This window comes from Lepidochelys olivacea (genome assembly GCF_965140295.1).
Source record: "Lepidochelys olivacea isolate rLepOli2 genome assembly, chromosome: 4".
Classification (NCBI taxonomy): Eukaryota; Metazoa; Chordata; order Testudines; family Cheloniidae; genus Lepidochelys; species Lepidochelys olivacea.
The window spans coordinates 46323851-46395939 of record NC_140414.1 but is presented as its reverse complement, the minus strand read 5'-3'; the positions used below and the strand labels follow the sequence as shown (position 1 = coordinate 46395939).

Sequence of the window (72089 nt, the reverse complement as noted above, 5' to 3'; positions counted from 1 at the left end):
CTCTCAACAAAGCTCAAAAATATGGCTTTGAGTGGACTGTTTTGCCCCTTAGCCTGCTGGGTTGGCGTGGAATAGCTGCACTGGTGCTCCAGTGGTAGAGCCAAATGGGGTTCCTATACACCTCATACACTGGTTGTCACCTACAGCAGCACAGACCTGTCTAGTGCCTCCACCCGCAGCCCTCCATTCTGTTGCAAAGAAAGGCACGACAGAGTCCGAGGGGCACAGAGACTTCCCAGCACACACCCTGCTCTCGGCACCGTACAGCTATTCTGCTTGTATTCTGGTTTTGTATATAAACAGAGGGTAAGGCAGCACATGTGACTTAATATAGTGGCTGATTAGTTTCTAAAATGGTTGGGAGGTTTCCTGCCCTAGGAGGTGCCAGCTTTCATTCTTTTACACAGCAAAAGTGAGCAAAATTGAAGGACATGTCATCTGATCTTATGAGATCTTGCCCAAGAAAAGCAAGGATGTCTTAGACCACTTCACCTATTTACATTGTAGAGACAGTCTCCCTTTGTACAGCTTACAGCCGGTCTAGAGTGTCTTCTAGCCTGAGATGCAGGACTGAAGGAGATAGGCCTGGGAAATACTTCTCTAACCACAACGCGTTTTCAGTGTGTATATTTTCCTCACATAATGTGCCTGAACTGTTTAAGCATTCTGCTCAATTTTACATAAGGTGGTTACATCTTGGCAAAAGGAAATAGGATCTTATGTACAATGTCCGTGTACAACGTAGCCTGTGCAATATAAAGTGATGTTTCCTGGCCAATGCAATCTTATAACAAATATATACATGTGGTACTTAGTTACAGCTCTAAGAGTGGGAGGGGGAGCTGCACTGCCTGAGTGGCGGAGGTACAGAACGTCCCAGCATGAAAATGTTACATTTCTTCTGGGAGGATTAGATCCTCAAGAGCTGAACACATCTTTAGGAAACTTGCGGCCAGAGGTGGCGCCGGCCCTGGCCTTGCGGCCAAACAAGTCAGTATGTACAGTTTTCCTCTGGGTGTCTTCTTAGGGAAAGGACCGAGAATATCCACAGCAACATGGAACCTCAATTATGGGGAGTGGCTGGAGAGGGGCCTTGACCGGGTCATATTTCACCTGGGAGCCATACAAACTCTTCCTCAAAGTCTAACTTCTTCATTACCCCTAGAGTGCAGAGGAGAACCTCCTGACAATCAGTCCATCCCTTGTCTTTAAGCTGTGCTATGTGGAAGAATCTTTTAATCTACTTAAGAGCCATTTGATCTCTTATTTGATCTATATTGTTTGATAAATCCATCATCTATGACTTTAGGTCTTCCTGTGGGAAAGCCAACCACAGGTGGATAAAAAAGGAGGAAAACACCACTAATACATCCCCATTTACGCTCACCATTATTGTCTCACTAGCAGGCAGGAGGAAATAGTTTGCCCTGCTTTCATCATAGAAATAGATGACCTGATGGCTTCTGCACAGAACATAAAATCTTTCCACACAAAGCGCCTGAGTGTCTGCATCACTTCTAGGGCTTTGTCAGACCTGCCTTCTGGTCCCTATCAGCGTGGTTCCATTACAGCCACCCTTCCAGGCCTGCCCCAGGCTGGAACAATGGGTGTTGGGGGTGTGAAGCTTCACATAGTTAGAGCGACCAAAAGCATGCTTTCATTCATATACTGCATTTGCAGTTTTGTTTAGTTGTGTTCAGTACCCCGCAACATCTTCCCCTGGGATTTCACCCTGGTGTGGAATAACAATGCCCAACACCCCTGGAAAGTCATGGGAGAATGGGGAGCATAGCCCATGACAATCTGGGGGCTTTGGGAAGCCTGCTTCCTCTGCTTTGCAGAGTGTCTTTCAAAAATTTAAAATCTCAGATTTCTTATAAAAGTACAGGAAGACTTGAGAGACTCTAACCACATTCATATGCACAAGAACGTTTTCATGGTTTCTTCAAGTGATTTTTCTTTTTTAATTTCAGTGAAAATAGTTTTCTTCTTGAATTAAAACACATTTCCCTGCCATGATGGAAACTCCAGCACAACAGTCTGTGCTAGGGCTTGAGAACCAGAAAATGAAACACGACCATAGGAAGTACAGAGAATTAAACAAACCAGAAGAATTTCCCTGCCCAAGCTGAGGGGAAGGCACATGTTAAAAGAGAGAGAACCAGCAAAACTGGTGAAGACTGAATTTCATTTTTTTTAAAAAATAGTTGAATTCTTTCATCCCAGGGACACACTTGGTAAAAAAATACATAATGTGACTTCCTGCATAACCTCCTTCTGACCACATTGTACATCATAGTCATCCATGTGGCTGTCTCTCTAGCATGTGTTAATATACTAATTGCTCATCCTGTTTTCTGAATTATTCTCAATTTTTCACTACTGTCAGCTACTTGGAGTGATCAACAGGACATGATATTCACACCCTTCAACTGCATCTATTACTCAGCTCCAGTATGTATATTAAGACCTGGAAATAACTTTGAGTTAAAGTTTCCTTTTCTCAGAGCACTTTCTCTCCTTTGGTTTCACAGAAGGAAGATAAAACCGATGGTTTGTGCTGTCTCCATTTTAAATGTGCCTTTTATATTGGGGGAAATGCTTACAGTTGAGATTTGCCAATATTTTTGGGAGGCCTAACCCTTTCCTCCCACATTTACTTCCTCCATGCCTAGCAAACTTTAAATATTCCTCAACTATTTCTGTCTCGCAAATGAAGGAGGTTATGAATGGGAAGTGACGAACTGGAGGTCTTTTCTGTACCACTTTGGAATTGTGGATGACCTTCTGAAATTATAGAAATTAATGTATGATAAAATGCCTGTGTGTATGGGGATCCAACATGAGTTAACAGGGTTGTGTATTGTCATGGGTGGTCCTTTCCCCCCACCCCTCAAAAAAAAGAAGAAGAAGAAGAAGAAGAAGGAAACGTGGTAAAAGAACTAGAAAACAGCAAGAAAAACAGAAAGAAAAACTCTGAAACCTCCAAGAAGGAAAATCTCGTAAATCAAAAATGATCAAAGAAACAGTCTCCAGCCAAATACTTAAATTCAGAGACGTAAAGGAAAGACACAGCAGATGACGTAGGACCCTCAAGAAACTCCAGTCTCAAGGTTCCGCACAAAGAAAAGGACTGTATAGACATCATCGTGACCAGCAGGTGTTTGCCGTGTGTTTGCCTCGTACTGCTCTTCTTCACTGAAATCTCATCTCGGCTCTGTACCATGCTTCACTTCCAGCAGAAGAAAATGAACAGAGAGAGCTTGGAGCATCTGAAGAAAATGAGTGGAAATTTCCCCTCACAATGCATACATGAAAGGGCAGCTTCCAAGCCCACCCAGGATGTTGCCCAACTTCCAGTGTCCCAGAAGGAGAAGGCTATCTTCAGCATCTTTAGCAAAAACCTCACCCAAAGTGCCTGGAATGGGCTTCCATAGTCAGGTTCCAAAGTGGGACACTCAGCTTGAAGGATCCTGACATCTCCAGTGCCATGCCTGTCCTGGGAGCGTGAGTATGCGAGTGTGAGTGGAACCACCCCCTACCCCGCCCCGTTCTTTTGAGCTTAGCTATCAGAATAATAAACATGCTGCTTTCTGTCAAACTCTGGTGGCTCATTAGTCTTCCCTAAGCTTCCTAGTTGGCCCAATTTTGGGTAACATTAATGGTGGAGAACGCAGGTTGCTTAGTGGAGGATTTGACACAAGAGTAGGGGTCCCCGGTGCCCCCTGGTAGTCTCTTGAGTGGGTCCGGCTCGAGCCTGCGTGAAATAGTGGTAGGCTAGCAACCCACTGCAGGGAGAAAAGGACAGCACTGTTCAGTGTGCCACTGTGGGGTAAGGGGAAGAAAAAGGCAAAACAGCCCAAGCGAGAATACACCCGCCACCTGGGGTGTTATTAGAATGGCTCCAAAAGAAAGGGGCAGACCCCTGGATGCCAGGAGCGGTTCCACCTTGGAGTACAATTCCTGAACTAGAGCTCATGTTGGATAAATATGTACTTATTTTCGGTCCCAAAAAGGCGGGACTGGATCATGTGGCCGCCTGGCTGCTGTGGCAAGCAGGCTGGCAATGGCAGGCGGCAAAGAGTCGGATTGCCACGGAAATCGATTCACTCAAGGACTGATGTAATGAGCTGGAGAAGGAAGGGGACATGTGGAAGGCGCAGGCTCTGACTGCTAGTGCCCAGGCGCCTTTCCTCTCTGTAGCCACAGTGCAGGTGGCGGCAGCAGAGGAGGAGCATGAGCAGGTGGAAGTAGAGAATGCCACTCTGAGCCAGGCAGTAACCTGCCTGAAGGATCTGGTCCTGGAGGGGTCCGCCTGGGAGAACAGGGTCCTGGGGGCGGGGCTTATTCAGCCTGGGTCACCGCCATTCGGGTGAAAGCCCAGAGGGGTGTGGGACCATATGATGATTGGGATGGGGATATCTGGTGTGATCCGGATCCCCTGGATGCAGACCCCAGATGGCCGGACCCCAGACACCGTCTTGCGGCCGTCCGGAGGCTGGTCCGAAACTATGGGCCTGCGCCTGCAGGGGGCGGGGCAGCCCCGATACCGGACACACTGTGGCAGAGACCGAGTTGACTCCTGCACAAGCAATAGAGTTAGCAAAAACCCTGGCTGTCCCCTCGTGCTCCGGGTTCAGCGGGTGGGCCTGGGATATGGTGACCCTGTGTTTGGATCAGGGACTGAACCTCGCTGAGACCCGGCAGGTGTTAAAAGCCATGTCCGGGTTGAGAGGAGATTTAGCAGCAAGCCGGTCATTCCGCACACAATAGCATCTTTGATATGTTGGCGGGGACGGCACGTGCCGTGGGGCCACATGCGTTGTTGGTAGAGTTTGTTTCGGCGGCTGCTGCGCCTGGGGAAGACCCCATCCGGTTCATAGAGAGAATGGTTCTCCTGGCATGTTTGTGTGGCCGGGCTGTGGCTGCCACAGCAGGAGGGCAGGTGCCCCCAGCCATAGCTCAAATAGCTTTGCCTCCGGAGGAATTGAGGCTGATTGCTAAGGGTCTCCCAGTCCACGTGCAGCAGGCCATCGGGAGATGGAGGCCTGGGGAACCCGCGGAGATGGAAGGTTTATTTTTTGTTAGGTTCTCTAATAATCATTTTGTTGTTAAGTTTTGCGCTTGATACATTGGTATGGTGAGTTACATTTTCTTGTATTGTTAATTCCACTTTACTGTGGTACTCCTACAAATCGTATTTGTTGTGTGTACTTAAGGGTTAGGGTTGACTTTTATTGTTTGATAGCTATTGCAACATCAAACTTGGGCCTCATTTTGTTTGTCAAATTGTGATTATTTGCATTTGTGTTTATATTATATCTAGTGTTTAGTCAATTGTAATGGTTTTAGTTATATTCACCTGGTTATGATTGTTTGGTTTGTTTGCAACAGATCACCTGTGCCCTACAATGACAACTACTGTAATAATCATAGATCAAGGGGTGAAGTGTTGTAGGAGCAGCAGTGATCTGTATGCTCTGTATGACTTTGCTATGTATAACCTGTATGCTCCAAAGGTCTGTTACACTTCCGCCCCCCCTTTTGTCTCCTGTCCCTCTTTGAAGACCTGTGAAATGGCTTTCCCCCTCCCCCTCGCTTCTGGAATGCTTGTGGGATGAATGGACTGGTTGAACAGCTGGAAGATCAGAAGAGCTCCCAGGTAGGTCTGGGACTCTAATTAGGCAGCAATCACACACCCAGTGCATGGACACTGGCCGACCAACCAGACGCGGCCAAGTCATCTCTAGTCGCAGGCCATAAGGAGCAGGTTTTTAAAAGGGGAAGGGGCCACGTGCTCAGGAGTGCACTCACAAGCTTGTACCTCCCGTGAAGGCCCTTCACCCGGAGTGCTTGGCCAGTGGTTCACTGTATTGCATTCCATCGTGCCTCGGGGAAACTGACCTCCATCGTGCTGTCCATCACCGCGCTTCGGCTTCTTTTCAGCTTAGCTATCAGTCTATTAAACGCGCTGCTTTCTGTCAGACTCTGGTGGGTCATTAGTCCTCCCTTAGCTTACTAGCTCCGCACCAAAGCACTGGTTGTGAGCATTGGAAACACCTTGCGCATTATCCTGCAGTATGTGCAGAACCTGGCTAGGAGACACCAGCATGAGGATGATTGTGAGGAGGACATGGACACAGACGTTCCTGAAAGCATGGGATGTGCCAATTGGGACATTGTGGCAGCAGTGGGGCAGGGTGATACAGTGGAATGCCAGTTCTGGGCCCAGCAAACAAGCACAGACTGCTGGGACCACATAGTGTTGCAGGTATGGGATGATTCCCTTGTGGCTGTGAAAATTTCGCATGCGTAAGGCCACTTTCGTGGAACTTTGTGAGTTACTTTTCCCCCGCCCTGATGCACAGGAATACCAAGATGAGAGCTGCCCAGACAGTTGAGAAGCGAGTGGCGATAGCCTTGTGGAAGCTTGCAATGCTTGACTGCTGCCAGTCAGTCGGGATCCATTCGGAGTGGGCAAATCTACTGTGGGGGCTGCTGTGATCCAAGTAGCCAATGCAATCAGTGACCTTCAGCTAACAAGGGTAGTGACTCTGGGAAATGTGCAGGTCATAGTGGATGGCTTTCCTGAAATGGGATTCCCTAACTGTAGTGGGGCAATAAACGGAACACATATCCCTATCTTGGCACTGGACCACCTTGCCAACCAGTACATAAACTTCAAGGGTACTTCTCAATGGTGCTGCAAGCACTGGTGGATCACAAGGGTCATTTCACCGACATCAGTGTGGGATGGCCAGGAAAGGTGCATGACGCTTGCAACTTAGAAACTCCAGGCTGTTTGAACAGCTGCAAGAAGAGACTTACTTCCCAGACCAGAAAATTACCATTGGGGATGTTGAAATGCCAGTAGTTATCCTTGGGGACCCAGCCTACCCCTTCCTCCTATGGCTCATGAAGCCGTACACAGGCAGCCTGGACAGTGTAAGGAGCAGTTCAACTATAGGCTGAGCAAGTGGTAGAATGTGCTTTTGGACATTTAAAAGCTTGCTGGCGCTGTTTGCTGACTAGGTTAGACCTCAGCGCAAACTATATTCCCATTGTTATTGCTGCTTGCTGTGTACTCCATAATATCTGGAGAATAAGGGGGAGACTTTATGACAGGGTGGGAAGTTGAGGCAAATCGCCTGGTGGCCAATTTTGAGCAGCCAGGCACCAGGGTAATTAGAAGAGCACAGCTAGGTGCGCTGCACATCAGAGAGGCTTTGAAAAACAGTTTCATGACTGGCCAGGCTACAGTGTGACAGTTGTGTGTGTTTCTTCTTGATGCAAAATGGCCCTCTTTGTTGAATTTACTTCCCTGTAAGCCAATCCCTCTCCCCCCTTTGACCACAGCTGGCAAAGGAAATAAAGTCCCTATTGTTTTGAATCCATGCATTCTTTATTTAAAAAAAAAAGGGAGGTCACTGACAAGGTAGCCCATGTGGGGTGGGGGAGGAGGGAAAGACAAGACCACATTGCTTATTGTAGCCACACTACAAATCAAAGCTGTTTGAATGACAGCTTTCTGTTGCTTGGGCCATCCTCTGGAGTGGAGTGGCTGGGTGCCCAGAGTCTCCCCTGCCACGTTCTTGGGCGTCTGGGTGAGGAGGATATGGAACTTGGGGAGGAGGGCAGGCGGTTATACAATGGATGCAGCGGCGGTCTGTGCTCTTGTTGCCTTTCCTGCAGCTCCACCAGACTTCTGATCATGTCTGTTTGCTCCCCCATTAGCCTCAGCATCGCCTCCTGCATGTTCTGATCACACTCACTGTATGCTTTCCTGGCTTCTGCCACCGAACGCCTCCATGCATTCGTGGCCTATCAGCGTAGGAGGACTGCATGAGCTCAGAAAACGTGTCATCGCAAGTGCATTTTTTTCGCCTTCTAATCTGCAATAACCTCAGGGACAGAGATAATACAGGGAGCATAGAAACATCTGCACCTACAGGGGGAATAAAAAGGGAGAGTAAAATTTAAGAAGATACTTTTCTGAGAATAAAAAGGAGACTCTTTCACAGTGAATCAAGCAATTCACAGCAGATAGCACACGTGCTTTAGGTACAAGGTTGCATTTTGCCTTTTATATTGAGCACCTGCCGGTATGGTTACACATCAGCACATGGCTGGGCAACAGAATTTGGTTTCCAGGCAACTATGGTAAGCCAAAGGGTATGCAAGGTTGGCTTCTTCCGCCTTCATAACATGTGGGAATGGTTTCAAACTGCAGCATCCTCCTTTTCCATAGCAAGCAAAGCCGGTTGGGTTTGCCGTTTAAAAGGAAGGGCTGCGGTTTTGGGTTGGATGTGCATATACCTCTCCCCCACTATGTGGCTATTCTCCAGGATGATCCCTTTTAGCCAAGCGCAAACAGCCCAGCATGAGCAGGGTCCTTTTACTGTTCCCTTACAAAAATTCCCCTATTTAAACCAGGTGACCATGAACGATATCACGCTCCTGAGGCTGACACAGAAAGATAAAGACTGAATGTTGCATGAGTGCGACCAAAACCCAAGACCATTGATGCCATGCTTTGTGCTGCAATGATTCCAGACTACTTGCTACTGGCTTGGCGTGGGAAGTGTCCTACCATGGAGGACGAAATAAGGCAGCCCTCCCCAGAAATCTTCTGCAAAGGCTTTCAGAGTACCACCAGGAGAACTTCATGGAGATGTCCGTGGAGGATTCCCGCTCCATCTCCAGACATATTAACAAACTTTTCCAATAGCTGTACTGGCCGTGAATGCATCCCAACTCTTCAGAGCAAATCAAACATTAAACACAATTGCTTTTAACCCCTGTAGTGTAGTTACAAATGTGCACTCACCAGAGCTGCCTTCTCAGCCTTCAGGGTCCGGGAACCCGCCTTGGGAGGGTATTGGCTCCAGGGTGATGAAAAGGTCCTGGCTGCCGGGGAGAACGGATTCACCACTTGCCTGCTGTGCATTCTCCTCCTCCTTCTCTTCCTCATCCACAAAATCCTCCTCCCTGTTGCGTGAGACTCCTCCCTTTTAAGTGTCCATGGACAGTGGTGGGGTAGTGGTAGCCCCCCCCCCCCCCGAATGGCATGCAGCTGATCACAGAAGTGGCATGTATGGGACTCTGACCCAGAGCAACCATTTGCCTCCTTTGTCTTTTGGTGGGTTTGCCTGAGCTCCTTAACTTTCACGCGGCACTGCTGTGTGTCCCTGGTGTAGCCTCTCTCCACCATGCCCTGTGCGATTTTGGCCTATATATTAGCATTTTTTCTTTTTGATCATAGTTCTGCCTGCACAGATTCTTCTCCCCATACAGCAATCAGATCCAGTGTCTCCCGTTTGGTCCATGCTGGAGCTCATTTGCAATTCTGGGACTGCATGGTCACCTGTGCTGCTGAGCTTGCCACGCTGACCAAACAGGAAATAAAATTCAGAAGTTCCTGGGGCTTTTCCTGTGTACCTGGATAGTGCCAGGAGTTGAAAGTGCTGTCCAGAGCGGTCACACTGAAGCACTCCGGGATAGCTCCAGGAGGCAAATACCGTCGAATCGCACAACATGCATCTGCACTACCCCAAATTGGACCCAGGAAGGTTGATTCTAGCGCTACGCCCCTCGTCGGGGAGGAGAACAGCAGTTGATTTTAAGTGCCCTTTAGGTCAATGGAACGGGGTTGGTTGTGTAACCGCATTGCTTATAAAATCGACCTAATGGCTAAATTCGACCTAACCTCGTAGTGTAGACCAGGGCTAAGTTTTAAATGGGACTTTAGTGGTGTAGACCTTGTGCTTGGACTCTACATGGGTATGAATGGCACCCTCAGCCAATGCTTGTGATTTTATTGCCAGTCTCCTGATTACTGTGGGAGGGTTTTAAGCCCCAGCTCCTGGAGTCACATGGTTATGCGAAAATCTCAGCTTTCATTAAAAAAAAAAATTGTCTAGCTCCTGTGACATAGAGAAAAGCTTGAAAATATAGCCCTTACAGGCTCCAATACCAGGAAGCAACTAAAAAGAACCCAACATTTACTCTTTTTTAAAATCTCATGATTTTTAAGCCTATCTAATGATTTTTGGGGGCCTGACAGATGATTGTTGAATGCTTGGGGTTAGCAATTTTGAAATCCAGCTGAGAACATTGCATTTCACATTTTTTTCTGATCCAGAAAGCCTGTTAGCCCATATATAACTTCCCTAGCTGAAAGTGCACCAATGAGAATGGAGAGTGGGTATGCTTTTGATCATTCCCACCCTCTTGGCTGACTTCACATGATTGGCCAAGTCTTCCCCCAACAGCATGGGGATGGGATAATCATCATAGACTGCAAAAGTCCAGGTTCCTGACCAGCCCTGGTACTGGACAGGCAACTTGGCTGTAGGCAGATTGAAAGAGTTGGACTTGAAGGGTTGATTCATCAGTTGGATCTCTGGGTTGATTAAATTGGGGTACACTAAGGAAGCATGGATAGCTGACACTTGTGCTCCGGTGTCCCTCCACGTGGTGACCTTCTTCCCGCCCACACTCACAGTTGCCCTCCGCTCAAAGGGTATCTGGGAGGTATCGGTGTTGGATCATATTAAAGAAGTTCTGTATTAAAATCACAAATGAGTTTGATTCCCCAGAGTTTAAATTCCAGGGTATTACTAATTAAGAGGTCTCTTGGTTTTTGGTACTGTTTCTCTCCCTCTATGTGTGAAACTTGCAAGCTGCTAATTGCGTTAGTACGTTCTAAGACAGAGTCTGTTCTCAAAGCAATTCACAGAGAGAGAGAGACTCAAAGCAATACTCTAACAACAGAAACAACACCCAGAGACTCCCCACCCTTTTGTTGTATTAACAATTGTGATTAAAATAGAGATAGAGGATGTATGTGGATGGATGCTTGGTGTGGATAATAACTGAATGATCAGGGAGGTGCCAGCCTAAGAATCCAGTGTCCATCGGCTGAAGAAGGCGTCAAGTGGAAATAACCAGAGGACCCCCCGGAGGGCAGACTGGAATCCACCCAACAGCCTCAAAAATGGGAGAACCAAAGAACAAGATAACATCTTGGAGCCGTCAGGAATGTGCTATCTGCTGATTGATTCAGCAACAGCATGATGAAGCAATTCCCATAGACTGGCATAGGAAGAAATTCTGATAAAAATAGATTCTAAAAAGTGAGAACTTTGGGGTCTGATTCTGCAAACCAACTTCCAGGAGCATCAGATGAGCATCTGACAAGGCCCTGCTCCCTCCTCATGTCCAGACCACCTGGCCAGTGGCTTGGCATGAGCAACTCTAAGGCTGGTAACTATGATAACAACCTTGCAGAACCTGTGTGTGTGTGTTTGTATGAATGAATGTGTGAATAAATATGAGATTGAATGGAATGTTATAGCTATAACTAACTGCTTACTATGATTCTTTCTGTATTCACAATAAATGTGGTATTTTGCCTTTTTCCCTTTAATAAGATCCTGCTGGTTTTTAATTTATTGGTACAACATCGGGGCCTGAAGACCTCTGGTGTGATTCCGGTGCAATGAACTGTAATCTGTTGGGGTTCTTGGGGCAGTTGGCCTTTACATGCCCCAGCTCGTTGCATTTAAAACATCGTCCAGCTGACGGATCACTGGGGCGAGGTGGGTTGCTGGAGAACAGTGTGGCGGGACGATAAGGTGGCTGGAGGGTTCCTTGGGGGGTAGGTGGGGCCTTAGGTGGCCCCCGGTAATAGGATGTGGTCTGAGGTTGTCCCTTCTGGTATCCGCTCCAACTGCGACCAGTTTTTTTCTTCTCTGCCATCTCCATCCATTTGGCTCCAATCTCCCCCGCCTCGATTACCGTTTTGGGTTTCCCATCTAGGATGTATCTTTCTATTTCCTCAGGAACACCCTCTAAAAACTGTTCTATTTGCATTAGGAAGGGCAAATTTACTGGAGATTCAACACTTGCTCCTGATATCCAGGCATCCCAATATTTCCCAATGTGGTAGGCACGTCGGGTAAGTGACACGTCTGGTTTCCACCTTAGGGCTCTGAATCACCGACAGGAATGCTTGGGTGTTAGCCCCATTCTGACTCTTGCCTTGGTTTTAAACAGTTCATACTCGTTCATGTGGTCCTTAGGCATTTCAGCTGCCACCTCAGCTAAGGGTCCACTGAGCTGCGGTCTCAGCTCTACCATGTATTGGTCTGTAGAGATGCTGTACCCAAGGCAGGCCCTTTCGAAATTTTCTAAGAAGGCCTCAGTATCATCGCCTGCCTTGTAGGTGGGGAACTTTCTGGGATGGGAAGTGGTACCTGGAGAAGGATTGCTAGGGTTTGTTGGTATAGTCCGCTGAGCCCTTGCCTTCTCCATCTCCAGTTCATGCTTCCTCTCTTTTTCCTTCTCTTCCTCCACATGCTTCCTCTCTTTTTCCTTTTCCTCCAGTTCTTTGGCCCTTGCCTCCAGTTCTTTTTCCCTTGCCTCCATATCTTTTTCCTTTGCCTCCATAGCTCTCCTGTGAGCAGCCGCTTGATGTTGTTCTGCCTCTCGCTGCCTCTCTTTCTTTGTCCTTTGCCTCCATTTTTCTTCTGTGAGCAGCTTCTAAGGCTTTTTCGGCTTCTTTCACTGCCTCCTGTTTGGCTAACTCCAATTTGTGTCATGCCTTGGTGTCTGTCATCTTTACCTCTCTGTTTTTAACTAACTTTACACCCGAGGATTAGAAATAAAACAAACAAAACTTGGCTTGTAAAATTTTGCTGTGCTGTAATAGGATACCTATATTTTCTGATAGAGATTGTCAGCCTACAGAAAAATAAAAAAAAAAACCAAAAAAACCCAACAACAACAATAAAAAAAATAAAAAAAAACCCCAAAACCCTAACACCTTTGTCTCCAGGCAAATAGGCAAAAAACCCCTCTAGTTACTTTTAGGTAAAAAAAAAACTTCAGGTCTGTCAAGACTTGTGAATTTCCCTGCAGGAGGTTAACTACTCTGCCTTTAGGTAGAGAAAACTGCAATTCACAAAAGATACTTCCCTTTTGTCTCTGCTCTGGCCCCAAAGCAAAGCAAAAAAAACTTCCAACTATTTCCAGTTGGAGACCTGCTTTCTAGCCGCCCAAAGGATTTTAAAAATTTCCTTTTAAAATCTGTTTTTCTGGTTCAAAAAATCTCAAATTGATCTCAAAATGATTTCAAGTTAATCCCACCGCTCTGCCACCATGTAAAGGTTCCTTCCCCACTCTGAACTCTGGGGTACAGATGTGGGGACCTGCATGAAAACCTCCTAAGCTTACTTTTACCAGCTTAGGTTAAAACTTCCCCAAGGTACAAACTATTTTACCTTTTGCCCTTGGACTTCCACTGCCACCACCAAACGTTTATCTGGGTTTATTTATTAGGAAAGCGTTGTTTGGAAACGTCTTTCCCCCCCAAATCCTCCCAACTCTTGCACCCCAATTCCTGGGGAAGCTTTGGTAAAAATCCTCACCAATTTGTGTAGGTGACCACAGACCCAAACCCTTGGATCTTAAGAACAATGAAAAAGCATTCAGTTTCTGAAAAGAAGGATTTTAATAGAAGTAAAAAGTAAAAAAGAATCACCTCTGTAAAATCAGGATGGTAACTACCTTACAGGGTAATTAGATTCAAAACATAGAGAATCCCTCTAGGCAAAACCTTAAGTTACAAAATGACACACAGACAGAATATCCATTCTATTCAGCACAGCTTAATTTCTCAGCCATTTAAAGAAATCATAATCTAACGCATATCTAGCTAGATTACTTACTAAATTCTAAGACTCTATTCCTGTTCTGTCCCCGGCAAAAGCATCACACAGACAGACACAGACCCTTTGTTTTTCTCCCTCCTCCCAGCTTTTGAAAGTATCTTGTCTCCTCATTGGTCATTTTGGTCAGGTGCCAGCGAGGTTATCCTAGCGTCTTAACCCTTTACAGGTGAAAGGATTTTTCCTCTGGCCAGGAGGGATTTTAAAGGTGTTTACCCTTCCCTTTATATTTATGACAACCTGTTGCTTTGTATTTATGTAAGAAAAGTCAAAGTCAAAGAAATACATTTGCATTTGGAGCAGAAGGCGATGAGGTTTGTGATGGTCCTTAGGTCCTGGGGAGAGTTCATTCTACAGTCTCGGACCCGCCCCTGAGAAAGTTCTCTCTTTTATGCAGATTAGCTTTACGCTTATTGTGAATAGTTCCATTGTTCCAGAGATGCATAGTTGTCAATCACGGTCTTAATCCTGGAGCTTTTGTCAGTCTTTAGATAGACCGGCCCCAGGCCATGGAGCCCTTGAAGATAAGGACCCCAAGATCTTGAACTTTTATCAGGCCCACATTCTACTCAAAAGCTAGCTTCCCTGTTATACAGGCAAACCACTTAAGCACATGCTTATCTCTATGGGCTTGGCTACACTTGCAAGTTAGAGTGCATTAAAGCAGCCCCAGGTGCCCTAACTCCCAACCTGTCCACACTAGCAAGGCACTTAGAGCGCCTGGACTCTGCAGCTGGAGCGCTCCTGGTAATCCACCTCCACGAGAAGCATAACGCTTGCTGCGCCTCGGCTGAAACGCCCGGGTATCAGTGTGAACGAGGTGTTGTATTACTGTGCTGTGATCAGCGTCCGGAAGTGTCCCATAATCCCCTTAAACCAAGTGACCACTCTTGTCATTGTTTCGAACTTGGCTGCAGGCATGCAGATATCCCCTTTCAAAGCTCCGTTTCTGACAGCCAGCATGCTTATCTGCTCTGGGACAAAGCAGCCATTACTGTGGAATGCTGCTTGCTGTGAGTGTGTGAGAGAGAGGTGGGAGGGACCAGGGTCTGTTGCAGTCTGAACTTACAAGACAGCATGCTGACACACTCTCACCACCCCCAAAACCAACTCTCTCTCCCCCCACATACACACAGGGCCGGATTAAGACCTTTAGAGGCCCTAGGCAGTGAAAAGATTATGGTGCCTCCCCATATGTAATTCAAAATAAAAACAATACTATCCCGTGAAATAAAATTTTATTTTTCAAAATGACACAAAACTTACATGTATACTGAAATTAAAATAGCTTCTTTCTAGATTTTCTGATTGCAAAATTCTGGATAAGTTCATCAAAGCTGACTTGATGAAGCATGTCCACTTCCATACACAATAGGGAAAGTGAATCAAATCTGTCCTGACACACTGTTGTTCTCTGAGGGTTTTTTATTCTTTTCAGCTGAGAAAAAGAGCATTCTGTGGAGCAGTTAGTAATCATCAATGTTAAAAAAATACGTAGTGCGATCTCTACATTTGAAAATACACATTGTATTCCGTCTTTCAATATTGTGTCATGAAGATCAATGTGACTGAATTTCCTTTTTCCTGTTTCATTAAACTTTGCACGCATATAACAGTGGAACTGCCGTACTTCTCCACAGAGATTCATGTTCAAGTCAACAGGATATGAGTCAACTAGCTTTTGGGAACCTTGTGAATATTGTTCGTCAGATAAGTCCATATCGTTTAGAAAAGAAAATCTACTTGATACTTCTTTGTACACTCCACCTCTCCTCTTCATATGAGCTTCAAGTGTATCAATTATAGCGTAGTAAGTAGGTATGTGAAATTTGTCTCTAGGATTCAATGCTGTTTCTTTTGCACTGCTATCATTTGTTTGGTTTTTCCTGATTCACTTGCAGGACTGGGCTTCTTTGTAGTACTTGATTTGCCATTTCTTCATCAGTGTGGCTTTTCAAATTGAGGAATGTTATAAATCGTTCAACTGGTTTTCCATCTGTGGGAGACACATATCTTAGTACTCAATTGATCAATATCTGAAAGATCAGGTGTAGAGTCGACAGATAAACTGAAGTACCCAGCAGTAGTTATTTCATCCACAATAGCTGAACGAATGTTGTCACTCATTAGACTAATGAGTTCATCACATATTGCCTTGGATAAGTATGATGGGTTACCTTTGCCAGCATTCCCATATTTTGAGATATGGCCTGCTAAAAATGGGTCAAACTGAGCCACAAGATCCAACAATCCCAAGAAATTTCCATTCTGCAATGATCCAAATGTGCCATTTGATCCCCGGAAAGGCAGACCACGTTCAGCTAATGTTTGAATAACAGCTATAACACGCTGCAAGACATGTTGCCAGTATTCACGCTCCCCTTTAATTTGTTCTTCCAATTTTTGTGTCAATCCAAAGCCCTGTCTTCGATTTAAATATGTCAACATTGAATCTCTGTGAGTAGTGCTATTTTCATGTTGTTCAATTAAAACAGTATTTCCCCAGTGACTAAATCCATCTGCAACAAACCGGGATGTTGAAGGTTTATATGCAAAAAGTTTGCAAACAAAACAGTACACAGACCCTGTTGATGTACTGTGAATACAGTAGCCATTCTCGAGTGTATTTCTCACCATTAGCTTTCATGCCGAAAAATATTCTTTGTGGACAATATCTTGCTTGTTTGCCATAGGTAAAAGTCCAACGTGATTTCTCAAATGGCCCAGTGTGGTGTTGACAGCCATTTGGTCCACAATCTATCCAGTAACCTACATCAGCGGTATTGAAATCAACTCACATACCAGGATCTTTTCTCCTATTATTTACAGCATGATCAGTTACAGTCTCTGACACATCCACATGTTCTGGAATGGTGTTTGTTTCACCAATAGAAGAAGCGTCAGTCTCTGAAACACCTACAGGTTTTGGAACGATGTCTGTGCTACTGAGAGAAGATGTTGCTTCTGATGGATTCGCTTTGAAAAACGATGTCAGCTTTGGAAGATTTTGGAAACTTTCACTTTTTTGTTTCTTTTGTTTCTTCCACCAGTTTACGTTTCTGTGCTCCACTCAGTTGGTTACATTTCATCCTGCCCCTTATCTCAGTTATCTGAACTTAAAAAAAACAAACAAATTATACAACATACACTATTTTTATAATATATATACATAAGAAGGAAAAAACGAATCAAGTATGTATAACTCAGAAGAATATATCAATAATAAAACATAAATTTATTGCAATACATGACAGGATCTGATTTCCTCACATTATTTCGATCTACATTAGATAGGATGAAATGCACTACTCTTTGCATAAAGCCTGTGAAAACGGGCCTGTGAAAGCCTGTGAAAACGGGCTTTGAGAACCTGAACAAGAATTAAACAGGGGTTGATTGAGAGTCTAGAACAGCAGGTGCACATGTTATAAGGATTTCTTGGCCTCTGGATCCAAATAAGCCTCTTTTGTCCACCCTCACTGGAATTCACTTGCACTAATCTGGCTGGTGCAGAAACCACTACATAATGTACAGGAGCTCTCTGTATGGTTGTTCTATGCACACCATCATTCCAAACAGGGCTAATAAATTCTGCATAGGGCACTGTGTGGGACATATTGTATCTGAGGCAGGAAGGAGTGTTTCCTATTCCTAATGGCTGTGCAGAATATTGCCTGATGCAGACAGAGAAAAATGTAGCTGTAAGATCTCTGTGAGTTCCTGGGCTTTTTCACTTCCTCCTGTGGTCAGATGCAAACTAGCTGTCACCAAACTCCAGGAACCTACCGCCTCTCTAAGATGTGGTTCAAGTGCTCAACCTTTCTAGTTTTTCCTTTGAATGCAGTGGCTCAGTGGTGTGAATATTTACATATGATAGAAAACAGATTTATACTGAGATCTGGGCACTTTAGTAGCCTAAGTAAAATAGGTCAAATTTAACATGGTCTTTTACAAGTAACTTAAAATCAAGGAGTTAGTAAGCTAGGCATTTTCTACAAGTGGAATGAACTTGCAGTCATTTCCTGTGGCCCGGATGCAAAGTCCAAAGTTGCTGATTCACCCGGCCTCCATCATTATTTTTTCCACAGCCTGCAGTGTAATCTTTCTAAACCTAGGACTACTTGTGGCACCTTAGAGACGAACCCATTTATTAGAGCATGAGCTTTCGTGCGCTACAGCTCACTTCATCGGATGCATACTGTGGAAAGTGTAGAAGATCTTTTTATATACACACAAAGCATGAAAAAATACCTCCCCCACCCACTCTCCTGCTGGCAATTTCCCATCTAAAGTGATCACTCTCCTGACAATGTGTATGATAATCAAGTTGGGCCATTTCCAGCACAAATCCAGGTTTTCTCACCCCCCCCCCCCACACACAAACCCACTCTCCTGCTGGCAATAGCTTATCCAAAGTGACCACTCTCCTCACAATGTGTATGATAATCAAGGTGGGCCATCCCCAGCACAAATCCAGGGTTCAACAAGAACATCTGTGGGGGGGGGGGTAGGAAAAAACAAGGGGAAACCTTTATGCAAGGTAACCTATTTCCCCTTGTTTTTTCCTACCCCCCCCCCCCCCACAGATGTTCTTGTTGAACCCTGGATTTGTGCTGGGGATGGCCGACCTTGATTATCATACACATTGTGAGGAGAGTGGTCATTTTGGATAAGCTATTGCCAGCAGGAGAGTGGGTTTGTGTGTGTGGGGGGGGTGAGAAAACCTGGATTTGTGCTGGAAATGGCCCAACTTGATTATCATACACATTGTAAGGAGAGTGATCACTTTAGATAAGCTATTGCCAGCAGGAGAGTGGGGTGGGAGGAGGTATTTTTTCATGCTTTGTGTGTATATAAAAAGATCTTCCACACTTGCCACAGTATGCATCTGAGGAAGTGAGCTGTAGCTCACGAAAGCTTATGCTCTAATAAATTGGTTAGTCTCTAAGGTGCCACAAGTACTCCTTTTCTTTTTGCGAATACAGACTAACAGGGCTGTAACTCTGAAACCTTTCTAAACCTAGGTACAGTAATGTCGCACTAGATAAAATTATGGGGTACAACCACGCAATTTAATTTGATCAACACAACCATTTTAGATTCTGAGAGCATCTGGTGCACTATACAGGGTGTTCTTTGAGACCCACTGCTGAGAACCTTGTTTCCATTGTCTTCAGTGACATGCAGCACTTAGAAGGATGGTGACCTTAGTTTGTTTTTATGATATCTTTGCTGGAGTCATCTTCATTTTGAACCAGATTCTGCTACCCTTATGATGAGTAGCACCTTACTTCTCACACAGTCCCCTTGAATTCAAAGAGACGATTTGTGGAATAAGATATTACTCGGTGTGTAAAGAGTGACTGGCTCTTTTAAGAGGAGATGAAGTGGGATCCACCTGTGTCATTATTAATTAGCTGCTTACCAGCCGGAGGCCATGGGGCTAAGAGGGTCAGGTGACAACTTAATGGACACCTGGGCCTCATACAAAGGTCTGCGAGTGCTCACGCTGGGGTGTGGCATCACAGAGTGTAGGCAGGCTTCTGAGGAAGGTCCTCAGTCAGGTTTTATAGGTGGCTGGGTACTATAGGGGAACCAGCCTCTCTATACCAGCACATGGAAGGATGCAGGCAACAGAGCCCATCAGGGGCTGAGGATGGTACTCCAGTGGAACCAGCTGGGGGCTGCCTGAGTGTTCTACCCTAGAGCCAAAAAGACTCTCAAAGGTAGCACAGAAAGGGGATGTGTGGGCTGAGGAGAAGCCCCTAACGAGTGGAAGAACCTTTTTTGTTGTGACTTTTTAGTTGCCCTTTCCCTACCCTGGAAAGGATTAAGATTGTTTGTGACTTGTTTTACTGGGGATGCTGAAGGAAGGAAACAGAGGCAGGGAGTGCCTGTAGAGCTATGCCTAGCCAGCAGGGGTGCTACAGGGCAGGCATGCCCTATGAAACAGTAGCAGAATCTAGTTCTGTATATTTATTTCAGCAATGCCTAGAAGTGTGCTAGGTGCTTCACAGAACAGAGATGGTCCTTTCTACTTACTACAGCTGACTTCTCAAAGTTAGTGAGATTTACCAGTTGATTAAGTACATCTAATTGTTACAAATAATGTGCTAACGTTTCTCTGGTATTACTTCCAAACTTATTTGCTCATTATTAAGCACCACTATGCTCACTTGTACTCTTATGGGCCTGCGTGTGCTCTCATTTACCATGGTGTAAACCTGGAGTAACCCCACTGAAGTCAGTGCACAGGCAGTGTGAGTGAGGGCAGGCCCTAGAACTTGAAGAGTATGCAACAGGATTGTAGAGGCAAGAGTGCTTCTTATTTTAACATATTCCGAGAACTAATGATTGCAAAGCAGGGTGTAAATCACAGGCCAGTTACACTCAGGCCCCTTCAGCAGCAGACAAGGTGAAAGGTTGATCTAGTGGTCAGGGTGCTAGCCTGGGACTTGGGAGATCTGGATTCAGTTCCCTGCTACTTTATGCAAGCCTCTTAGCCTCTTTGTCTCAGTTCTCCATCTGTAAAAGGAGGATAATAGCACTTCCCTACTTCAAAGGGGCGTGGTGAGAATTAACATGATACTACTACAATAAAGGGGGACTAATATGTACTTTGGATGGATAAAGGAGCCTTAAACTCCTACTCCAATGGAGGCCTCATAATTCCTCTTATAATTTCTTTTTATAGGCTGTTAGAATAAAAATATATGGACCACATCCTTAGGTGGTATAAACTGGCATAGTTCCACTAAATTCAGTTGTTGTTTTTTTCCCTGTGGTAGCTTTGTATTTGCTTCTTTCTGATCTGTCATACTTAAATTGAGATACATCTACAGCAAGTAGCAATGAATGCTCATTTTTCTGCTGTTCTTTCATCAGGGGTATTAAGAGACTTACCAATAGAGTGACATTTCTTTGCACTCACATCACTTATATTTGATAGTGATTTACTCAGCACCTCATGGGTTTCAGCCCAGTGTGATTTAGGGCTTATGTACACTTAAAACGCTACAGGTGTGCCACTGTGTAGTGCCTCAGTGTCGACACTACCTATGCTGACAGGAGACACTCTCCCAGTGGTGCGGTTAATCAATCTCCCTGAGAGGCGGTAGCTAGGTTCTCAGAAGAATTCTTTCGTTGGCTTAGTGCTGTCTACACAAGGACTTAAGTCAGCTTAACTACATAGCTCAGGGGTTGCGGATTCTTCATACTGCTAAACGATGTAGTTAAACCAACGTATCCTCCTAGTGTAGACCAGGCCTGCAATTGCTCTTAAATTGTTTAAAGAGTGTTGTTAGCATCAGGATGGGGAGGAAACATTTTATAAATGGTTATTATTATCGATGTGTTGCCCATTCCCGCTCTCTTACTGACACCTGCTCTGTGGGTGTCTGTCTGTGCTGACGCAGCGGGAGGGGGTGACTGCCCATGGAGAAAGTCTGGGCTCATTAATTCTAACATCGTCTCTGGTTACGGAGATGGATGAATGTTGCCTGCTTCGTCTTGTGTGGTTAGTCTGCAAATCTGTACTCTGCCACTTCAATAACCAGTTCCCTGTTTAGAAGCAGTCTGTGTGTCCTAGAAAGGGTTATGACACTCTAATTAGCTTCAGGAAGAAGGTAAGCAAATATTTTAATTGTCTTGTATTTTATCCAACTTGTAGATTCACAAAGCCAAGCATAGATGGCATTTAAATTGTGTTGTGAGCTTTTGGAGTTGCCATTCATTTTCTACCTTTTACAAAGTGCTCAAACACTTCACAAATACCCTGTGCATGTGTCCTCTGAAAACTCTTAGAATTCTTTAGTTGGCCAGAGAGGCTGCTTTTGAGTGAAATAAGTCACAGACTCTCCCCGTCTGGCCTGGAGCATGCTGTACTGCTTCCCTAATAAATAATGGAGCACTTAAAATCTTTATATTTCAAAGCACTTTACAAAGCTATCCTGGTCTCATTTTTACAGAGAGGGGAACTGAAGCACAGAGGATAGTGTGGCTTATCTAAAGACAAAAGGTGAGTCAAGAACACAGCCAGAACTAAAACCCAATTTTCGGACTCCTTGTCCTGTACCCTGTATAATGGATCATGCTGCCTCACTAGTCTTGAGGGGGGTAACTGCTATTTTCCCTTGGGTGCATTAAGCTCTGTCCAGAAATCAAATTCTGGCCTCCTGCAATCTCTTGCTGCTTGGTTAGCATGGTGTCCCTTCATGTTTCTTGAACATTCTTTTTAGTATCGTCTATCATATACATATTGAGCATATTTTAAGCTATATTTATTTCCAAGCTAACCCACTTTGAGTTGCAGACTGTTAGTTCTTAAGTGCTCTTGACCTAATTAATAATCACACACTTGTCTTAAACTCCTACTCTGTCAAGAGGAAACTCATTCTAGAGTATTAAAAATAGTTTTTCATTTCTCTTTTCAGTTCCATAGACTATAGCTAAAGGCCTAGATTTGAAATCAACATATAGGGGCTAAAGCCAGGGCCAGAATCTGGCCCAAATTCTTAACTGTTTGGGCAGAAAGCTTGAACTGGATTCATAAAATTATGCTCACAAAGGCCCTGCAATGGAACATTTCACTCTGTACGTGGATAGGCCCATAATGAAAAGTTACAGCATGTGAAGGAGATGCCTCCATCTCCTCTGGTGACAAACATGAATATTTTCCCAATGAGACTGAGGCCAGGTCTACACGACACACTTACTTTGGTATAACTATGTCGCCTAGAGATGTGAAAAATCCACACCCCTGAGCAACCTAGTTAGACTGACCTTAGCCTCCCCCATGTTGACAGTGCTATGTCGGCAGGAGAGCTTCTCCCACTGACATAGATCCTGCCTCTCACAGAGGTGGTGTAACTAAGCCAACGGGAGAGAGCTTTCCTGTCAGCTTAGAGCATCTTCATCCAAGTGTTGACGTGCTGCAGCTCAGCTGCATTGGTGCAGCTGTACCGATGCCGTGTTTGTAGTGTAGACCAGCTCTAAGTCCAGCGTCAAATGTTGTAATGTTAGCGTGAATCACACTTTTTGTTTCCATTAACATTCTTTTACAATACTGAGTCTCAAGAGAGGTCAAGTATCTACCAGTAACATCTCTCTGCAATGGACAGTGTTTAAAAGTTATGAATCACTTATGGGAAGTAGTCACTCCTGGGATCCAAACCGATTTCTCTAATTTCCAAAGCCTTAAAACAATAATCAAAGTAACAAAACCCGTCCTATTATTCGCTGACATACTTAACCTGGGCTTCATTAGACTTCCAGTGTTAGTACATGTGGCACAGAAATAATTTCATCAGCTGTCTGTCTGTTACGGTAAACAGAGCCTTTTGGATCCTGCCAGTAATGCAGTGGCTTTTCTAACCTTTTCTATATACTACTGAGATAATTTCTTTGCACTTGCATAGTACTTTTCATTTGAGGCTCTCAAAGCACTTTGTAAGAATCATAGAATCATAGAATATCAGGGTTGGAAGGGACCTCAGGAGCTCATCTAGTCCAACCCCCTGCTCAAAAGCAGGACCCATCCCCAATTAAATCATCCCAGCCAAGGCTTTGTCAAGCCTGACCTTAAAAACTTCTAAGGAAGGAGATTCCACCACCTCCCTAGGCAACGCATTCCAGTGTTTCACCACACTCCTAGTGAAAAAGTTTTTCCTAATATCCAACCTAAACCTCCCCCACTGCAACTTGAGACCATTACTCCTTGTCCTGTCCTCTTCCACCACTGAGAATAGTCTAGAACCATCCTCTCTGGAACTACCTCTCAGGTAGTTGAAAGCAGCTATCAAATCCCCCCTCATTCTTCTCTTCTGCAGACTAAACAATCCCAGTTCCCTCAGCCTCTCCTCATAAGTCGTGTGTTCCAGACCCCTAATCATTTTTGTTGCCCTTCGCTGGACTCTCTCCAATTTATCCATATCCTTCTTGTAGTGTGGGGCCCAAAACTGGACACAGTACTCCAGATGAGGCCTCACCAATGTCGAATAGAGGGGGACGATCACGTCCCTCGATCTGCTCGCTATGCCCCTACTTATACGTCCCAAAATGCCATTGGCCTTCTTGGCAACAAGGGCACACTGCTGACTCATATCCAGCTTCTCGTCCACTGTCACCCCTAGGTCCTTTTCCGCAGAACTGCTGTCTAGCCATTCGGTCCCTAGTCTGTAGCTGTGCATTGGGTTCTTCCGTCCTAAGTGCAGGAACCCTGCACTTATCCTTATTGAACCTCATCAGATTTCTTTTGGCCCAATCCTCCAATTTGTCTAGGTCCCTCTGTATCCTATCCCTGCCCTCCAGCGTATCTACCACTCCTCCTAGTTTAGTATCATCCGCAAATTTGCTGAGAGTGCAATCCACACCATCCTCCAGATCATTTATGAAGATATTGAACAAAACCGGCCCCAGGACCGACCCCTGGGGCACTCCACTTGACACCGGCTGCCAACTAGACATGGAGCCATTGATCACTACCCGTTGAGCCCGACAATCTAGCCAACTTTCTACCCACCTTATAGTGCATTCATCCAGCCCATACTTCTTTAACTTGCTGACAAGAATACTGTGGGAAACCGTGTCAAAAGTTTTGCTAAAGTCAAGATACAATACATCCACTGCTTTCCCTTCATCCACAGAACCAGTAATCTCATCATAGAAGGCGATTAGATTAGTCAGGCATGACCTTCCCTTGGTGAATCCATGATGACTGTTCCTGATCACTTTCCTCTCATGTAAGTGCTTCAGGATTGATTCTTTGAGGACCTGCTCCATGATTTTTCCGGGGTGAGGCTCACTTTCTGAAGTGAGGCTCACTGGCCTGTAGTTCCCAGGATCCTCCTTCTTCCCTTTTTTAAAGATTGGCACTACATTAGCCTTTTTCCAGTCATCTGGGACTTCCCCCGTTCGCCACGAGTTTTCAAAGATAATGGCCAATGGCTCTGCAATCACAGCCGCCAGTTCCTTTAGCACTCTCGGATGCAACTCGTCCGGCCCCATGGACTTGTGCACGTCCAGCTTTTCTAAATAGTCCCTAACCACCTCTTTCTCCACAGAGGGCTGGCCATCTATTCCCCATGTTGTGATGCCCAGCGCAGCAGTCTGGGAGCTGACCTTGTTCGTGAAGACAGAGGCAAAAAAAGCATTGAGTACATTAGCTTTTTCCACATCCTCTGTCGCTAGGTTGCCTCCCTCATTCATTAAGGGGCCCACACTTTCCTTGGCTTTCTTCTTGTTGCCAACATACCTGAAGAAACCCTTCTTGTTACTCTTAACATCTCTCGCTAGCTGCAGCTCCAGGTGCGATTTGGCCCTCCTGATTTCATTCCTACATGCCCGAGGAATATTTTTATACTCTTTCCTGGTCATATGTCCAACCTTCCACTTCTTGTAAGCTTCTTTTTTATGCTTAAGATCTGCTAGGATTTCACCGTTAAGCCAAGCTGGTCGCCTACCATATTTACTATTCTTTCGACACATCGGGATGGTTTGTCCCTGTAACCTCAACAGGGATTCCTTGAAATACAGCCAGCTCTCCTGGACTCCTTTCCCCTTCATGTTAGTCCCCCAGGGGATCCTACCCATCCGTTCCCTGACGGAGTCGAAGTCTGCTTTCCTGAAGTCCAGGGTCCGTATCCTGCTGCTTACCTTTCTTCCCTGTGTCAGGATCCTGAACTCAACCAACTCATGGTCACTGCCTCCCAGATTCCCATCCACTTTTGCTTCCCCTACTAATTCTTCCCGGTTTGTGAGCAGCAGGTCAAGAAAAGCTCCCCCCCCTAGTTGGCTCCTCTAGCACTTGCACCAGGAAATTGTCCCCTATGCCTTCCAAAAACTTCCTGGATTGTCTATGCACCGCTGTATTGCTCTCCCAGCAGATATCAGGAAAATTAAAGTCACCCATGAGAACCAGGGCATGCGATCTAGTAGCTTCCGCGAGCTACCGAAAGAAAGCCTCATCCACCTCATCCCCCTGGTCCGGTGGTCTATAGCAGACTCCCACCACTACATCACTCTTGTTGCTCACACTTCTAAACTTAATCCAGAGACACTCAGGTTTTTCTGCAGTTTCGTACCGGAGCTCTGAGCAGTCATACTGCTTCCTTACATACAGTGCTACTCCCCCACCTTTTCTGCCCTGCCTGTCCTTCCTGAACAGTTTATAACCATCCATGACAGTACTCCAGTCATGTGAGTTATCCCACCAAGTCTCTGTTATTCCAATCACGTCATAATTCCTTGACATCACCAGGACCTCCAGTTCTCCCTGCTTGTTTCCAAGGCTTTGTGCATTCGTATATAACCACTTGAGATAACCTGCTGATCGCCCCTCATTCTTAGTATGAGGCAGGAGCCCTCCCCTCACAGACATTCCTGCCTGTGCTTCCTCCCGGTATCCCACTTTCCCACTTACCTCAGGGCTTTGGTCTCCTTCCCCCGGTGAACCTAGTTTAAAGCCCTCCTCACTAGGTTAGCCAGCCTGCTCGCAAAGATGCTCTTCCCTCTCTTCGTAAGGTGGAGCCCGTCTCTGCTCAGCACTCCTCCTTCATGGAACACCATCCCATGGTCAAAGAATCCAAAGCCTTCTCTCCGACACCACCTGTGTAGCCATTTGTTGACTTCCACTATTCGACGGTCCCTACCCAGGCCTTTTCCTTCCACGGGGAGGATGGACGAGAACACCACTTGCGCCTCAAACTCCTTTATCCTTCTTCCCAGAGCCACGTAGTCCACAGTGATCCGCTCAAGGTCATTCTTGGCAGTATCATTGGTGCCCATGTGGAGAAGCAGGAAGGGGTAGCGATCCGAGGGCTTGATGAGTCTCGGCAGATTCTCCGTCACATCGCGAATCTTAGCCCCCGGCAAGCAGCAGACTTCTCGGTTTTCCCGGTCAGGGCGGCAGATGACTCAGTCCCCCAGAGTAGAGAGTCCCCGACCACCACCACCTGCCTCCTTCTCTTGGGAGTGGTGGTCGTGGAACCCCCCCTCTCAGGACAGCGCATCTCATGCCTTCCAACCAGCAGAGTCTCCTTCTGCTTTCTCCCGCCAGACATATCATCTGGTCCACTCTCCGCAATGGTACCTGTGGAGAGAACATGAAAGCGGTTAGTTACCTGTGTCTGCGTTACTGGAACCCGGACATTCCCCCTTCTTCTGGAGGTCACATGTTGCCAAGCTTCTTCACTGGCCTCTTGGCTCCGCTGTGCAACCTGCTCTAAATCTTTAGAGCTTTGTGCCCGTAGAAGCACATCCTGACTTTTGTCCAGAAAATCCTCCGTTTCCCGTATGCAACGCACGGTCGTTATCTGTTGCTCCAGACCTTCAATCTTCTCTTCCAGTATGGAGACCAGCTTGCACTTTGTACACACAAAGTTGCTTCTGTCCTGTGGAAGAAAGACAAACATGGCACATCCAGTGCTGGTCACAATAGCTGACTCCCCCTCCCCTTCCATACCACCTTCTTACTATGAGCTTCCTCAGAGAAGTTGGCAAGATGTAAGCCTCACTGGGCTCACTCCAGGTGAACTCCCAGGCAAACTCCTGCTGTGTGCTGCTCTGCTGTCCCCCGCTGCTCTGCTGGTTCGCCGCCGCTCAGCTGGTTCGCAAAGCTCTGGCTATTTTTAAACAGCCAGGCTCCCCTGAAACAAACAGACCGCCCCAGTGCCCGCCCCCTGCAGGCTACCAGCCAATCAGACACTCGCTCAGGCTCTCACATTGCCCTCCCAGCAAACACACACACAGCAAGCCTTCATTTATTTAGGCTAACAGCTGCCTGGTGAGGTAAACTTCTTCATTTTATAGATGAGGAAACTGATGCCCTGAGAAATTAAGTGAGATCTTTCTCATCACACAGGGAATGTTTGGTAGAACTGGGGATAGAACCCAGATCTCCGGAGTTCCCATCGCTAATATTAATGGAAATTTGAGAAGAGCCTTTCCCCACCTCTGAGTACTGGTTTATCATATAATGAGCACCGTATCCCTAAAGACCCTTTGGAGATGTTCGCCCCATGATATTTCACTGCTACCCAGAGAGACTTTTAGTCAAATCTATTGCACTTTGCAGCCTGTATAACAGGACTTGCAACATATATCTCTTTTACTATATCACAGCAGGAATTTTTGGAGGACTATAACATGCTGCAACCCAGGAAATCCTGTCAATTCTTCACTGCACAGAACAGCCTAGGAAAGACTGTATATTGGAATCATTTGGTAGCAACTCCATGAACTAAGCTAAAAGGCCCTTTCCATTTTCAACACAGTTTTGATATGTAGTAGTTGTAGCAATCCTTCCTTTAGTATGCCTTAGTTTTTCTATTATGACACAAGCAAATTGCTCAGCTGTTGTGAATGTTATAGAATATTTCTGCAGTATTGTTGGACTCTAGCGGAACTAGCATCACCTGGCAAAACAACTAACATTTTTTATAGTACAGAAACCCCGCTTTGAAAACAGCTGCAGTTGGGTGTGATTTTCTTTTGTCTAGGAAATGAAAGGCTAATGATTTTTTGTTGTAGCTGACAAGTGCATATACAGATCTCTCTCATTGTTGTAGCCATGTTGGTCCTAGGATATGAGAGAGAGGAATGGAGAGGTGATATTTATTATTGGACCAACTTCTGCTGGTGGAGAGGACAAGCTTTTCTGCTTCACAGAACTCTTCCTCAGCCTATGCTGTGGGCAGCTCGAAAGCTTGTCCTCTCCACCCATAAAAGATCCTGTAAAATGTATTACTTCACCCACCTTGTCTCTCTCGTATACAGATCTCAGCAAGGCCTCATGTACAACAATCTCTGAAATCATTGTACATGCTTAGTGGAAACACTCCTGCAAGGCATTTATTTCAAACTCTGGTCACTGTCTACTATGTTAATGTTTCCCCAACCTTTACAGCTGAAGATACTACAACCAATCTATTTTGTGATAATGGGGAGACGGGCTTTATTCTGAAGTCTTCCCTCAAACAAAACTCCTATTCACTTAAATGAATGCATGCTGTGCCTCACTGGAGACTGCAATATGGGGTCCTTGGCTTTCAAGCTAACAGCACCTGTGTGCACACAATCCCCCACGTGCATAATAAATTGTTCAGTGTAAGAATAAGCGCAGCAAGTCTGTCTATAAGGTGTATGACAATTCAGGACCGAAACATATTCCATGTTCTACATTTAGCCAACAAAATTCTCCAGCAGGAAACACTTTAGTGCCCTATCCCTGAAATACCAGCTGCTGTAGTTCCACTGAAGTGACTGGCCTTGTCTACTCTATAGGGAGTGCTATGCTCAGCCAGAAGTGTTTCCAGATCTAGCCCTTAGTATTTAGAGATTTGCTCTATTTTAGAATTATTTGCTTGAATTACTCAGTGTAACACTGGCAGACCAGCTCGTGCCAAAGCCCCAGCCCAATTCATTTGTATTAGCGTGTATATATAGATAAAAGTGATTGTTAAGGTATAAGAGTGTATTTGGTGTTTAAACTTCGTGAAAAGTAATGGGATGTCACTTGCACTGTTTTCACTTATCTATATCCCGTTAGAACAGAGGTGGGCAAACAACTGCCGGCGGGCCACATCCGGCCCACGGGACTGTCCTACCTGACCCTTGAGCTCCCGGCTGGGGAGGCTAGCCCCCCAGCCCCTCCGCCGCAGCTCGCCATGCTGCCAGTGCTCTGGGCGGCAGGGCTGCAAGCTCCTGCCGGGCAATGTGGCTGCGAGAGCCTGTGTTAAATTGCTCCCCGTAGGAATGTGCTACTTACGGAGCACCAGGACTGGCATCTGTAAGTAGTACACTGTCAGTAGAACATTCCTACGGGGAGCGATTTTAATACACTACACCCAGGTAGGGAGGGATGTGCCTCTCCAAAGAGCCTGGCCCCCAGCCACATCAGCCCCTTCCCACTTCCTGTCCCCTCACTGTCCCCTTTCAAAGCCCCCGACTCATCCAACCCCCTTCTCCTTGTCCCCTGACCGCCCCCTCCTGGGACTCCCTGCCCCTAACCGCACCCCCCAGGATCCCACCCCCATCCAACCCCCCTGCTCCCTGTCCCCTGACTGCCCTGACCCCGATCCACATCCCCGCTCCCTGACAGGCCACCCAGGACTCCCACACCTATCCAACGCCCCCGTTCCCCATCCCCTGATCGCCCGCCCACCCTCCCCCTGAACCTCTGCCCCATCCAACCACTCCCTTTCCCCTGACTGCCCCCCAGCACCCCCTGCCCCTTATCCAACCCCCCCTGCTCCCCACCCCCTTACTATGCCACTCAGAGCACCAGGACTGGCAGCCATAAGTAGTACAGTAACTCCTCACTTCACGTTGTAGTTATGTTCCTGAAAAATGTGACTTAAAGCGAAACAATGTTAAGCGAATCCAATTTCCCCATAAGAATTAATGTAAATAAGGGGGGGTTAGGTTCCACGGAAATTTTTTTTTGCCATCCACAGAGTATAAGTTTTAAACAAACAATTTAATACTGTACACAGGAATGATGATTGTGAAGCTTGGTTGAGGTGGTGAAGTCAGAGGGTGGGATATTTCCCAGGGAATGCCTTACTGCTAAATGATGAACTAGCATTTGGCTGAGCCTCAAGAGATTAACTCATTGTTAATGTAGCCTCACACTCTACAAGGCAGCAGGAATGGAGGGAGGGGAGACAACATGGCAGACAGAGACACATGCTGTGTCTGTGTATTTCCCCTTTAAGTATGCTGACCCACTCTTAAGTACACTGCTTTGTTAAGTTAAGTTAATCAGCTGAGACCACAGCTACTGCCAGGAAGCTCCCTCCGTCCTGAGCCCTGTCATGTGTCCCCTTGCTCCTGCACCCTGCTTACCCCATCTCCATAGAGCAAGGGGGAGGGGGACACCCTGACATTAGCCCTCTTCTTCTCCCCCCACCCTCAGCAAGCAGGAGGCTCGGGGAGCAGCTCCAAGGTAGAGGACAGGAGCAGCACATGGCAGTGGGGGGAGGGACAGCTGAACTGCCGGCAATTGATAGCCTGCTGGGCAGTTGCTGCACAGAGAACTTAGGGGAGCGGGGAGCTGATAGGGGGCTGCTGGTCCACCCTGGTTCCAAGCCCCCACCAGCTAGCTCCAACAGGCTGCTCTTCCTGCAAGCAGTGGACAAAGCAGGCAGCTATCAAACTACATTATAAGGAAGCATTGCACAACTTTAAACGAGTATGTTCCCTAATTGATCAGCAATGAAACAACGTTAACCGGGCCAACTCTAAGTGAGGAGTTACTGTACACCATAACTAGCACATTCTTACAGGGAGCAATTTAATACACTACACCTCCCCTCCATACCGTTTCGGAACCCCAATGTGGCCCTCAGGCCAAAAAGCTTGCCCACCCCTGCATTAGAAGGTAGTAGCAATCATGTATGTACCCCTATAACTAAATAACCCATCAAATGAGGAAGAAGCCTTGTGGAACGCAAATGAAGCACTTTAACAGAAAAGTGCTAATTTCAGAGAAAGTGGCCGTTGTGTGTGATGATTGGAGGTGAAAGACTCAACATGCATTCCTCTCTCTCCATCATCAAAGGTAAAGCCACGTGGGTAGTCGTCCTGTCAGCTTTTCTTCTGTCAGAAGCTAGAAGTATGGACTCAAGGAACAATCCTGCTTCTCTGGACTGTTTGGATTCTAACAGGGCAGAATAACTGAACAAGAAGATGGAGATCCCCAGAGTAACTCTGGGTAGCCCCGAGAGTCTTTTGAGAAGCTGGCAGATTACTACATCTTTACTACCATTTGGAATTATAGATTGTGCATATTTTACCTGTTTTAACATCTCCGTAACTCTCATTTCTATTTCTTAGCTAATAAGCCTTTAGTTAGTTTATTATAGAACTGGCTATCAGCATTGTCTTTGGGTCTAGGGAAAGATCTAGGGTACCATTGATCTGGGGTAAGTGACTGGTCTCTTGGGACTCAGAGCAACCTAAATGTGATATGATTTTTGGTATAAGTGATCATTGTCACTAAATCCAGTTTGTCCAGGTGGCAAGAGGGACTGGAGAGTCTAAGGGGACTGTCTGTGACTCCATGGTAAGACTGGTACAGAGATCCAGAGCCCACATTTGTTACTGGGTTGATGAAATCCAATTATAGAACACACCACCAGCTTGGGGTGTCTGCCCTGTTTTCTGATAGTCTGTCCTGAAGTAGGCACTCACAGTGGGGAGCTCCTCCAGACAGCATGACATTCAGAATATATAATAATCACAGATTTGCCTAGTGGTCCTGGCCCAGGCACACAGATATCCCTAAGCATTTATACCTTGCATGTGTGGTAATTTGTGCTGTTTTTTAAAATACTCTTTGAAAACTTTACATTTCAATAGCCTAAAAGCTAATTTAGGTCAGAATTGTTGTTAATGAAGCAAAATACAACTAATTATTTCCCTCTCAATTTATAAGCAGAAATCTTCTTGCTGCTCAAAGTGATTCCAATATGCTACAGCCTGTTGGTTAATTCATTAATTAGAAATTCCATCATTTTGTGACAGATTCAGGAATTTCCTGCAACATTCTTGAAAAAACATCAGTTTAAGTAGCTTTGGAGTTCGTAGTGTTACAAATGCTAAGTGTATGTATTAATGTGGGATTGTATGTAACTTCTATGGGGGGAGATGGGACCAATGTAAATCTTGGGAAATGTTATAAGTTTCAGAGGACTATTTGAAACTGTGTGCCAGACGCAGATAAACCGATAGAGCAACCAAAGTTAGGTGGGTTTCCCACAAAATCTCTAGGGGGAGGAGTATCAAACGTACTGCTGCTGGTTTTGCAAAAACTCAGCCTTTGAAGCTTTGCCCTGTGGAGGGGACCTCTGTCTGCTGTGAGGTTTCTAATATAATCTGCATTTCTGAGGTTAATTTGGCTAACCAACTGCCAACCACTGTACTATACTGTCTGGCTTCAAATTCGGTTAGATATTTGGGGATTAATTTTCTCTTTCAGTGAATGACCTTGAGACTAACCCAAGACTTTTATTTTGCCTGGGCCAGGTTTATACCTTCCTGTGTATCTGGAGTTCAGCACAACACCTCCCCAATCCTGATTTGAACCCTCTGAGTGCTGCATAATTAAATAATTAACATGTGTATATGTTCAGTTTCTCTTTGGGTTGGATTGCACTTTGTGCACAGAGCCTGGTGTCAGGGAAGGTGCAGAACTGCACTGTTCCAACAGCTCCTGGAGGCACCACATTTCAACAATAAGGCACAAAGCCACCAGGGTACTCTGGTGCACTGGGAGAGTTGCTTCCACCTTTTAGGAATTTCTTTGCTAGAAAATTAGACCTCATTAGAAATCAGCCTGGAGGAGTTGTGTTACATATGACTGAGCAGCCTGTGTAGACATGAACCATCATATCAACTGCTGTTCATGGGCAAACCTTACTGGAACAATATGCTTAACCACAACCAGCTGACATGATGTTAAACACATGTGTACACTGTCTGCTAAATCATGTTTAATGTTGTGTTAATTAACACAACTCTCCAAGGCTATGTTTTAACATGACAATTTTCTAGTGAAGACAGTACCTATGAGGATACAATGTGTATTTCTCCCTGTGATCATGAGCCCACCCTTTGCTGCCCATTTTGGTTAGGTAAGCTTAGTACGAGTCTCACACAGTTCTTGCACTCAGGTCAGCACACAGCCTGCAACTGTGGGAAGGTACAAGAGAGAGGCTACTACATCTATAATAGCTAAATGAATTAACCCATCTGTTGCACAATATAGTCCAAACATCCTGAGATCCTTGGAAAGCCTCCTTTCTCCACAGAGTTATACAAATATTTGCTTGCTACTATAAACATTGATTATGCGTTAGCTGGTACTAAAGAACGTCTGTCACTCCCCACCCCATCTGAGCCTTGTGCTTGGCAAAGAAATTGGCCTGTACTACTCAGTTGAAGATCATAGCTGCTAGGAATAGAAAAACTAAAACTATATTACTTAGATTGTAAGTTCTTTCTGTACTGTGTTTGTACAGCATCTAGCACAATGGGGCCATGGTCGATGACTAGGGCTCCTAGGCACTATGCTAATACAAATAAATTAATAATACATTATAGCATTCAGACCCCTATTGGAGCAGGATATAGTCTCCTTCATGGAGGCTGTCTTTATGAACCTTTTTTTTTTTCTTCAGCACACTTGACATTTTTTCCATCCTCACAGCCCCTTTAGTGGCTGCTGCCACAGTTGAGATAATTTGAGGAATTTCTTGTTTATTTTATGTAATTTAACACATTCAAGTCTGAAGTTAAATCAGTTTCTCTTCTTATCACTTCACATGCTTCTTTCCAACTTCTAAAGCGGGTACCAAGAAATAGTTTTCCATATTAAACATAGTACAAGCGACATTAAATCAGTGGAGCAAAACTTTATCATCCATGATATTCCGTAAAATTAAAATGTGTATAACCCATGAATCAAACAGGAAATCTGGGGAGAAGACAAGTTTCTCTAATGTGATTTGAAAGAGATCCCATTAAGATGGTGATATAAAATACATGACCGTAAGTGAGATGTCAGTCATCCAGTCAGAATAATTCTGTATGTCAGGATTACCTGGTTTAAACAATGTTTATTTCAAGTAAGTCAAAATCTGAAGGCCAGACCATTCAAAACCTACATCGTAATTCTAGGGCCTGAGGAGGCTCTCTGGAGTTAGAAGGTCTGAAAGAGCATGGGCTCCTGGTTGGCTTGGTAGTGGGTTTTTGTCTTTCCAAAGAAGTGTAACTGCATTAGAGCTGGTCAGACAATGTTCACTGAATAATTTATCAGAAAAATTGGTCTACAATTGAGTGAATATTTTCTCACATTTGCCTAACTTTATAGAACACTTTTTGCATCAACAAAGCTGACAGTAAAACCTTTGTGTAAACCTACTGATTTAGCATATGTCACGGCAAAGTGGGATTATGACTTTACTAGTGGATTTCTACCCATCTTGCTAATTGCTGACTTTAGGATACTATTAAGTCCACTTGCTACTTGTCCAATTAATTATCCTCTCCCTTTACAGGGATTCTACTGTATGGATCTGAGTGATGAATATGATCTGATTGAGTTTCACTTTACTATGCTCCAGCAGTTGTGGTTCTCTCTGCCTGGTGCCATCTTTGTGTATGCAGTTACATAAGCATTTACATGCCTCAGTCTGACTTGGTTGGTTTAAAACTCTATTAACTTTCCAAGTTTGGATCCAACTGCAGGTTGATTCTCTTGCTTTCCCTCATCATAAAGTTGGAAATCTGGTTCCAAAGTACTGTTATCGCCTATGTAAAGAAAGAAACTGTCTTTCACTTTTGTACTGTGAGACCTGAGGTCTAAAAGCAACCAGCTTGAACTCTTGGAAATGTTTTGGAAACAATTTCAAAAGCTATAAAACTCTGCCATTTGAGGCCCTGATCTGGAATCTGATCCATATAGATGCACCGTTGTGCCCACGTAAAGCTCCATTACCTTCAGTGAGACTCTGCATGTCTGCAAAATTAAGATTGCAGAACCTAACATGATACATGCTCTAATCAGCAAACGTTGTAGTTTTAAGCCCCAGTCCTACAAAGAGAATCCTTGGGCCTATGTGGAAGTAAGTGGGGCTCTGGAAGTGAAGAGGTCAACCTGACAGTCTCTCTTCACAGTATCAGGAGGACCATAGGTTTCAGAGTCCCTCCCACACATTGTTTGTAAGAAAACATCCTTATAATAAGCTCTCCCCAAAATATTAAAATATATTGCAACACATTAGACTCTGATTCTATTCCTTTATCCTATTTCCTTTGATTGTTAATGTAGTGTCTAGGCAAAATGAAGAACTAGGCAAAACAACTGACTCTCCTCCCCCACAATTCTACTGTTCTGTCCATGTTGACACAGATAAATAAATACACATGTTTAAATTGTGTTGAAGTACCTATAGTAAAAAAAACAAACAAACAACCCCCCCCACCCTCATTTAAAGAGATCACATTCATACATTGTCTTGGCAAAGGGCAGGGTGCCAATTTCTCCCTATGCTATAATTTCTGCTTGTTCTTGCTGCCCAAAGCAAGTAGATTTAGACTCCCATGTGATTGAGGAAACAGGATTTCAGCTCCCGGCAGGGAAGACACTACACAATATAGCATATAGTCTGTGTGAGTATCTTTCCTGAGTTCCCTCCTCTGTACTTGGCTTACTAGAGGGTTCTTACTCTTGTTTAGGACATCCCAGATAGGAAAAAGCTGCACAGAAAAACACTAATGTCCACAGATGTTCTGCTCCAACTCTTGGATAAATTGGTTGTTCAAGTTGGATGGCCTTAACCAATATTATGAAACAAAACAATGTCTTAAATGTACTCAATTCTTAATTTATCTGTGTCATCCCAAAGTATTTTACAAACATAGGCTCTAACTGTGCAAGCTGTTCTGTGCTGACGGACCCATGTGCCAACACAGAGCCGCACTGATTTGAATGAGGCTCTGTACAAGCATGGGGGAATCTACCTGAATGGAACAGCTTGCTGGATCTCGGTGGAGGCATTAACTAAATTAGCTGGAGGAGGGAGGTGGCTTTAGCTCTTTCCATTCAAACAATGCTCTGGGTGTTCTTCCATGCTAGGGAGAGAGACGGGGGAAGAAAAATAGTAGGGAATTCTATATTGCTACTAAGGTTTTCTCATCTATGGGGTACTTAAACTATAGTGAAACTAGGCAACCTCTTAATAAGCTATTACCAGCAGGACAGTGGGGTGGGAATAGGTATTGTTTCATATTCTCTGTGTATATATAAAGCCTGCTGCAGTTTCCACGATATGCATCTGAGGAAGTGAGCTGTAGCTCACGAAAGCTTATGCTCTAATAAATTGGTTAGTCTCTAAGGTGCCACAAGTCCTCCTTTTCTTTTTGTAACTTCAAAGTGTTGCACAGGCAGGGCAGACAATATATGGAGTAAAGAAAGTTAAGCTCTGGCTAGGTCATAATAATATTTTAAAAATCAGTGCAGGCTTGTTAAGTCTTGTTCATAATGATGATAGGGCCAGCTCCTGCTTCAGCTGAAATTAATGGGAGTTTTGCCATTGACTTCAGCTGGAGCAGGATTGGGGCTGAGGCCTTTATTTTGAAGGCGGAGCCTTCCACAGCAGTACATTTGTTGTCTGTTTTCTGAAAAGTATTGCTAATTGCAACCTCCCAGACCGTGGGAAGGCTGTCGTTTAAAGGCAATCCTGAGTGAGCCTCCTTGTGACATATAAAGAAGGCCCAAAACATATTTTTCATTTCTGTTGTTTTTTCCCCCATTAGAAATGTAAGTGTGGGCTACCCAGTGTTTTCTGGCCAAGTATCAAGACAGTAAGACCTGTGCATGGGACGGAGGGGAAAGGGGTTTTAGTCAGCCTCTTTAAAACTTATTTTTGATTACTCCCTATGTATTACCAACACCAGACAAGGTGGGGAGGAAAGATTGGGTACATGCTCCGGGTCTCCATAGATTGGATGGGGAGAATTAGGTGCCAAGAAGGGGATATACTGAAGCCAACAACCTGAGTAAGGGGCTACCTAAGCTAGCTGAGGGTGGGATGCAGAGGAAAGGGATGAGGCTTAGGGTCCAGATCCACTAAGGCAGTGTTCTTCACTGCAAGGCCCACAAGCCAGTGACGGCTCCCCTTGACCCCATCTCCTTGTCATCCGTGGTTGAGAAACCCTGGCTCTATCCAGTGGTTGGCTTTCCAAGAAGGACATTCAGGAGCAAAAACCTGTGAAGACTTGATAGTGCTTAGTTGTTTTTTAAACCCCAGGCCCCATCTCACCCAACATGCTCAGGCCAGCCTGCCTATCTTGCCCCTGTGTGCCTCAACCCTCAGTTAAACCAGGCAGCTGTGTAGGGCTGCTACTATTTGTGCAGGGGGCAAAGTAACCCCAGCGTTACTCCCGAGGCCCCGCTCTCTGTCGGAGCCCAGCATGGCCGAGGGGGAGGGGAGAGGACGCAGAGACCAGCAGGGCCCTTGGCCCAGCGCGCGAGGCGAAGCCGGCCTGAGACCAGCTCCCTGGGCCCGGGGGATTCCAGCGCTGGCCGCCCAGCAGCGGGCTGCACAGGCCGAGCTCGGCCCGGCGGGGGCGGGGGATGTGACATGAGCACCGGGCGTGGCCGGCGTTGGGGGGGCTGAGGCTCTTCGTTGCTCCGTGTAACTCGTAGCTGCTACAGCGCGCCAGGCTCGTGTCCGCACCCGGGGACCTCCGCGGTGAGTAACCGGGGCGAGCGGCCGAGGCAGGGGATCAGGGGTTACCAAGGGGCGCAGAGCAGCCGCAGCGGGGCTGCCCTCCGTCTCCCTGAAGCCCTTTGACGTGTCCTCCCTTCCGCGCGGGGAAGACGGGAGCGATGGGGGTGTCCAGGGATGGGCGTTGGCCCGGGGTTCCTGCTTCATTTCACCAGCCTCCCCAGCTCACATGTTTTTGGCTTGCAACCTTGCTCCGGCTTTGGAACGGAGCCGGTCTCCAGTGGGCTGCTGCCCTCTTGGCCCCGGGCTCCGCATAACTTGTCTCTCCACTAGGCTGAGCTGCCCGGGGGAACGCAGGACGCGCACAGTCTCTCTTGCAGCCCTTGCACGCTCGCTTTCCTGCCCACTGATCCTCAGGAGCCATGGCAAAGGTGAGTCACTTCGCTGCTCCCCTTATTTCGGGCTTGCTAAGGTTAAAAGGCTTCTGTATTGCCGTGGTAAGTGCTTGTGTGCGTGGCAAACCCACGCTGAAGGGGCATTTGATCAAATCAATGATAGTTCCTGTTGCTTTAAATCCATTCTAGCTTTTCTTTCCCGGCTGGTGCTTGTTTAATAATCACAGCTCCATTTTAGTGTAGTGGGAACACAGTAAAAGTGCGGGAGTGAATGACGTGGGCTTTCTTAGACTTCTCCAAAACTAGGCAACTTTCTTTCTAAACTGTCCTTCTTTTCCTTTTTAAAAACGTTTGGCCTATCTCTAATAAACTCACACCAAACTCCAAAGATGCTGAAACAAGAACTTGGACAACTCATCATAACCATTGTGAAATAAACATCAGACAAACTTTTCCTTCCAGTTTCCTTTCATTTAGCCAAGTTTTCTGTAGTGCATATTTCTGATGTGCGTGGGTGTAGCCTTTTTCTACTGGAGTAAAGAGAAGAAAAAAATTTCTTGATTTTTTTTTTTCTTTCCCCCTTTACTCTCTTCTGCCATTTAAATTGTGTGGCTTCTCAACACAGACTTTTTATGCTGAACTTCTCTGATAGATCCGTAAACTGCAAATCTATTCTAATGCTTTTTCAGCCATTTTTTCCCCAGAAAGTTTTATGCCTTTCTTATTGGTCATTTTCATTTTCAATGTTTAGTTTAGTTCTGTAACATTTTTAGGCCAAATTGTTGTTTGAAAAACAACCATAACAGTAACCTCCCTATATGTTTATACAATCACATCAAACATAAACACTCCACAATGCCTGACAAGCCAAAAAAATAAACTTAAAACTGCTGCTCCATAACTTCCAACTGTTTACACAAGTTATCAAATGTATGAATATGTTCCAAGTGTGTAGTCTGGAATTATTTAATTATGCATCAAGTTGATCTTATATTAATGAGACTTACAGCAGTAGCTTTTAGCCTCAATATGCATTTTTTAACATCCCTCAATATTTACATAAATTAAGGGAAATCATTACTCATTTAAACACTCTTCTGCTAAACTTTACCTTTTTGGTAAAGTTTGGATTGAATTGCTTAGGCTCTTGTTATAAAACCCGTTTTCCTAGGGGTTTGGAATGGTTCCAAGATGCTGATTCTGCTCATGTAGTCCAATTAGGCACACGTAGGGCTTAATCATGGAAACAGATCTCTTGCACCTTTACAAAACCCCACTGACTTTGTGCAGAACTACCTTTAGCATATTTTTCTTTTTTCCCTTTTTAAAAAGCCATAAGAGGCCATTCAATTTCCTCAGTCTACTTCAAATGAAAACTACATTTTATGTTGCCATGCTCTAATAAACGGTACCTCTGTGAAAATGCTATATCGCTCTTCCCCAGTGTAGACTGATTAACAGCGAGACTTAGGTATCTAAAGAGGCAGATAAGCACCCAATCTGGCATTTAGACGCCACTGATGTTCGCAAAACCACTATTCAGGTGCTCCCTAACTATATAGATGCTTACATTTCTGCAGGGAGGCGTGAGGGGGAGATGTACAAAAGCTACCAAAATCCTGCCACTAAGCTGCTCATTGTCCTTGCTCACTCCTAACTGCCAGGGGTGTCTCAAACTAGACGTTCCCTGGCCCATCTTGCTTGCAGGGCCTGAACTGGTAGGTGTGCTCAGAGCATGCCTAACCACACAAAAGACAGTGGGGGTGAGCAGGCTGGGAATTTCGGGGTACTTGTCCAATTTTACCCAATACCCTAGTGATTAGGGCACTCACCTGGTATGTGAGAGACCCAGGTTTGAATCTCCAGTCTGCCTGTTTTGGGGCAAGGTCTTGAACGCACCTATTATGAGGGTGCCGTAATCACCAAGCTATATAGGCTATTCTGGGATGAGTCTCTCTCTGTTTCCTTTTGAAGGTGTTTCATTTTGTAGAAATGTTTCTTGAGCAGAGACTTGAACCACAGGCTTAGACTCACACAGAGGACCTAGGCTTTGCGATGCCTAGGTGCCCTGCCACTATAGGTGCTGGAACTGGGGGTGCTAACGCACCCCCTGGCTTGAAGTGATTTCCATTATATACAGGGTTTACAGTTTGGTTTAATGGCTTTCAGCATCCTTACTGTAAAAATTGTTCCAGCCCCCCTTCCTGCAATCCAGTGGAATTCACAATCCTGAGTTACGTGCTCAGGGTCCCCATAGATTGTACGGGGAGAGTTAGGTTCCAAGAAGGGGATATACAGAAGCCAACAACCTGAGTAAGGAGTTGCCTAAGCTAGCTGAGGGTGGGATGCAGAGGAAAGGGATGCGGCTTACAGTTCACCTCCACTAAGGCAGTGTTCTTCATTGCAAGGCCTACAAGCCAGTGGCGGCTCCCATTGACCCTAAGTGCGGCTCGCTAAGTTCCCTGTAAGCCGTGTGGAACCTAGAGAGGTTGGGGGTGGGCGGGAACTAGGGAGGGGAGCAAGTTGGGGTTTCCAGGGCTGTTGTGGGCCTCTGCCTCAGAGCTCCCTGCTGCCAGAGGGGGGAGAGGTGCCCCTCCCCTGGAGTTCCGTGCTGCCTGCCGGTAGGGGGAGAAAGGCCCTTCCTGCTGCCTGCTGGCAGGGGAGAAAGAGGCCCCTTCCCCCAGAGGTATGTGCTGCCTGCCTGCAGGTGGGAGAGAGGCCCCTTCCCCCAGAGCTCTGTGCTGCCTGCTAGCAGGGGGGAGAAGGCTGGGGGGGGAGCCTGCTGCACCCCAAGCTCCTCATCCCTGGTCCCACCGCAGAACTTCCTGCCAGCCCATCAGTCAAGCACCTATCTCTGCTTGCAATTCTCGGCTTAAACCCTTTCCTGGAGTTAGGTAGAGGTAGAGAGAGAGAGAGACTCTCTCTTCTCCCCATTATAGCCTATAGCCCAGTGTTTAAGACTCTGTCATGGATTGTATAAATGCAAGTTCAAGTCTGTGCTCTGCCTAAGTTAGATCAGGTTAAAAGCACAGGGCTGTTCAGTATTATGTGGAAACACACACACGAAAAATTCCTGACAACTTTCCTCTGGTTGGCTTTTGTGTGAGGCCTGATATGGTAGGTGTACTCTGAGAACACTACTGGATCGAGCCTGATTGGGGAGATAGGATGGAAAAACACCTAAGCTGACAATCTCGTTAGGGCTCAGAGCTGCTCATTAGTTGTGGGGAGGAGTCAGGATTTAGGTGGCTTTGCGCATGTCGTGTGGGGCAGACTTACGCATATAGGGGACATGAGGTACCTACAGAAAGACAGCTGAGTGATGGTTTTGAAAATGCTGGTGGCACCTAAATGTTGAGCGTAAGCACCTTAATACCTTTGTGGGACTAGCCCTGAGATATGAGCTGAGCAGGTCCTTGGCTGGTGTAAATTATCATTGCTCTCTTTGAAGTCAGTGGATCTCTGAACATTTATATCCACCGAGGATCTGCACCTAGATCTCTAAGGCCTGATCCATCTTTCACTGAAGTCAAAGGACATCTTGGACATTATTCCAGGGGCTTCAACCATACTGGACTGGGCCTCTAGTTTTTACATGTTGCTGTTTTTTCTCTGTGTGTTTATGCAGCCATGGAGGGCTGTATTTGGAAGTGTTCTCAACATGTTTAGCCATAATTGATCCCAGAGAGAGACAGAACCTTTTAGAAAGTGTACAGAATAAGCTCCATTTCATTGTGCACACATTCATATGTATATATACAAGTGCACACCATTTTCTTAGTGTCTGGCCCAGATAACTTCATAGCATTTTTGAAACAGTGCTATTAAATTAAAATGCAAATCAAAATCAAAATGAAATGTAAATAAAACTATTGCCTTCTAATTGTATGTGTGTGTTGAACTGAAGGTTCACAGAGTTTGAAATAGTTATACAGTGCAACATAGTCAGCTTTTAATAAAAGTGTATATATCCTTAATCACAAATAGTTGAAAATGTTCAGTAATATATTTTCTTCAGTGTTTCACCTAATCCTTTAAATATTTTGTTATGTCTAGTAATGGCAGAAAAAATATTTTAGTTGTTAGCATTTTTGTATGCTACCCTTCCAGTAGAGGAAGGTTTATTTATCTTGTGGAATAGTTGTAATAACATGGCTACGCTGTAGTGTAGTACAATTTCTAGATTGAACTCTGGGCATCCTTGTTCACAAGGTGCCTTTGTAATTGGAGGAATGCTGTTGACCTTAAAGGGTTGGCTTTCCTCACACTGCTGCACTCATTAAAACTGAGAAGGGGCAACAGGGGATGGATCACTTGATCATTACCTGTTTTGTTTATTCCCTCTGAAGCACCTGGCATTGGCCACTGTCGGAAGACAGGATACTGGGCTAGATGGTCTGACCCAGTACGGCCGTTCTTATGTCATTGTACGCCAGAAATATTTTCCTAGTTTTCAGTTGACCTAGATGCACTGGAAACAATACCTACTGATGTGGGTTTATTTAAAAATAACAATTTAAAAAATGGGAGCAATAAGAAACCTTTCTGTTTATAAAATAATGGTTGGATCTGACAATCCCAATATACTTGGGTCCCAGTCCTGCAAACTGTCATGTGCTTTCTTTCAAGCACATGGGTAATCTCATTGAGTTCAATATCATTCAGTGAGATTATTTTTCATGTGCTTAAGTACATGTGTGTTTGCAGAATTGAGCCTTGACTAGTCTCACTGACTTCATTGAGGCTACTTGTGTAAGGACTCTGCATGAACAGATGTTTCAGAGTAAGCCCCTAAACGATTGCATAATTCGGTTTCTCTCCACTTCTGTTTCTTTGGGCAACTGGTGTCAGGATCAACCTGCACATGTTCTGTGCTAATGTCCAGGAACTGACTCATTGACTCCCACTTGGATACTGTGTAATTCTTTCCTTTGTCAGAAGTTTAAGTTTAGTAGAACAAACATGGGTGGAGTCTATTAACTGGAGCTTAGCTTTTCTCCTTTAAACCTATGTGTCTAGATGGCCAACATGAAAAATGACAAGAGCAGTGTTTTGTAAGTGTCTTTTTTTTAAAAAAGCCCGGCGGTCAGGGTGTTCCTCAAGGAAGGGAGACCTCTGTTCAATTTCCTGCTCTAAATCAGGCAGAGTAAGTATTTGAACCCAGGTCTCCCACATTTTGGGTGAATGGGCTATGGGTTATAAGTAGGCTAACCCTGGGCTATGGGGTATGTCAAGGTTCCTCCCCCACTCTGAACTCTAGGGTACAGATGTGGGGACCTGCATGAAAAACCTCCTAAGCTTCTCTTTACCAGCTTAGGTCAAAACTTCCCCAAGGTACAAAATATTCCACCTGTCGTCTTTGGATTGGCCGCTACCACCACCAAACTAATACTGGTTACTGGGGAAGAGCTGTTTGGACGCGTCTTTCCCCCCAAAATACTTCCCAAAACCTTGCACCCCACTTCCTGGACAAGGTTTGGTAAAAAGCCTCACCGATTTGCCTAGGTGACTACAGACCCAGACCCTTGGATCTTAAGAACAATGAACAATCCTCCCAACACTTGCACCCCCCCTTTCCTGGGAAATGTTGGATAAAAAGCCTCACCAATTTGCATAGGTGACCACAGACCCAAACCCTTGGATCTGAGAACAATGAAAAAGCATTCAGTTTTCTTACGAGAAGACTTTTAATAAAAATAGAAGTAAATAGAAATAAAGAAATTCCCCCTGTAAAATCAGGATGGTAGATACCTTACAGGGTAATTAGATTCAAAAACACAGAGAACCCCTCTAGGCAAAACCTTAAGTTACAAAAAAGATACACAGACAGAAATAGTTATTCTATTCAGCACAATTCTTTTCTCAGCCATTTAAAGAAATCATAATCTAACACATACCTAGCTAGATTACTTACTAAAAGTTCTAAGACTCCATTCCTGGTCTATCCCCGGCAGAAACCAGCATATAGACAGACACACAGACCCTTTGTTTCTCTCCCTCCTCCCAGCTTTTGAAAGTATCTTGTCTCCTCATTGGTCATTTTGGTCAGGTGCCAGCGTGGTTACCTTTAGCTTCTTAACCCTTTACAGGTGAGAGGAGCTTTCCCCTGGCCAGGAGGGATTTCAAAGGGGTTTACCCTTCCCTTTATATTTATGACAGGGTATAAGACCTGTGCCACCATTTTTTATGGGAAAGGACTGACCTAGGTTACGTGTCTAACTTCAGGAGAGTTTTTCACGGTTGAGAATCCTAAGCAGAGGGAGGCATTTCCTGTTAGGCACCTAACTCCCTGTAAGGGGCAGGGCATAGGGAGTCTGGGCACCTGACTCAGGGCTGTGGCTTCTGCTTGGTGGCAAAGCACTTAAACATTAGACACTGTAAAGTTGAGTGTAAAGTCCCCTTTTGTGGATATAATCCTTGGTGTCTTTCAACCCCACATCTCCCAGTGAGATCTAGTCCTTTAGCAAAACTTGCAGCCCAAGTTTGGGAGTGCAGAAGAAATAAAAGGATTGTTACATAATACACGATGGAAGCAGAAAAGATTAACTTTTAAAAAGTTGTTTCTTGATATTGTGGTGTGTGCGCGAGAATTTAAAGATAAACCATCCACTTATTTTGAAACTTACGTTATCCCACTTTCCCTTGTTGCTGTCTGTCTGCAGGCATCTGTGCTGGAATGATCTAATTGCAGGCATGCCTCTCGGAACTTGCTGTCTCTTTAAAGCGTAGCATTCCTATTCCATACAGATAATTTGAGCTGGTACATGTAATTTCTAAAGAACTTAGTGAGTGAATTGGTGAACTTGGTAGGATTGAGAATGAGAATAGCGTTTAGTGTTGCTATCATGATATTCTGTCTGTTCAAACCCTGGTTGTTTCATATTTTACAACCTACAGTGTAAGTTCTTGTTTAGTAAGAGATCACATCAGATTTCAAATAGGTTTATAACTGAAACTCATGTTGTTTGTGATTTCATTACTACCCATATACTTAGGGCTCTCTTCCTAATACATGATCTAGTGCACAAAATAAAAACTTACTTTTGATATATTGGTGTTATGATGAGCCTTTTGTGTGTGTGTTTGCAGCAGTGTACACAAGAGTATCAAGAAAGGCACCTAAAATCTTTATGGAGCTATAGTAGAAAATAAACACAAATAGGTTATGAAACAGAAGTCCCATATGAAATATTAACTGTCCCTTAATTCACTGATTTTAGATTCACTAGTGAAAGTCTGGAATTCATGAAATCATGTTCCATCTAAAAGAGCTAGACTGCTCCTTTATGAATGTTAAGCTCTATTTAATGCAAAAACTTTTGTCTTCTGGTAACAGCTTTAGAGTGTCATACGTTTGCATAGGGCTATAGTTTTTTTTTTTGTTTGGGGGAAAAAATTGTACATCCCTGATTGGAGCTCAGAGACGCTCCTAATTTCCTGAACTTTATACCCTTGGGGGAGATCCTCCTCTCGTGTGACTTGTCATAGTTTCACTGAAGTCCAATTTTATAGATAATTGACTTCAATGGAGCCATGGCAGTTTACACTAGGATCGTCCCTTCAGTCTTCAATGTTCCATGTCTGTGGCCATCATCTTTCCAGGTGAGAAAAACTGAATGTGTTTCCATTTGGAGCCTGTCAATGCCCCTCCTTCAGTGGCCAAAATGAGTCACTTGAAAAATGCAAGGCACTTCCTCCGTCCCCTGGCCTGAGTCCACTGTCACCCTAACACTCTCAGCCCTTGTCTGCTGGCCTTGGGAGTGAGAAACCTGGACTGAAAAGTCAAATTACTAATAGACTGCAGAACTGGCCACCTGTGGAAGATTTTAATATAGAATTTTTTATTTTTTTTTTTAAATCTAGCATGCTCACATTAGCTTGCCACAACATAGTTAGATTGCTGGGTCACACTGATAAGTTCTAAAAAGGTGAATGAGTAGGTTTCTATAACACAGGGCTGAAAACACATGAGTTCTGTTTTACATTAGTGCTTGCACCATTGCTGGAAAATGATTTTGTATTATGGGTACACAATTTCTTACTACAGATGCAGCCTCTAAGACTGGTATAAGTAAGCTATGTAGAAGGGTAACCCTGCTTCTGTCTAAAAGGCTGTGATATGAGCTATGTGGCAGGGCCATTTTATAAGTCCAATAAATACATACAGTGGCAGTATAGGCTATAGCAACTTTGCTTCAGAGTGGAATGTGTAGCATGCAAATTAACTCTAATACTCAGAATGTTTTTCTAGCTTACATCTATGCCAAAAAATTTCAGGAATCTTTGGGCAACCTCAGTAAACCCAGAGACTTTCTACAGTACGCTTTGCAAGTGAGAATTATGAAAGATTTGCTTTCGTTAACAAAACTAAAAAAAGATACTGGAGAGAGTGACTCTTGATCAAAGATACTATCTTTATGTTTAACTTGGCTAAAAGATGACTAAGGAACTTAGGATCATTAAAAGGAGGCTTAGAAATTGTTCAGGGCCATTCCAGTTAGGTATAATTGGATAAGCAAAGGAAAACCTGAGGCTAGAAACCACAAACCACTTTCTAAATGTGAGGCCTAAGAGACTGTGGAATAGTCTCCCAGGGGAAATGGTGATAGTCTTAGATAATTCAAACCATGGAACTACGTAAAGCCCTAGAGAATATTCTGTTGAGTAACCCTGCATTGGCAATTGGTATGGACAAGGTTACCCGATGGAGGTCTTTTTTTTAAATCTGTCTGATTTGCTAAATTAACTTCTGTTTGTTAATGTGATCAGTAGGGACTTTTTTCACCCACTTATTTCCAAGGGCTATTGAGAAAAGACAATGAATATATGCTGTAAACCTTATAGTAGAAACACTGCCCATTGTTTGAAATTGAAAAAGAAAATGCTACAAGGGGAGTATCTCATCCCTCATGTATGTTGTGAACAGAAGTCTATTAGAAATGTTGTATTGTGCTGTTAAACAAGGTGATTCTGTATATGTTTAAATGCTGATATGATGGTGGTGAATTTGTTTGTTTACCTTAGTGCTTCTCAGAGTGTGAGATGAGATTAACTTGAGACACATGGCAACGCTCCCACTAGGGCATGATGCAAACTTGGCTTGCGAAACTATTACTTTCAGTGTGCACTGAGGCTGGTTACAGCTCAAATGCCAGTTCTATGCCTTCTCCTTTCCATTCTGGCAGATTTCCTCCCTCCACTCTCCAACCCCCCCCCCCCCCCCCGCCAATGCAAAATCACTTCCACCAATTTGTAACAATAGCATAGCACTGAGTAATTGAAATTGCTAAACTGAGGTCAGGACTTCCTCCCAGAAGCCAGGTGGCTATATGGCTTGTAAAATATGGTTGAAGAGAAATAAACAAATTATTTTCTGGGTTTCTACTGTATTTGTATGTGTTTGCATGTGTCCTTGTTGGTATTTTGAACTGTACCTGAATGTTGACTGGAATTTTTGGGGGAGGGAATATTCAGCTGATGCACAGACAGCTTATTGACAACAGACTGGGCTAGAATAATGAGGAGCAGGATTTGGTATAAGAAGCCATGTCTTTGAAAAGGCCCTGGGATTATTCAATACACTGCTGAAGGTTATGTGAAATGAACATCTAGAATAAGACAACATAAATACTAGCCCTGGGAGTAAAAGTGTTATAAAATTTAATTGAAAATGTACAGTGTTTTTATAGGTGTTGTTTTTTTAAGCATCTGATTGGGGTTAATAAAGGATTATATCCCTACTATGGAAACCTGGAAGATAGTCATGTACAGCAGGGTGGATTTGATTTAAATGACTAGTCAGGAAGACTCGATTTAATCATGGTTTTCTACAAAAAGTGCATTCTTCTTGATTGTTATAACCTTAATACATATTCTTCACAACTCAGAGATAGATGTAGGTTTCATTTTTAGAAGGTACATACTAAACACTTTTAAACACTGATTTATTTTGAAAACTTTTCAGATTCGTTTTATAGCTATATCAGAAAATGAATGATTGTTCAGTTATTTCATTTACCAAAGGTAATTGAAGCAGATATTTATGAAGTCATTGGGAAGTGAATATCTCCAATTCAACAGGCTAATCATTAATATTTGGAGGATTTTCTTGCCATGCTGTATTAGGAGGAGAACATCACCAGACAGACATTTAAATTGTTTTATTTAACTAAAACAACAACATTAAGTATTCTGGATATTTTTCTTCACAGCAAACAGAATATTTTAACAAAACAAACATATGTCCCTTGCTTCTCACATTTATCTCCAGACTTCTTCTCCTTGTCCTGATCTATTCCGCCTCCAACAATCTTATATTCGTTGAACTTTTTGAAACTTTGCACTTTTAGAGAGAGGTAAGGGATTGACTCTGTGTACACAAATTTGCAGAGGGACAATAGAGTTGAGGTCCGTTATTTCTCACCTCTACTTATTTAAAAACATTTTTGCTGTTAACAAGCATGTTATCTCTGGAGAGACAAATCCACAGTTCGAGAACTGCAAAAACTAAGCATCTCTGATGGCATCTTCTAGACTGAACACTGAGTCCCACTGAGTAGATAGAAAGATTTTTCTAAATAATCTATTCAGAAGCCTGTGGAGTCCCATAAAATTGGGTCCCTAATCTATGAAGTATTGGAACTCATTTACAAAACTTTTCTTAAACATTACATAAATATATTGTCTCGTACTATAGAATTAGAATGTATAATCCCTATTCCATGATGAGATATCTTTGAGCTATAATGATCTTAATTAAAACTATCTTTAGATAAGTTTTTTCCTCAAAAAGCATTTTATCAAAAAAATCAGATTTATTTTTTTATTTAAAAAAAACATTGATTTTTTTTTTTATCCACCCTGATGTACAGGGAGATTAAAAAAACCGAGCAGATATTAGTTTTTGGGTTTTTTTTAATCAAGTTGGTTTTCAGAAGAAATTCTAGAGATTCCTTTTGGTTTCATCCACTTTCACGGCCCTTTATAGCTCTACCCTTCTCGACTTACTCATTCCTGTTTCTTACTACGTCCATCCACCACCTCTGCTCTGCCAGCAGTACCAATCTCAATTGTCCACTTCTCCAATAAATGCCTTACACGTGGGATGTCTTCGTCATGCTGATCGCTGCCTTTCTGCTGTGATGCCTACAAAGAAATCTCCCAGTGAATGATGCCTAGGCTTGGGGTAGAGGGGAAAAGGAAAAAAAAGATACATATATATATATGTATGTAAATTGCATTTGCTCTGGTGTTTCCTCTGCTGCAGTTTCCACGATATGCATCTGAGGAAGTGAGCTGTAGCTCACGAAAGCTTATGCTCTAATAAATTGGTTAGTCTCTAAGGTGCCACAAGTACTCCTTTTCTTTTTGCGAATACAGACTAACACGGCTGTTACTCTGAAACCATCCCTAGTATGTCACTTGTCTTACAATTGCAAGATTTTGAGGACAGGGATTTTGTCTACCTAGCACAATACAATGGGTTCCTGCTCTGCAGTGTTTAGGGGGCCCAATCAGAGATATAACTGCTACATAGTAACTCCTATTAAATTATATGGGACTTTTCCATAAGGATGGCTAATTCTCATGTATTTGATTCTAAAAGAGAACTTCTGAAGGCGATGTACCATGGAAACAGTGTAATCATTTGTGTGTGTGCACATGCCCATGTGCTGACCCTTTCATTCTTATGTTATGACCTATATTGCCTATTGTGACTTATTTCTTACCAAATTTAGCTGGGCCATTCAATAACAAAAGTGCTCATGTGAAAGGAAACAGGAAATATAGTTGAATACAATTGTAGATTTTAAAGTGTCATATTGTTTTTTAGAAGAGTATCATGAAACTTCTTAAAATGTGGTGCTGTGTGGCAGATCTATAAAATCTTGTTCTTCAGATAAGTGATGTACCTCTTGCTTTCTATGTCTGGGGTCAATTCTTTTAAAACTGCATGAGTGTCCCTAGGATTCTGTGTACACTTCTTCCTAGGACATGTCCTGTATGTAAATATAAAGCCACAAATGTTAGAGGTGCCATGCCACCATGTTGCTTTCAGGTGCTAATGTTTAAGGCCCTGGTCTTGCAAACCACTTCACACAAATGGACTCATGCTTTTGGTAGCTCCTGCGTACACTGAACTGAAACTACATTAGCATCTGTCTAGTAAGAATTGTGTATAGATATTGTAGTGAGAACTGGTTTAAACAGCATTTTTCTAGCAAAAAATTTAACATTCAGATCTCCATCCCAAATCACAGCTGGGATCCTAATATGAGCAGATATGCAGTGGACTCATTAAATAAGCTGGTATCTGCTGCTTCATGGCATTTTTCTCCTCTAGCTCTCAAGAGGCACCGTGAAGGACTTTGCTGGTTTTGATGCCAGAACTGATGCTGAGGCTCTTCGTAAGGCAATGAAAGGATTGGGTAAGAATTATGGATATGACTGCTCAGAGGGAGTTATTTCTATCAGCTAGGTGGGAAGCACTTCGTTTTCCTTTTCTGACACAATATAATGGCTGTGTACTGAAGTTTTACATTAGCTAAAACAAACAAAGATAAGAGATTTTTAATTTTTACATCTGATGGAATTATAACCCTGTGAACACAGGAGTCAGGGTTTGTTCCAGTTTTGGTTTTGCTATCCTCAAGAAAGTTCACCCCTAGCCTGACACAGGGAGATGCAAGTCACTTCCCTTATTCAAAAGCAGGGGCGTGTGCAGGAAATCAAGTTTGGCCCCTTTTACAGGGGCACATTCTGTTCCCCCATTCCCTGCCCCAGCTTGCTCTTCCCTCCACACCCTTCCCCCTGGCTCCGGAAGGAGCTTGTTCTTTCCTCATGCCCGCCCTGGCAGGAGTTCACTCTTCTCCCTCCACCCTGGCCCTGGCAGGAGCTCACTTCCCCCCTTTCCATCCTCACTCCTGGGGCTGGAGGAGTCCTGTGCCCCGGACGATTGCTGGGGGGTGTCCGTGCCCCTGCTCCCCCCCTCCCGCCCCGTTTGTGCACGACCCTGTTCAAAAACTGCTGCCCTAGCTTGCATTCCCTACTCCCTTGGTCTTTATGAGGCTAGTGGCAGGAGGGAATCAGTGGAGGTTTAGGGAGTTCCTTACTACACTTCTACTGCAATCCACCCTTTCCCTCCTCTAACCAGACCTCCACATCAGGAGTATTTGTGGGGGTAATGCAGAGCTGGAATAAGTTCTGTATCTTACAGAGAAGCCCCCTTTCCTGGTTTTACAGAAGTACAGAGTATGATTCATTTCTGTGGCTGCTGTCTGTCATGTTGGGAGCTGTGCCTGCAGTGGTATCCTGCCTGAGAGCAGCATGTTAAAACTCCATCCATTTTATTCTCATACCAGTGTGTCAGAATCTGATGGCATGGCTTGAGGTGTACTGAAATTTTCATCAGTGGCTAATTAAGTACACTGCTGTCTGCTTTTTATCTTTGATTTAGTGACTCTTCATAGTGTTCAGCCCTCTCAAAGTTTACACCATTAGATTTTTAGAAAAGTTTTTATAGCTGTTCATGTTCTTTTTTTTCCTCCCTCTTCAAATAACTTCAGGTACCGATGAAGAGGCTGTCCTGAAGATCCTTACTAGCAGAAGCAATGCTCAACGCCAACAAATTGCAGCGGCTTTTAAAACCTTATTTGGCAGGGTAAGAGGAGGAAGAAAGTACTTTAACAAATCAGCTGAATGGAACACTCTCACAGTCCGTCCACTCTTCCGTAGAATGTTCATTTAATGAGACCCTGTGGTTCTGTTGTTTTGTCTGACTTTTCCTTTAAAACTATATCTTAATCACCAATGAAATAAGAATATTCAGTTTAGATTATCACACAGACATTACATTCTCTTTTCCATGTGCTCCTCCTGTGGAGTCTTCTGACCCAGTATAGTCCAAACAGCATCTTCACTTTCCTATTACTCTTTGTGTGCTTCAAGCATTGATCCTCATTCCTGATATACAGAGAATATAAGAGTATTTTGATGCCAGAGGTGATTCTTGATCTAGTGGGACAGAATTCTCTGGTGCCTTGATTTCTGTCACATTTTGTAACTATCCAGTATTGCAAAAAGAGAGTAAAACTTAATTTGTTGGTAGATTAAAAGCAGTGCATTTAAGACAAACACAAATAAGTAATTTCCTTATCCTGGCACTGTTGGATAAAGTGCACCTCTCCTTAAATCTTCGATCTGTTTAATCTTTATTTCAAATAGCAAGTGCAGTTAGAGAATACATTTTTTGTTTTGTTTTTAACTTTCTACCCCACCCATCTACCTGATAGCAATCACAGTGCTTTTTTATTTTGTTTAGCTACCAGTCATGCTAAACTCTACTTCCTAAATAATTGTAATACTGGAGGTCCCTGGTATACATCTCCCCCTTATCTGTTGTTTCGCAAACCTGTCGCTCATCAATGGGGGAACGTGTTCCGATTCACGTCTGTCCCGATCCGCATATGCGTTGTTTGAAGTACTGTACTGTAAGTTGCAAATGACAGATATATGGACTGATGTGAAGTGGAACACATTTCCCTATTGATGAGCGATGTATGTGTGACAGATGTGCGTAGCCCCAGTGGGCTGCGGCCCACCCACTTAACATCCAGGCCCACCCCACCCCAGCTCTGTTCCCGCCCCAGCACTTGCCTCACTATGCCTGCCCAGCGCTCCAGCTGGGGAGGGGGGTCAGGATGTGGGGGCTTCCAAGCCCCTGACCCTGTCTGGAGCGCTCGGGCAAGCCCCTGAGCCTGCGGAACAGGACAAGCCTCTGTGCCCAGAATCCGTTCCCTGACTGGAGCACTGGGCGGGCGGAATGGGGCAAGCCCCTGACCCCACTCCCTGGCTGGAGTGCTGGGCTGAGCAGGGCTGGGCCGAGCGGGGCAAGCCCTTGTGCCCCACTCCTCCGCCGGAGCCCCGGGAGCAGCAGGGCAAGCGCTGAGTGCTGGACGGGGTGTGTGGTGGGGGTGCACTGGTCCACATTTTTACTGGGCCCCCCCATTTTTCCAGGGGCCCCTGGCCAGAGCATCTATCATCCACTCCCTTCCCCCCCCCGCAAGGCTGGCTGGTGGGAGGGAGAGGCCGCCAAATCACTCCTATCCTTCCACCTCCATCATTGCCCGCCCACCCAAGTGTCCCCTCCTCCCTATGCCACTGCTGTTCCAGCAGGTCCCTGGTATACGTCATTTTGGTATCGGTATCTCTTTTCCAGAACACAACCCCCAACATATACCGGGGACCTGCTGTAATTGGCATGTAAGATGCTAAAAAACTAAGAATATCTGTGTGCATTATAGGTAACAAGGATAAATAATTGTTCAAGCATTCTAAAAATCAAAAGCTTGTACTAGGAAAACCAGTATACAAGTAATGAAACAAACAACCAGTGGTGACTAAAGAGAAGGGATTGTGGGCCTCAGTTTCAAAGTGCCAGTGACTCCATTGACTCCAGTTGGAGTGATGAGGGCTTGAAACTTCGGAAAATTGGCCCTGCCATATGAAGTCTTCTCCAAAGCTAGATAGAGATTTCCAGATCTGTTTGGGGATTTAGACACTTTGTTGAAAAGCTCAGCCATTGTTCTTGTGTTCAGTATGAATTAGATAGTTCAGTTGAAGAGGAGGGTGAACATTTAACTGTTAAAAACAGTATTTTTTAATATGCAAAAATCTCCTCCGTTTGCTGAAGTTGTATTAGTTCATTACTTTTATCCTGTTAGTATCCTGCTTTTTGCTTTCATCTAATAATTTTAGTCCTCAAATGAGGACCACCAGAGTATTTTCTAAAGCCCACAGACCAAAATGTATTAGTGTTACAAAATACCTGTGCATTCTCTACCTTAGACTTTCAGCTACACTTCCCCCGTCTCAAGAAACTTAGCAACAGCTCAGCTGTTCGCTAGTTTGCATGCCTTTTGAAATGATTTCCTTCCTAATTGTAGCACTGTTTATTCTGTGAGTTAGGATCTTGTAGATGACCTGAAATCAGAACTGACTGGCAAATTTGAAACCCTGATGGTGGCTTTGATGAGACCAGCGCGACTTTTTGATGCCCATGAACTGAAGCATGCCATTAAGGTAAAAGGAGTGTGAGGAAATGAAACAATTGAATGAAATATTTCTTGCTCCTATCTTGTTGCTTTAAGAATGCTTCTGTTTCCTTTATTTGAGTTAGAGATTTCATATTAATACTAATAACAAATACTATAATGATTACATTCATGTTTCTAACATTGATTTTCATGGCTTGAATTGTTTTTAACAACTCATCAGAGGTAGGTAGGTTAGAAATCAAGAATTACAAAAATGTCAGTGTTTTCAAAGAAACACTTGATGTTAAAAGATCAGTGTTAGTGCAGTTGGGCATTAAAAGGTATGCACCTTGAGACTTGTCTTACTTAGTAGCAGTTAATTTCAGCATAGTGGGTTTTTTTGTGTGTTTTTTGTTTAAAAAAATAACTACTCCTTACTGCATTGTTCAATATAATGTTTTATTGTGCAGCATGCAGAAAAGACAGTTTACTCACGTTATACTAGGAATCTCAAGGTCCACAGATTGTTCAGGGCAGTTGATAAAAGTTAGGGCAGTGGTTTCCAAACTTCTATTATTAACCGCTGTTTGAGAGAGTCTCTTGTGCACCGATATGGTATCAGCAGTGGTTGGTTGGTTTTATCCCTTCATTGGGTATCTGTATTACTTACTTACTTTCCTTGTATAGATCTGCACTAATCTCTCCAGGTCCCTCTGTAGTATGGTCATATTCTCCTCCATGTCTCCCTCTGCCCCCCTTCCATTTTTAGTATGGTCAAAAGTTTGACAATGGGTGAATTTACATCAGAGAGTGATGAAGCTGTATGTTGAGCAAAGATGGGTTAGTCAGTGACATGCTCTTGTAAATTGGTGCTCTAAGTAAAAATTTATGGGCAGGTGTTCATCCTTTTTGAATCAGGTCTAAAAATGTACTATTAATACATAGGAAGAATTAAACTCCTGGAAGTTGGTAACAGTTCTCCTTTTGGCTAAATGCATTGCTTCCTTTTGGGGGAGAAAGAATCAGATAGCACCAGTTTAATATTTTACCTATCTAGTTGTACAGTATAAGAATGTTATTCAGTGTGCCTTGACTTCTTTTCTGAAGCACTGTTACTATTTGTCCCTGACATCATCGACCTTGAAGGTCAGGGATTAGACTATGGATGTCTCTGAATTGTTTGTAGAACTTACTAATTAAACCAGAGAACATTGAACTTGACATGGTACTATCTAGTGCTTGGCCAAGTGACCTGGAAAGGTAAACTCCCAAGATCTTTGTTAACACACTTGCTAATAGATTAGCTATGTAAACTGCTTTTCCAAGGACCTTCCTGCTGAGTATAGTATCCTAACCAAATATGGACTTTGAAATATGGGATTTTTTTGTAACTGTCTCAAATAATATTTGGAGAGGGAAGGAGAAGGGACATTGAACATAGAAACAAGTAGAAGCCTGGCTGAGAAGAAGCAAAAAAACCCATGTCCTCCCTCCCCAACCCTGATTGATGTTTTTTTTTAAAAAAAGGGGGGGGGGGAGCAAAGAAAAATTGGCAGAAAGGAGGGTTGTAAGAGAGCAGAGATGAATAGTGAAGCAAGATTTTTTTCTTTTCCCTCTCACGCTCAACGTTAAAATAGAATACATGATTTTAAAAAAAGCTGGTGAGATTAACATTTTTTCTTTTTAAAAATAAGTGGGCTAGATTCACAAAAGATACCTAACTGCCACTTTAGGTGCCTAAATCCCAGAATCAGGCATCACTGGGATTTGCCAACTTCCCACTCAGATGCTACCGAGACCTATGGGCACCTAAACTTGTTCATCACCTAAATTTTTGCAGTAAAAGTTCACTTGGCACCTATATTTCTGCCTCTCTCTGCATACGCTCTGCTGCCTCACCCTAGGCATCTGGATGCCTAAGCTCCAGTGTTATGCATGAACTGCAGGAAGACAAGTGCTCCTTCGCCTAAGTTGCTTGCAGGGCCTGGTCTGGTAAGCATGCTCAGAGCTCACCTGCCAGATTAGGCCCTCATAGGTGAGCTCATAAAATGGGGGGAGGGGGAGGACTTGCCTTTTGTAACCTTTAGCCCAGTGGTTAGAACACTTACTTGGAATGTGGGAGATGACCCCACCCCCGGATTCAAGTTCCCTATATGCCTAATGAGGAGAAAAGGATTTGAACTCTCGGGTGAGTATTGTAACCACTGTCCTGTAGAATATTCTGATGGGTGATGGAAGGGCCTCCCTCAGTTTCTCCTGTTGAAGCTGTGGATAAATAATGAGTGATGGGGTTGGCAGGGAAAAGAGAGCGTCATTTTCAGGACTGCATTCTCTGTAGTCTGGTAGTTAGGGCACCCGTGTGGGAGGTGGGAGATCCAGGATCCAGTCCCCCTGCTCCAATGACTGTGTTTTTATTTATCCACAGCAGAACAGTTTCAACAGGAGAGACTGAGGAAGCCCAGTGTCCGAGTATCCCATAGCTCACTGGCTAGGGCTCTCACCGAAGAGGTGGCAGATCCTTTCTCCCCCTCAGGTGGCAGGGGGACTTAAATCGGAAGCTGCCCACAACCCGGGTAATCCCTCACCTCTGGGCTAAAGGTTATAAGGGAACTCCTTCTTGCAAAAACGGTGCAGGTGCCTAATGCCAAGAGAGGGTTTGCAGGTCAGACTCGCAAGCAGAAAGAGGCGCTTCCTTGTAGCCCAACTTAGGTGCTGAGCACTGAGTGGGGTGGGGCTTAGGACCTACCCCTCACCTTGGCATCTCCTTGTCTTGTTCTTAGGTGCTTTGGCTGCGTAGGCAGGGAGCTGCTGGCTTTTGTGCATCCCAATCTGAGGTGCCTCTTTCCACATTCATTATATAGAGAGCCCACATGCTTAAGTCAGGTTTTGTGAATCACAGTGATTTTTCTAGGTGGCTAAAAGTTAGGCATGGTGACTAGGGTGACCAGACGTCCTGATATTTAACTCTTTGTCTTGCGTCCAGACCGATGTACCATCGGGATGCCATTTGTCCTGATATTCAGTAGGGTTCCCAGGCTTCCAGTTGGTGCAGGGCTGGCAGGCTCCCTACCCAGCTCCGTGCCCCTCCCCAGAAGTGACGACATCTCTCTCTGGGTCCTAGGTAGAGGAGAGCTGGGGGGCTCCGCAGCTCCCATTGGCCAGGAACTGCGGCCAGTGGGAGCTGCGGGGGTGATGCCTGTGGGCAGAGGCAGCGTGCAGAGCTGCCTGGCTGTGCCTCTGCCTAGGACCCATAGGGAGATGTTGCCGCTTCCGGGGAGCCGCTTGAGGTAAGCGCGACCCGATCCTGAACCCGCACCTGAACCTCCCACACCCCAACCCCAGGCCTGAGCCCCCTCGCGCACCCAAACTCCCTCCCGAAGTCAGCACCCTGCTTCCATGCCCCAACCCCCTATCCCAGTCCTGAGATGGCCCCCGCCCTTGCAGCAGGGGCCAGAGCCGGGGCCGTGCAGCTCTGACCCACGGCATGTGGTGCGGGCCGGAGCCAGGGCTGTGTGCTCCCCTCACAGCTTCCTAGGGCTCTGCACCCCCCTTACCCATTGCTCCAGTGGGGGCTGTGAGCCTGTGGCTGCCCTCCACCTCCCATGTGTCCTGATATTTTACTCTTGCAATCTGGTCACCCTAGTTGCCACACCTTTGTCAATCTAACTGTATGTGTTCGGATGATGGTTCATAACCTGATTGACCTCATTACTTATAAATATATCTCAAAATTTCTGTTTAGAATTTTCTCATTTCAGAGGAGTTGTAAATGCCTGCTGGGGCCAGGTGGCTGACTGTTTCTTGTTTGAAGAAAATAATTTTGAGCTAGGGCTAATTAGCATTCATTTTGTATCCCCTACAGGCACAGCCAATCCAGGCTTGCATAAATAAGGTGTTGCCTTGGGTTTTGTAAATATTATACTTAAAGGAGTGGAAAGTGACTGTTGTGCACATTGTAATGAGAGCACGTGGACTTAAAATTCTTAGGTGCTTGAGTAGGCAATTTTATTTAAAAAATGTGTTCATGATGAGTAAAAGGTTGGTTGTAAATGTAGTGCAATTGAAGTGATCTAGCCATAGTTCCTGGGTTGACTCTGTGTATGCGGGTGATCCTAGTGAGACCTTGTAAGACAAGGTGAGTACCAGAGAGTTGCCCAGGAAGTACGGTTACATTATTTCAGCTGCACGAATGTTACAGATCATGTTACCTAAATAAAATAGAGCTTGGTGTGCTTGAGCACTGAGGGTCTCATTCAAAGTTCACTGAAGTCATAGAAGTCTTTCCATTGAGTTTTCAATCAGGCCCCATTTAAAGTCAAACCAAACCTTAAAAACTGAGGTTTTTTTCAAATAGAAGAGTACACAGCTGGTAGAAAGAAAACAGTGTGCTCTCCCAACCCCAAAGTTTGTAAGGTAGAATACTGCTGTTGGGGTTGTTTAAGAAATAATTATCTTTTCTCTCAGTTACTGAATCCAGTGCTTTGTATTTGTGCCCTTAATGTAGGGAGCAGGGACCAACGAGAAAGTGCTAACTGAAATTCTTGCCTCCAGAACAAGTGCAGAGCTGCGGAATGTAAAACAAGTTTATCTGGAAGGTAAAGTTCAGTCAGTGTTTAAAATGTGTCCTCTCTTTAGCCCTCTTAATATTTTTAGTGTCTGTGTTAACACTGCATACTTGATAGCTGAGGGAAGAAATGAGGATGGCAGTACAAAAAGAAGACTTATCTTACAATTGGAATTGTATTCTGGTGGGATGGAGACCCTTGCACGGCCAGAGGCTAGTGCTCAGACACAGCTGTACAGTCCAACTTTTTTGGGCCAAATTGTCGTTGGGATGTAACGTTTAATATTTTTCCTTTTTATAGTGGGATTTCACTTAAATTTGGCACTTTTCTGTTGATTTTATTCACTCTAAAGTGTGTGTGGGGGAGCCCAATAATGGGGAAGGAGGAAGTTGGCACCACATAACAAACTGAAACTCTAATCTAAAATCAACTGTTTGTTGTTAAGATTTTTGCTGAGCACCACCCAGGGCTATCTTTCTTTTGTGCAATCTAAGGCTATTCATGCTAAAGCTAATGCATCTCTTCCTGTGTTTCTAGGGATGGGATGAACCACAGAGTACAGTGACCCCAATAATGAGTGATGGGTCTTTTCCCATCTCCAGGTGGCTCTTCCTTTGATTTGTAGAGACTAAACCTTTTTCTTCCATGGTTAGGGGGACTTCCTAAAAACAAAGATAACTAGCTAAATTAACTATGTATGCATCCAGGCTCCTGTATTGGAGGGAAGGTTTCACGTCTGAATATGACTAGACACTCCCTGCTTAGTACAGAATTCTACAGTATTGTTTGCTTTTAGAGCATGCCCTGACATTGGAATGAGAACAGAACCTGGGTCTGACTTTGAATAATAGTTGGCTTAGTGATTTTATGCTGACAAAGGCCAGATTGTACCTTCTGCCTCATCTTCTCAGTGCTATTGGGTTATGCAGATATAAATGAAGGCAGCATACAGCCCTTTGCTTATAAGGCTCCTTAAGGCTGATTAGACATGATGATGATGATCAGATTAGGTGAGCCTTTAACTTCCTCTGTCTCTTGGGGACTAGTGAGGGCATCACTTCTTTCCATTAGAAAGAGTTGAGAAATTCTGTAAGGTGGTGTTCTCTTGCAGAATATGAAGCCAACTTAGAAGATCATGTCACAGGAGACACAACAGGTTACTATCAGAGGATGCTAGTAGTCCTTGTTCAGGTAAGTCTTCATTTTGTATGTGCGTGAGCATCTGTGAGATTGCAGTATTAGACTGCAGAATTCAGGGCAGTGTTTGCTTATTTCACTACTGATGAATAACTCGGAATCTAAATCTGTTTTACAAAGAGGCCACTCTGAATTATTTTCATACACCTATGGACATAAATCTTGGAGATTGGTATAATTGCTTGCTTACTCCACCCAGAGAGTTGGTCTACACCAGAGCTGTATGGAGGGGCAGCAGCAGGGTGCCGGATTGACCCCAGTGAGTGGATTGGAAGTGATGGTGGTTCAGTTTTAGGATCCAGTTCTGCTCTGGTACCTCCAGTGACAGGTGTAACTCACAATTTGCAATGGTGTCTTGAGAAGCTGTTAGATAACAGAGAGTTTGATACGTACATTTTTGTTTATAATTGGGGGGGCAGAATACTTAATTCACCCTGCTGTGTGCTAGCATTTTATTGCTGAGGGAAGGGAAATAAGACTGCAGAAAAACATAAATTACTGATTATTTATTTGGCATTGAATCTTATGCTCATTATTTTGGACCACATTGTTTTGGACTAAGCATTGGATATTATTTTTAGGCTAATAGAGACCCTGATGGAAGAATTGATGAGGGTCTGGTTGAGCAAGATGCTCAGGTAAGTGAAAAAAAATGTTAGTGTGTTTCATACAAGTTAATATACAAATAAAATGGGTGCACAAGTGGGGCCCAGATGTGAGAGAGACTTGATTTTGGAAATAACTGTTGCTTCCTTTCTGTTGCAAGTGATGTGAAAACAGAGGTGGTGCAAGCTGCAACATTCAGATCCAGATTTCAAACACGAGTTTTAGGACTCTCTTCCCCTCTGTTCCACGTCTTCCTCAACCCAATTTTGCCAGTTATAAAATGAGAAGCCTAAATAGTATGGCAGTGGGAACTACAAATGTCTGAGAGAAATGGATGTTTCTAACATTGGATGTTCAAATGTTTGTCACTTGCAAAATTTGAGGGCATTCAGATTCATTCATTCAGATCTGATGTTCTGATACAGGCCAGCCTTGACATAAAAGATTTGTGTAGGACCTGCAATTTACTAGATGATGCAACATGAGCATTACTCATGTTTAGGGATGATTCAAAAGAAGGTGGAGTTCTCAAAAGAGAAAGTGTCCCAAATATGTTGCTTTATTGTAACCACATGAGTCCCAGAGCTGCCGCTGCAGATACGACTGTCTGAACAATTTTCCAGAGAGTGGAATACTGCAGTGGAATTATATTTTCCATAGCTCTGCCTCCGACTCTTAGAACTGCACTCCAAGGAGGAGTAGGAGTAATATAATAATTGAAAGGGTACCTCTTAGCAGATCTAGTAGTGGTCAGATTCTCAGCAGTTTGATTGCAGAGTTCGTTTAATGCATGTTGCATCTGGGCTGTTTCACATAGTTTTGGGCTGAAAACTTTGTCCTGCAGGTTGTGGGCCTAGATCACAGGTAGGCAAACTGTGGCCCGCAGGACCCTCCTGCCTGGCTCTTGAGCTCCTGGCCGGGGAGGCTAGCCCTCGGCCCTTCCCTTGCTGTCCTCTCTCCCCCCATAGCCTCAGCTCGCTGTGCCGCCAGCACTCTGGGCGGCGGGGCTGCAAGCTCCTGCCAGGCAGTGCGGCTGCGAGAGCTGCCAGCCTGCCCCAGTGCTCTAGACTGCGCAGCGGCATTGCCAGCTCCGGCTGGGCAGCACGGCTGCCAGTCCTGCTGCTCTGAGTGGCATGCTAAGGGGATGGGAAGCAGGGGGGTTGGAAAAGGGGCAGGGGTTCCCAGGGGCAGTCGGGGCAGGGGGTGGTTGGAATGGGTGGGGGATCGGGATGGGGAACAGGATGGGGTTGGATAGGCATGGGAGTCTTGGGGGATGTGTCAGGGATGGGAGTGTGGATAGGAGTCAGGGCAGGTAGGGAGGGTTGGATGGGGGTTGGGTGATAAAATGATCTATATAATTAAAATTAAAATTTTAATCAAATGAGGACATGAACTCCAGTGGCTAGGAGCTGTGGTTTTGATGCACAGGACTGGAGATCTGGGCCTAGGTCATAAATCAGGTCAAGAATATAACACAGGCAGAGGAAGAATATGAGAGCTTGTTAAATTTATGTCAAGAAATTTGTGTGTGTGCTTTAGAGTGCATGTTTTTCTTGACTTTCTGATGCAAAATACTTGTGTGTCTGGCATGTATAGGTTTGGTATGTGTATATTTTGATGGTGCCTGGTGAAGTGCTGCATTTTAAGTTCTTTTAAGTGCTGGCTTCCTAGCCAGAGCACAGTCTAGCTTTCTGCTACTATATACATCTTGCTCTTGTTAACACTTTCAATAAATTGATATTTTGTAAAACTTACTAAGTATGGGACCATGTGGAAATTGGATTAGTCAAAGGGAGACCTTGATTGCAGCAGGTCTGATGACTAACATGGGTCTTTCAAATATAATATAATTTTATTTTTAGCGGGGAGGGAAGGTATGTTTCTAAAACATTTGTTGGAAGGGTACCTCATGTTTATATGAAGCAGGACTATTACTGTACATGTGCCATGTATCTCAGGGCATGAACGGGTTAATGAGGATAGAGTATCACTCAGATGGCAAAACTAAAACGGGGACTAAGGGAAAGAGGTGGGGGTGATGGAGGATGATGGCAAGAAATATCTGTTGTGATGATGGAGCACTGGTGTGCATGTTGATATGGCATATCCAGTTTGTCCTCATGTATATTTTTGGGACATGTCACTCAAGCTTCCTCCCCTCCAACTGCAATTGTTATGGAGCGTAGAGTCCTTCAAGTGAATGTGTGAAGAAATTACTAACATTGTTTTGGTTTCTTGAAATTATAACAGGTCTTATTTAAGGCTGGAGAGCTGAAATGGGGAACAGATGAAGAAAAGTTCATCACCATCTTGGGAACTCGAAGTGTCTGTCACCTAAGGAAGGGTAGGTAAAGTGGTGCAAGTAGACCTGAAAACCAGAATCTCAGCTGTGCCTGGTGTGTGATAGGCGCAGCCTGTAGGAGAGGAGCCATGAAGGAACTGTTTCTGGCTCCCTGATCTTGGGGAGGGTTCTATGCATTTGTGGCCCACTAGTCTTTACGACATCCCTTAAAGGACTCCTCTTTGTGTCCCCTAAGTAGTTTCCTCTTAGGCCAGGTCTACACTTACAAACTTCCAGCAGCACAGCCGTACCGATACAGCTGTGCTGCTGTAAGAGCACTCATGTAGCCGCGTTATGCCGATGGGAGAGAGCTCTCCCATTGACATAATAAAACCAGCTCAACAAGCAGCGGTAGCTATGTTGGTGGGAAAGCGTCTCCCAGTGACCTAGTGCAGTGCACACGAGTGCTTATGCTGGCAAAAGTTATGTTGCTCAGGGGTGTTTTTTCATACCTGGGGCAACAAAAGTTTTGCTGATGTAAGTGCTAGTGTAGACGTGGCCTTCGAAAGTAGCAGTGAAAAGCTGCAGTTTGGAGGAAGGGGGTGATAGATCTGAGGGGACAGCTGGAGTGTGTCTGTATCTGTGCTATTAGTTTCATCTGAAAAAGAGCATAGCAAAATGTGTGGTGCTCATTTTCCATAATGAGTCATCATGTGACTGAGATCAGCCCATCTGTCGGATAAAGGGCATTTTTAATGTATTTTCCCTCAACCCCCGCATGCTGTAGCTCCCCCGCCCCCCCCGCCCACCTTCTGGGTATACTATGTCTTTTTTTTTTTTTTTTTTTTTTTTTCACCAAATTCTGATGCAGAAGGATGTGCAAATTAAGATGGGGAAACACTTTTGAGTGGAAGGTTTTGCTTGATCATTCTTTTGTGTTCAAAGGATTTGCAAAACTAATAGAATTTTGTGAATCCCTTCTCAATTAAGACCAGTTTTGTTGTTTATGTAGCATCCCAAATTGTAATAAGCACTTTAGAAATGTTTAATTTGAGTGGTGCTCCAGTGGCACTTCTTGCGTGCTTGAAGTTAAGCACATGTGTAGTAGGCAGAATACAGACCATTTCAGAAGGGAATACAAAATGAAATGTTCTTCGTTTATGGCCTTGCTTGCCTTCCACTTTGCTACTTATTGTTTCTTACTCCATTGCCTATTTTCACTTTTGTTTTCTTCCACAAAAGTAAAAGGTCTTTTGACCTTTTACTTGTGCTTTCTCCCTTTAGGGTGATTGACCTCTAGAAATCAAAACAGGCCTTACTCGTTGTAGCTAACAGGAAGCCTGTGCTAGAGGGATTTATGAGGAGAACTTGGCCATTGGTTTACACAACTAGGGAGCAGTAGATCGGGGATCCTCTGTTCTATCCCTGGCTTTGAGATGGGAGTCAGGATAATAACCAAATGCACCAGCCTACACATATTTGACACATTCGGCCTTTCAGATCTGGCCTTTCAGGGTGAATATAATTTATGTTTGGCATATTAGAGATCTGGGTTCTAATCCCAGTTCTATGATAGCTTCTGAATTTGTACAATCTTTGTTTTTTAAGGTAGTGATGGCTTGATTGCCTTCAAGGCATTGGGGTATGAAGCCTTGGCCAGTAATAAGTGCTGTGGGGTACTCTGAAATATAAACAGTGGTCAGTAGAGATGACTCCTGAATTTCTAGCTTCAGCTCAGCCTGGGGGAGGGTGCAGTGTTGGGTAGTTGGATGGGGAGGTTGTCTCACATCTGTGGAAAGTGCTCAGATTTGATGGTGCAGGCAGTTTGATTGAGTTTAAATGCAGAATGTTCCACATAATCAATATAGATGAGAGTTTTGTTAGGGATGTGAGGTAGCTTGTTTCTTTAAGGTGGTGTCAGTGTTGTTTTTGTTTAAATATGCTACTCATGCCAGCCAGACTGTAAACTACCATCAGGAGACGTGGGAGACTACATCCTCCTCGCTGAGGAATTGTATTGTACAGTAACAGTCTGCTAGAAAAAATATATTTTAAAATAAGGTGGGGGAAGAGTGTCTGGAGAATGGGGTTTGAGCAGTGGATAATATATGGTACTTGAATGAAAATAGCATACACTGTGGGGGACAGTGGGAGAAGTAGTAATGTTTACGTACATGTAATTAGTTTGTACTTGTCCTTGGTTTTTCAGTGTTTGACAAATACATGACCATCTCTGGCTTTCAAATTGAAGAAACCATTGACCGTGAAACCTCTGGGGATCTGGAGAAGTTGCTTCTGGCAATTGGTAATTAACAGTCTTACGACCGTTACACTATTTGTAGGCGCTATAATGTGAGCTCTGAAATGATGACATGGCGTTTCCTGTAAAGGGATTAAAACAGTGCTGAGTAACCTGATCAACAGCCTGAGTGAAGTTGACACCTGTATTCTCAAATTGATGACCTAAATTCTAAAATCTCCGGTTGCACAGGGGATTACATTACTATTTATTGTTGCCATGCTGACTCAGTGTAAATCCAGTTGAACTCTAATTTAATAAAGCTATTTAAATTATCTAGGATGCAGGTATTCCAGAAATGGTTTCATTTAGTCTGTGCGAGATTAAAAAATGTTGTTTTGATTGTTGATTTTAAAAGAATGACTTTGGTCAAAAAGTGACGCACGCTCTTACAAAATAAGTAGCTCATTTGGAATCTTATTTTTTATTTAGTAAATAAGCTTTTCCTCTTGTTACGGGAGAATGAACTGGATTCTGTTCAGCCACATGCATCATCAAAAGCACTGTTAACGAATATCTAATTGTGGGACCAAACTCTGCCCTCATTTGCCCAGGCCAGCCTACTGAAGATAAGGTGTTGGCACATTTGTAATCTGAGGGTAGAGTTTGTCTAGCGGGATCTGTATTGCTGATGAGATAGGACTTCTACCTTTCAGATCCCACGTAGGACGAGCAGAAAAATATTTGGGTGTAAACTGATCGTTCTTGTTTTGGAGTCAGTGAGCCACAGACATAAACCCATGCAAACGAAGCAGTGGGATGTTGGAAAGAGCATGATAGCCTTAAGAACGTTTTCTGCTCCAAAGCTTAAATTTGTATTTATTGTGTAATTTGAAAGTCAAAATATTTACCTCCCCTCAGATTGTCATATATGTTCAATAGAAACTGATTATTAATGATTCGTTTTCTCAGTGAAATGTGTCCGAAGTGTACCTGCCTATTTTGCTGAATCTCTCTTTTATGCCATGAAGGTAAGTACTTATTATCCACAGACCCTTTTTCCACTCCAAGTAATGCCTTTCTCTCTCTCTCCCCCTCCTCCTCCCCTCTCATTCTTTCTCTCTCTCTTTAATAAAAAAAAGAGAGAGACTAGCTTAAATTCACCCAAATTTTGCCAGGCTGTGACTAGTTTGGATAAATTGACAATATGGTAGGCACTATAATCCTCAATATGGAAACACTACCTTTAGAGACGATATATATCCCAGTATGCAATGTTCCATCTTGCTATCAGGGGCCTTCTGCTGGCCTGAAAATGGAGCATCTTCTGCTGAAAGCTGTAATTTCTGCAGGTGACATATTTTGAAAACAAGGATGACTAAAAGCTATGTTGTAAAATCTGCAGACCTCAAAATGGCTACCTCTTTTTTTTTTTTAAGATGACCATTTATAGACCCATATTCCAACTTTATAAAGTAAAATTCTAGTTCCTCATTCAAATGTTTTTTGAAGTCCATCCCATTTTTGAGAAGTAAAGAGGAGCCGCCAAAAGGAGAGGTTTAAACACCAATCTGGCTTTACTGATTCCTTCATTCCCCTGCTTTCCTGTGACTTCGCTTCTCCCACCCTCCTCACTTAGCTACACATGCACACTCCCTTTTAGGCCTTGTCATCTTGGGGAAAAAAAGATAGTCAACATGAGTTAAAATCCTATTGAAGACAGCGGGCAGTTGGTAGTTTTCATGTGAGCTAGCAGGTTAATGACTAGGCTCTCCATAGGTTTTTTCCTTCGTGAAGATAAAGCCTTTGTCTAAAATGGGTTTATCAAGAAGTAAAATTATATTAATAAAATGTCTGCATGAGTAATTACTTGGAGAAAATCATGAAGTGATAGCTGGATTTTTAAAGAACAGTTGTTCTACTACCTTTATAGAAAAGCCCTATAAAATGTAAATGAGATGAAAACATAGGGTTCCCTAGAAATATAATGAAATTTTGAAGAAATACTCTACAAATCTGTGGCATTTAGTAGAAAATCTTTCTATGGGTGTATTGAACCATATTTTAGGTTTCTGTTGCAGGGATATGATTCTTTATTAAATTCTACAGGCTGATTAAAAAAAAACCTATAGAAAGTATGTAATTTTGTATTAAGGTTCTACAGATTTTATCTGGAAGGAGACCACTTTCTCATAATTTCAGCAGACAAATTTACTAATATAATTAATCTGTCATGACACAGTTACCCATTCAGGGACTGCACACAGGGCTCAGTCCTACACTGCACATCTGAAAGAGGCAAAGGTGGTTTCCACTCCTTGATCCTGGTCAAAAAGGGGGCTTTTTGGTTCTTGGCATAATTTGAGAGCGTCCTTAGGTCAGCCATCTAAAACATTCAAATGTGTACCATGAAAACCACCGCCAGTCACAACCAAAAGTTTGAGGATTGACTGGACATGGAGAATAGGGGCTAGAGATAAGGGTAGGGGGCTCATCTGGGACCTTGTTGAAGCATATTGGTTTCGAAACTTGCATTGCCATTGCCTGAGTTGATCCTGACTGGTTGATCATTAGCGGGTTGGGACTTCAGGGCTGTCAATCTGGCACCATTCATCCGTGCTAAAACTCACTAAAGTATGTCTGCACAGCAAAAGCTAGCTTGGGTAACAATAGCAGTGAAGACAGTGGAGTTCAGGCTGCTTTGCTGGTAGTACAAATCTGGTATGGACACTGGGTATATGCTCAGCTCAGTAGCTTGCTCTGAAGCCTGTGCTGTGTTCATTGGTATTGTTACGCATGCTAGCTGGAGTCAAACTAGCTTGGATAGGCTTGCCTGTGCACAGCTTTTGCTGTGTAGACATCTCAAAACTTTTTTTTAAAGCAAAAAACACCTGTCTGAACAGAGTACATGCACAGTTATGCTACATTCACCACAGTCTCCATTCATGTGAGCAGTCAGATAATTTTGAAAATCATTATTTCTACCAGTGACTCAGACTGTCTTTTACAGCAAGTCATGTGCCTTGATTAGTCATCACTGGGCTTTGTGCTCCAACTTTCAGTGGAAAAAGTCAGTTCTTAGGATGGAATTGGGGATCTTTTAGTATGATGCTGATCTTGATCATAGTATGCCAATACCATACTGTTTTTGATTTTTGGAGCTGGATCATTTCCATTTGTTTGGGCACTTATGGCATGAAGCTACAAGGTGGTGAACTTGAACTGGGAGGTTCTGAGCATCCTCAACATCATAGACGCTCAGGGCACACAGCACTTCACAACATCAGTTCTTTACTTCACATTGAAATTTTAGTGCCTTATGATACAGACCAAAACATCTTGTACTGATAAGGTAGAAATACAATGCAGTGGTTCTTTGAAGACCCATATACATTCTCACTATATGAGGAATGTATTTACAGTACCAGTTATAACCACACTACAGAGGGCTCTCAAACTTTTTCTAGATCAGAATACCTGCTCAGCATAAATAGATGCTTTAAAATAATATTTAAATGTCTTTTAACATAGGGAACTGGCACTGATGATGATACTTTGATCAGAATCATGGTTTCAAGGAGCGAAATTGATCTTCTGGACATTAGACGTGAATTCAGAAAGAATTTTGCGAAATCTTTGCATCATATGATTCAGGTAAATTCTCTCAAATCCAGTTCACTGATAAAGAAATACTTTGGTGAGAATAGTATCTATAAGTGGTATAAGACTCCTCCTTTAGGGCTTAGGTAGTGTAGGTAACATTTGAAGAACAATATTGAATGAATGAATGAATTTTTGTAAAGGGCTTAAATGCTGGAGTAGTTTGGAAGGGAGATATTTCCTAAAAAGGAGAACTTCAGATTTCCTTGCAAATGTGTAGTAGTGGGGTAGATCTGATAAAATCAGAGACATTTTTTTCCTTTCCTGCCTTTTTTACACTTCTTTCCTGGTTGGAGCACCTTTCCTTTCATTTTGTATGTCTCTGAGAAGCTGTTAGCAGCAGAAGGAAATCAACTGGGATTATAATCCTGCATGTGATTCTGTTCCATTATTTTTTCCCCCATGGTGCAAGCAATGTTGTGCAATGGAGCTGGACTGCAGTTACAATCTAGTCTCCCTTTACATCATTACCAAAAGGAAAGTTTTATTGCAGACAAAGGCAGAATAATAATCATTTACGTGAGAGGGAAGGGAGTTGGTAAGAAAACCAGATATTACAGGATTTCCATGTGTTTGTTTTAAAGTAAAAAGCTGTTTAATATAAGCCATAACTCTTTTCCATAGCACAATATTTGTAGAAGTATTCTTCATATAGTATTGTCTCCATTTTCATCTCTTTCTCAGTTATGTTTATACACTGCAGTCCTTCAATTCTGCTGTGTCAAATTGCTTTTGAAGTTACCAAATGGAGCCCCGCCATCCCCACACACAAAAAACAAGTGGGGCCAGACTCCCTTTCTCTGGAGTCAGTAGCAAAACTTCCCATTTGACTGCCATGGGAGTAGGATTGGACCCCTCCTAACTTACTGAAGGTCACCTCCAATATGTAAAACGTTTTAATTTGTATTGCTTTGGGCTAGGATGGTTTTCCCTTGGTTAGTTGGTTTGCAAATGGAAGAAACGACTTTGTAACTTGCAGTAAATGGCCCAGCTCCAGTATTGCCATTTGAAATCTTTCAGGAATTTTTATTTAAACAAGAAGTCTGGATGTTTAAAAGTAGCACGTTAGTCAGAGAATCTCCTTATGTGATTCCTGAGCAGATAGTCATACAAATGGATTTCCTGTGGGTGGAAACTCTGTTATTTGTTAGAGTATTTCCTGGGGTTGACTTTTTTTGTTAAATGTCTTTATGGTTGTGACTCACTGTGACTAATACTATGTTTCGTACACAGAAAGATACATCTGGAGACTTCAGGAAAGCACTCTTGCTCCTCTGCGGTGGAGATGATGAGTAACGCTGTCTGTGATATGAAGGATTCAGTCCTGCTCCCGCCTTGCAGCCCCTCAGTTAGCATGTCTAGCTATGTTTTGCATGTTAGTGCTTTATAGCAGCTTAGAGCCACACTAGCATCCTAAGGGTTAAAAAGACCCAATGAACATCTTGTTATTGAAGTTATATGCAGTCTTTCTTCCTACCGGCATCCAAGTAGAAGTCCGTCTATCCCAGCCCACAGGAGTTTGTGAAGTGGCTGTTATGACTATGCGAGTGTTCTCGTCTTCATGGAAGATAGATTCTTGGCTTAATGCACAATTTTTTTTAAGATGTTTTGCTGAAGCAGAGAAAATCCACACATTCCAAGAAGAACTGAAAGAAAATTTAGTCCTTAACCTTTTTTTAAACTTCATTTATGGTAACTCATTTTAATGGAAATATTAAGGTAGCTTTAAAATTGTGATCTAAAGAAAAATATCTTTCATGTATAATAATATATATTTGGTGCTATTAGAATGAATCTGCTAAGCAACAATGTGAGCTATCAATGGAAACATAACATACCAATAAACTTCCCTCTCCAACACAGTTGTATCTATTTTTACAAGCAAAAAACCCATTCTTTCTTCAGATTGGTTAAATGATCTTACTACCCTGTACGTAGTGTTTTCTGTTTTCATAGTGTTTTGGAAATGGGTAAGTAATAATGTGATAGGTGGCTTCCTGATGGATTTATTGATTGGTGTCAGGGGAGAGCTTTAGGCACCCAGATGGTGTATTTGATCCTGTAAACCAGGCACAAGATGGCAACATTGTTGGTAGAAAGTATATTCGATCGGGTACAGGATACTGCATGTGAAATCCCAGGGATGTACAATTTCTTCAGTCCTTTCTTTCTTTCCTTTGCAATGGAGGTGTCTCCTTGCTGCCTGTCCATGCCCCACATAGGATACATGCCAAGAGCACATAAATCTCCATGACTGTGATTGCACCAAGAGTCTTCAGTCTTGAATTTTCACTTTTTCTTCTGTCCATCCCCCTCAAATCTTTCCCCATTTTCAGTCACCGCTTACATGTTGGAATGGGCATGGAGAGGGTAGCTAGAGTAACACAGTTTTTATTTACAGCAAATTGCACAGTGATATTTTTTTCCATCTGGCACTTGGGGTACATATCAAAATTCCACACCCAGATCTTTCCTAATCCTTTTATTCCCTTATTTTTTGAGGGAAGGAAGTCCTTAAAATTCTCATTTAATGTTCTACCTTTAAATTCAGTACCATTAGCTTAGCATTCATGAGCAACCCCGTAAGTCAAATCAATGTGTGCGTGTGATAGAGAATAAAGTTACAACCAGAGAAACAGTTTCTAGCTTCCAAAAGATGTTTATAAACAGCTGCTCAAAACTTAGCTCGTAAGTCACTCAGTCACAATTGCAGAAACTCCACATTTTTTAAAAAAGTGCTGTTGAAATTGACTCACAGCAGAGTATTTCAGCTCTTTAAAACCAAAATCTATGCAGTATTAAAATGTAACTTTCTAATGAAGGATTGAAATCATAACCATAAAACTCAAAACATTTTAAAGTAAACGTAAACTGACGTCTAATCCATTGAAATAGCTTTTTTCCCAAGATGCTCTTCCCCCTCCTCCCCCAATATCTTTCTCTATTTATCTATCTTCCCTGCCTCTACCCAATTTTGAGAAAATATTGTGTTAATCTTGACTGATAACCAACAGAAATAGTTGCACTCTGTAGTAACTATGAAAGTAGTTTGTATTATTATCCCTAGTCAGGCACTTGTTTGGTCGATATGTGAGGATAGGGAAGGACTATCATCTACATTTTACCAGCAGGGAACTGACACACAAATTCAG

At 43.8% G+C, this 72089-nt stretch overlaps 2 protein-coding genes across 2 annotated transcripts; one reads left to right on the top strand and one right to left on the bottom strand.

Annotated features, from left to right (window-relative positions):
• Positions 1-15030: 15030 nt before the first annotated feature.
• Positions 15031-35245, bottom strand: LOC311520184 (uncharacterized protein; the record flags this gene model as incomplete). Its single annotated transcript, XM_084627484.1, has 4 exons — positions 15031-16840; positions 26849-27118; positions 27201-27325; positions 35227-35245. The coding sequence occupies 4 exons, from the start codon at positions 35243-35245 to the stop codon at positions 16748-16750; spliced, it is 507 nt and encodes a 168-aa protein (XP_084483610.1). The 3' UTR covers positions 15031-16747.
• A 2559-nt stretch (positions 35246-37804) lies between these two features.
• ANXA5 (annexin A5) lies at positions 37805-70795 on the top strand. The gene is made up of 13 exons (XM_084627536.1): positions 37805-37984; positions 38294-38391; positions 50699-50783; positions 51921-52015; positions 54322-54435; positions 58894-58984; positions 60066-60145; positions 60733-60789; positions 63008-63101; positions 65248-65343; positions 66250-66308; positions 68809-68931; positions 70171-70795. The coding sequence occupies exons 2-13, from the start codon at positions 38383-38385 to the stop codon at positions 70231-70233; spliced, it is 966 nt and encodes a 321-aa protein (XP_084483662.1). The 5' UTR covers positions 37805-37984; positions 38294-38382; the 3' UTR covers positions 70234-70795.
• Positions 70796-72089: the final 1294 nt, after the last annotated feature.

Coding starts and splice junctions, on each gene's coding strand:
- ANXA5 (XM_084627536.1), top strand. Junction 52,016..54,321: donor TTAAAACCTTATTTGGCAGG/GTAAGAGGAGGA, acceptor TCTGTGAGTTAG/GATCTTGTAGATGACCTGAA. Junction 68,932..70,170: donor CTTTGCATCATATGATTCAG/GTAAATTCTCTC, acceptor TTTCGTACACAG/AAAGATACATCTGGAGACTT.